The following is a 70521-nucleotide window of genomic DNA, read 5'->3' as shown; positions in this document are numbered from 1 at the left end:
CAGATCCAGATTGAAAAGTATTTTTCTTATCTTGTCAGTTGACTTTGATGGCAACTTAACTTTTATCCTAGAAAACATCTGTCTTCAATGACAACATGTGCCAGTGGCAATATGTGGCAACCATGGAGAAAGTGTTCATTTAAAGGAAATACTACCTGACCTCCCTCCTTTTCTGGGCTGTCAGGGCTCTAGCCTGTGGCAACTGCCAGCTCCTCTGGCTCTCCAGAACCTGCACTAGTCAGTAGCATGATCAGGACAACTTCTGCCAGTTCCTAATTCCACTCTCATCTTACCCCTTACCACAGTCCGTCCCAAGCAGCCGTACTGTTTCATACCTACCCTGACATGAACCTTTCAATGCTGAACGAGAATAACTCCTGGTTTGACTCTAGGGCTAAAGCTAAGAGAGTCATGCCTGTGTTGTGCTGTCTCCTAGTGGGGATTTGCATTACGGTTCTCAGCAGCCTCCCACCATTTCTGGAATGCCCCCAGACAAGCTTTGTTTCTGGGCAAAATAATATGGTGAAAGCTGACCAAGTTGCAAATAGCATTTGCCCATCTCCATGTAGCAAACCTATGTTATGTGGGCATGCAAGCTCCCATAAAAAAGGCAATGAGATTTGCTGCCAGCTCTGAGCAGTGAATCAGAGCTTGGGGACAAAAATGTTTTCTTGTCCACCTGCCTGATATCCAGGTAAGAAGAGCTCCAGGCTACTCAACAGTAGATGCGTATTTCAATCTCAGTTCTCCAAGAAAAAGAGTAACATGTAATTCGTTTTCTTTCTGGGGTGGTAAAATCTGTAACAGCAGTGTGTCAAGTGAGGCAGATGATACAAGAGATCTGAAGGAGGTCAGTGGTGGTTTCAGGGTGATGTGGATGGTGAAAGGTCTAAGTGGTACTAGTCCAGGTGGTGTTGCAGGTGAATGAAAGGTCACTACCCAATGTCTGTCATCCTGGGTTAATTAGAGGCTCAGAAATGCCCTTGTCTATCTCTTGCAACATGCCAAATTGAAGGCCACTCTAAAGCTTTCTTAATGCTGTCTTAAATGATGTGCCTTAGATAAACATCTGGTTCCCAAGCTCCCCTAGCAGTCAGTGAGCAGAGGACAGTTAACCTGCTGCCGTTTTTCTCACTGATGTAAGCGTGGAGTCTTGGGGAAGAGGGCTTGGGACTCCAGCATCTTGGTGAGAGGACTCCAAGCCTCAGGACTGGAGGTGTGTTTCAGGAGGCTCACGGTCTCCTTCCTGCCTGTATATCCTAACCCAGATGATGTAGAATGAAAGTGGAGAGCACCCTGCACTCCAACGAGTAGTTGGTGTCAATCCAGACTTGCACTTGCAAGCAGGTGCATTCTGGTGTCCTAGCATGTGTGACCTGGATTGGGCCTACAAATATGCAGCCTATCTTTGTATATAAACCACAGACATTAGTGCAAAAGAAATACATTAAGCTCATGATGAACATTTTTATACCATGCTTATAAATTGAATTTTCAGTGTTACATTTTTATCCTTATCGTCTTAGCTAGTGACAGATGCCATCCTGGACCCCAGGTACCATCCCTAGCTTTCCATTTAGTAGCAGATATTTTCATATTCAAGCAGTATAAATGCTGATCCTTGCTGAAACTCACATTTATACAAGTGTTTATGCAAATCTTTCTAAAGAAAAGGCCACAGACAGTCAAGCTTAGGAGGCTGGGAGCCATTTCATAGATCACTCTGGCATTCTCGTGTCAAGACTCGATATGCCATTAGCAGAAAAAATGTTTTTAAAGCTGACTGCAGGAAAGGAAAAAGGTCAGTCACAGAAACTTTCACACCTGGTTGAAATGAGAAGAAGGGAGCAAACTATAGATCCTATGCTGGCACATCAGTGACCATCTCACAGAGATTTTGTGGAAGGGAGTCTTAAAACAGCAATGCCTCCTTAATTGGCACTGTGTGATCAAGGAGCAAAAGAAAAGCTGGATGAAATAAGAATATAATGAACATGGAGGAGAATCACCTACACCAAAAATGTGTATTGAAACAATCCAGCCTAAGCTAGTTTCACCTAACTTTTACTGTGTATGTTTGGTACCATATATTTTAGTTTCAGCTCCTGATATTTGTAGCATTACCTGGTTATCCAGTTAATGCTTAACCGCAAAATAATTAAAAGGCTGATACACATTTAAATGTCTATAGAAGTTTTTTAAAATGGAGGAAAACCCTGTGGAAGTTATATCTTGCCAGCAACATTTCTCTTTTTTTCTGAATACAATGTTGTCATACTTTTGCTTTGGATGTGGGGCTGTAACCTAATAGATGCTAATTAAAATTTAAAAAGTTTGGAAAATGTTCTTCCCCTATGTTTCAGTGTTTCAGTGAAAATTTTTTTTCTTTCTATCAGATTTTCTTTGCCCTTAGTTTTCTATTTAAAAAAAAACACAACCACAAACAAACAAAAACCCCCACAATATCCCAAAACTTATAGGTTTTGCATAATTTTTAATTTTTCAACAAACTTAGAATTTTTTCAGTGAAAGTAAAGGTATAGGCTCAGGATGTCATATTGTTTATCTTATAAAAGCTGGAAAGACAACAGCATAAGATGCCATGTTTGAAATCTCTGCTTTTGTATGCTTCCTTTATGTATTTAATATTGCCAGCATTAACATTTATATTTCATGGGACTCACTATGGAAATCAATGTTCATGGAAAATTAGAAAAGCATTCATCATGTAACCGGTTGTAATTGATTCCCTTTCCAATGAAATGTTGGACCAGATGATCTTTTGAGGTCCCTTCCAAGCTGAGATATTCCATGATTCTATGAATGATGCACTAGCACTAATTTACAGCCAAACCTATATATCAACATTACAGTACCAAGCTCTTGCAGTATTTGTGGGTTTTGTTCTTTTCACTTGCTGGTTCCAAATATTACTCTTTCAAGATCAAATTGAATTGACCTAAATTAACTAAACTCAAAAACCCATCAACCCTAAAAAAATATATTTCAGATTTTCTGATTGGCAACATCTTTTTGCTATATATTTATATATTTCAGATCTGTAGTGTAGTAGAGAAAACTCTGTTTTGTATTCTGTTGTGTTGCACGAAGCCCAAACAGAAACAATTTAAGTCAGTATTTATCACTTTTCATTTAGCAAGGACCACTTTTTCTGTCTTCTAGGTGAAGACTTACTTACAGGAGCAGCTCTATTAAATTTAGAAGTGCATTCAAGTTAGTAAACATTGCATAAACTCTAAACAACATAGCAAATGAACTTTCTGGTGACAGTCCCCTAGATAATTTGGTTTATTAATTTGCAAGACCAGCCATATCTGCATATTGTAAGTAGTCCAGAGTACGTCTAGAACTCTGAAGAGGAAATAATGTTTTTATAGTGGACAATTGTGGAAACATTTCTTTCAGGGATTATGAGAGTGGAAAAAACCTCAGGCTGTGTGTCTTCTACATAGTGATGATTTGAAAATTTTGCATTCTGCAGTAACCAAGCTCTTTACTGTTGCTAAATTGTTGTGGCAGGAACTTCACAGTAAGTTTGAATATGGAAAGACTACATGCATCATTTCTGTAGTCATCGAACGTTTGTGTGAATCATTACAGGTCTTCTCAGAATCACGGGAAGGCTGCAGGCAGAGGTGCTGCTGTGGCATCCTAATAAGATGAATAAGTTGGAGATACACCCATTCATTGGTTCTGGATGAAGATATGATTTCTGATTGGTAGCTTTGGACTACATCCAACTTTTATTTGAATATGATTTTCTGTTGCAACTGTTTTGGTAGTTTTGGTTGGGCATTCCACACTTTAATTACCATTGGGGGAGAAATATTTCAGGTTTGCTTCTTAAAAGCTCATCTCTTTTCCCAACCGTTCACTGATGGTCTTTTTGTGAGGCAGATTCTTGCTCAAACTGCCTGCCTCAGAATTGATCAAATATCTGTTAATCTCTTCCCCTATGGCCTCGTTACCTAGTATAATGTTTTGGACCTTCAAATCCACAGCAATCATTCTCTTAATGCTTTTCTGATTCATTAATATTCCCATTTTACAGAAGCTCAGAGAGTCTTGTATAAGGTTCTTTAAGAGGGTCAGCCTCTATCTTCAAATCCATCATCTATGCCCTAGTTATGTTCTGCCCCCGAGCTTTCTAAGGAAAAAACCTTTTGCTTTCTTAGCATATTCAGAACTATAATTCTGGCTGAGACTAATAAAAACACAAAGTTTGTTCTTCAAACCTTCAGAACTTTGATCTTCAAGGATGCTTAAATTTGAGATTAATTTTGTGACTAGGTGAAGATTATTTTTTTAGGGGAAACAGTCCTTTTAAAGCAGAGACCATTTAATGAAGGGAGCAAGAATAAGACTATAGGTGATCAGTCACACTGCTGGACAGCCAAATTATAAAGATTAATTCTCCAGTAATGCTGGCGAGCCACTTTTGAGAAACTTCCTGAAAGAAATTAATTCACTGATTCACTGAAGGTTTCTGAATGGTGAATACATAGGAACAGTCTGTTTTGTAAAGCTAACTTGACACACTCCAAAGAGCTGATTCATTCTGAGAGGTTCTTTCATGAAACATCTTCTCTTGGCTTTTTTTCAAGGCAAAATGTCCTTTCACCCCTCTTCAGAACTGGTTTTTGCTGCTTTTCAGTATCCATGTGCTCTCTCCTTGGAGACTCCTCTGAGCCAGCCATGAAATGAGTACCCCCCAGAAAGACACAGTGCAAGTTTATTACTGCTTACATCATCCCTGACTTAATGACCTCTACATTTGAAGTGAGAAGTTGGATTCAAGTCCATTCTATTCTCTGATTTTTTTATTCCAATTTGCTTGTGTTGTGTCTTCTTTATGTGGAACTTTTTAGTCCAGATTACTCAGATACCAAATTAAAAAGACAGCTAATGCCAAATTAATAGATAGTCATGTGCTTGGATGTCTGTAATAATTTTAGTTCTTTGATCACCTAGTGATGACATGCAGATAATTCTCCACAATGCTGTTTCTCGTCTTTTGTCTCTCTACTGGTATGTGCTTCATTCCTCATTAATGCATCTCAGGGCTTGTTTGCTCTTCTAGCTGTTGCAGCCGCTGAGGGACTGGTTTATATCCTTTTATAAGCTCCAGCTCCTTTATGCAGTGCTTACTGAAGAGTGCTCCCTAGTCAAGAAAAGTCTGCGGAAGAAACCATCTTTTTGGAGGTGAGAAAGGTAAGCTGGGTACCTTAACGTGGCATTTGTTTAGCTGGGAGTGGCACTCTGAAAAGAGCAGTGCTCCAAATCCCTGGGAATGTATAGTTGAAAGAGAAGTTATTACTTGCTTTGCTTAAAAAACCCCAAAAACCAGAAAAAAAACCCCAAAACCAAAAAAGAAGAAAAAAGGGAGAGAATAATTTTGTGAAACAGTTGCAGAAGTCTCAAATACATTATAAATTGCATCAGAAGTAAGAACTGACAGAGGATGTCACTGCAGCCTATATACTCGTAACACAAACAAATGACAACACAGTGTCCAGTTATTTAATGAGGAAATAAACAAGTGTGTTATTTTGGGATGGTACTGTAACTCTTCTAGCCTTATTTCTTGTGACTGACTCAGTGTATGATGCTATACAAGCTGTCAGTGCTGCTGGTGGAGTTAATGTGCTGCCAGGAGCACTGGCTGCCTGTGGTTGCTGTTAGACTGCATATGCTGTACCTTGTCTGCCGTATCACGCCTGTGCTTGCTGCGCAGGCAGAAGGGGTGTCCGGCAGCTGCTTTTGCCTTCCTGTGGTTTGAGCAACGTGTGCTTGCGACAGGCATGTGCTTTATGGGGGCAGGTTTGAGGGGCAGGTCAAACACCCCTGGAAGAGGGAAACATGGAAGGGGAAAGAGGGATGCTATGAACCTGTCCCTTTTCAAGTGAGAAAACTGGAGATTATTCTTTGTATTCAACTTCCCTCCCCCACCCTGCACAAAGTTCTCTGCCTTTTTAGCAGCTTTCCTCAGTAATTACAGCTTGTTCTGAACATCTGACAGGATCGGTTCTGGTAGGACAATTTCCCAATGTTTCCAGCTGGTCGCTATCCTCATCCCATATGATCCTTTTGTCTAACTGCTATGGTGTGCAGAGGACAGATAGCTCAGAAAAAGGGAAAATGTTCAGCCCAGGAATTCATACAGTATGTAACATCACTGCAGCAGCCAGCGTGAGCAGTCCTGGAAGGCTGAACTGACTTCAGTCATAAAGAAACACCTTGCAGGCAGCCCTACAAGTAAATGTCTTCTGGGTTCCTTAAACCTTTAGAATGAGGAAAAATGAATAAAAGGATAAATGTAAAAGGATCTGGTGCATTGAAGGTATATTTGTACCAGAATCCCATACCCTGGAGATCGATCAGGAACTGTGTAAATCTTCCAGCTGAGCTGACTTGCTAGATAATTTATATCACCAGGGAGCCTGGGGTCACTGACTAGACAAGATGAAATCATGCACTTCAAAGAGTGTTAAGAAACTATTTCACAAAACAAAAGCAATTTGCATTGTTTTTCTCACTGCTATAAAACAAGCAGGCAGCAATCTTCTGGTGCTTGCATTGTACCTCTCCTGTGCCTCATGCTGCAAAACTCAATTATTAGGAGACAGGTAATGCACAGCCACTGTTCTGCACTGCTTCAGTTGTACTAAGAACTTAGAGATGTATGATGCAAGGAATCAGTGTCTTCTCTTTAAACGCTAGTGCATAAATTGGACATTTTATCCCAGTGAAGGGCAACGTCTAAGCACACTCCATCTAGTCATGCATCGCTCAGCACTGTAGAGGAATGAAGCTGGGTTAATTAGCATTGATAATATACAGCTGTGGGCTGGCTTCAGGGGCGGTGGGTTGGCCAATGTAGACAAGGTGCAGCTGTGGCTGGCTCTGTGAAGAGGTTGGGCAGCTGAGGAAAAGAGAGCAGCTTAAGAAAAGAGGAGGAAGGAGCAGAGAGAGGGAGAGTGCAGCCGGGATGAGGAGAGGTGAGGAGAAGGCAGCAGAGGGACTGGCATCAAGAGTACGCTGGTATGAGATGGTAAAAGACCTTGTTGCAGCCAGTTAGTTTGGAGAGTGCTGTGACACTGCATCGTCAACCTAGTTCTAGAAGACACACCGAGTGATTAATTTAAGCGCATGGAGATGGTTGCAGCATAGCAGAGCTTGAGTGGAGACTGTGCTTTTGTGATACTGTTCTGGCAATATTCATTAGTGCCTGTGGCCCACCCTATGCCCCATTTGCTGCTCCAGTTTACAGTGTGACCCCCCCCCCCAGGCAGTTGTACAGGTCAATTGAGGAGATGATGCCCCATTTCAGGGAGCTAAAATCAGCTGTCTGTGAAGTGGGTGTGGGGGGCAGAAGAACTCCTTAACTCAAATGTTGCCAGCACACTCGTACAATGAAATAGTCTCAGCTGCTTGTTATTTCAGTTGTGACATCACAGTAATACATGATAGGCCTGAAAGATGCTTCACAAAGCTCTAGAAAGGCTCATGAACACCACTGCTTTGGGTCTTCTGAACCTGCATGCAACGCTACTGCTTTCCAGAAGCCCAGCAAGTCAAATTTGAGACTCTACCTTGCCTTCATTGTTTTTTTGGGAATGGACTTAGAGCTCTGTTGCTGTGGTTTATCACTTCTGAGCAAAATGTTTGTCTATTTATTGATCTGAAAAGGAGATGTTTCCTCCCCAGCTGGACGAAACATGGGAACAGCCTGGGGAATGACTGCAAACTATTGCGATTCTCTCTATTTTTTGGACATCATCTTTTTTCCCCTTATTTCATATTTTCACCCCAGTTAGCTTAAGTTTTGTGGGTTAGGGTGTTTATTTCAGAGGTATTCCTTTACTAAGTGTGATGCTTTGTGAAATTGTCAGCTAAGCATTAATCACCGTTTAGTCAGTCATTTTGGCCGTGCCTGACATTAAACTGTACCTCAGGATATACACATCTGGCAATGACAGTAATTCGTTAATTGAATGTGACTTGTAATGAACTTTTCACCCAACAGGCTATTCCAGGGATTTATGGGCAACTGTATTTATTACAAGTGTTTCTGTAATTTTTGGTAGCAAAGGATCAAACAGTGTAGTGACTTTGTGGTAGCTGCTGCAGCATGGAGGGTTGCATGTATTTTGTCCAGTTACCCCCACAGGTACCAGATTCACCGAAGTTATGTCTGACTGGACAAATGCAAACTCCTGAAGACTGGTGTTTCATAGCCACTCTCAAAGGTGTCATCTGAACATGGCCATTTATCACAGCAGCCATCACAGCGAGCAGCCTCCTCAGGGGCAGTATCTATCACCAGCCTGATTTGTCTTCCTTCTTCTCCACTCTTTGAAGAGAAGACTGCTGTTGATGGCATGGTGTATATGCTGCTGGTGAGGCTGCGTGTGTGCCTGTGTTCTCCATAGAGGTGACATGGGAACAGCTTGCTTTCCCTCAGAAAGCAGGAACAGGCTTCAAAGGGTAATGCATATTTTTCTTATGGAAGAAGGGAGGATGACCAAAATGGTATGACGCAGCCCAGCGTGTGTATATCTGGCATGCAAAAAAGCAAATTTACAGTGGGAATGGTCCCTTTCCTAATTCTTTTGGTTCTGTTTCTAATGAGGATTTGTTTGTAACAACTTGCTCAAGTGATGCCTCTATCTCAATTTCTGATTGTCATTATTTACATTCCTTTGGAAGAACTGGAGATCAAACACAGAACAGGATGAGGGAAGCTTTGGAAATTAGCTATATATACAGAGACTTGGCAAGAGCATTTATAGATGCAAAAGAAAATTGCAAAAAGAAAGAAAATAATTTAAATGAAGGCAACTCACAATATGAATATCAAAAGAGAACGAGTTTGGAAATAGAAATACAGCACACTTGGAATTAATGTAGACTCATTCGAGGCCTGGCATGATTCATACAGTGCCAACAGGCTGTACAATTTGCATCAGTATCTATGTTTCAATACAACTTTGTAACCAGGCTATTTAAATGCTCTGATCCTTTTATGAACGTGTGTGGGAGCCTGGAGCTGAGGAAGGGTAGGAGGCAAGAGCTGGATATCTGCAAGGGCATATCTCACATGCAGCCTATCAGGGCCAACTCCAGGCTGAAAAAGCAGCATCTCTGCTCAGACCCTGGCATTGACATTCTGATACAAACACACATTTCGGCTGCAGATCCTCTGGGTAGACTTTTCTGAATCTAGGCGATATAATCTCGCTTCTCCTCAGAGTGCTTTAATTCAAAGCACGTATGTAGCTGTCAGTTCTGACGTTGGTCACCGCAAGATGTGAAGCCTGATACTGTATCACAGACAACAGGCTGCTTGCGTGTGGAGGGTTGCATGTGTTTGGACGCATACATGTAATCTTGTGCGTCAGAAGCTTGGTTTTTTGCTTCATACTTGCTTTCAGCTTCTGTGGACTTAACTCTTGCTTCATACGAATTTAGAGGCCAGCTGCTGGAGGCCAATATGTTGAAGGCCTTCTCCTGGTTTTGATCCACATGAGGGTGTGATGGTAGCAAGAGAAAGATGTTGCCACTTAGAGTAATTGTGCTGTGCAAACTAGGAAGGGCTCCATGCAGTGCTCGTGCTGTTGGTATTTTAATGAAAATGCTGGTAAATAAGTAAATAAAAAATCTAGCATTCCTAATGAAGAAACACCTTTTCCAACTAACATTCTCCCCAAGAAGATTTCTGGATGTCTCCAGGGTCTGAGCTTTCCTCAAGCAAGCACAAAGACTGCAGGCACTGAAGCTGCAGGGAGCTGAGACACAGATGATGCACTTGCTTTTCTGGTTCTGCAGCGCATTGTAAGCCTTGTTGCTTTCAGTCATTTATTAGAGGCTACACACATATAAAGAACTGGAATTCTGAATTTTTGTATTTAATTGCACCTGATGGATATTTCTTTCATACTTTGCACTTCTTTACCCATTTATGATTTTTGTTTCTACATCATTCTCTGACTATGTAGGCAAAATGTCATTTAATAATGTGCTGTGTGGAACAAATACTTCCTTTTATTTGTTTCAAACCCACTGTCTGAGGATTTCATTCAGTGCCTTTTGTGTTGTGACCCAGAAGTTGCATCTGGACCATTTTCTTTAATATCCTGGGGGGGGGGGGGGGGCTTTTAAGCAGTTATTAATTCTTTTCATCTCAAGATGGCTGAGTTTATTTATAAGGTCTTCATAGGTCTTTCCTAAAAGACCTTGACAGAAGTATTAATGGTATTTAGAAGTCCTGTATAAGCTGGATCACTTACATACGAAGGAGCTTGATGAAGCCTTCAGCAGATAGGGAAGAGGCGCGGCTTCCTTCCACAAAAGGTAGGTTGATGCTTCCCCTTTAGTTCAGAATTATTCACGTACCAATTGATATCATATTCTTTAGGATATTTTTAAGTGGATTGCCCCAAATACAAATACCCTTTAGAGCCCTTTTCAAGATTTGGTACCTTCTGTTTGAATGGTAGATTTACACTTCAGTTAGTGGAACAGCTGTTTAGTATCTGACCTCTCTAAATACTTCTGGGTAAATACAACTGAGGCCAGCTGGTTTTATTATCCATTTTACTTATCTGAGCTTTTTGTTTCTTTTTCTTTTCTTCCAGCCACTGAATGTGAGGTACCTCTTCAGACCTGATTTTTGTACGAAAAATTATGGATATGAACGCCTGCAAGCTCTTTGGTAGTCAACACTGCAACAGAGAGTTGTGTTAGCCCCTCTTCTGTGCCCTTTGTTATGACCCTCCTACTCCTTGATCATCCCTTAGCTCTGCAGAACCTCCTAGTTCTTATGCTATAAGGTTTTATTAGTAACTTTTACACTTGCCTTCAGCAAGTTGTTCTTTGAAAACTTTATATTTTTAAACCTAATTTGTCTGGGTTTATGATCTGTGTAAGTTCCCTTGTTTGCACACAACTTCCACTTTTTGAAAAATGCCTTTTGCCTTCAGCTAAGGCCTCTTCCTCTATTTAGCTCTGTCATCTTATTTATAGCCCTCTAAGAGTATTTTTTTTTTTACAGGGAATAATAATTTATGCTGCATCTCTTAAGACAATGCTTTTAAGGAGGGCAAAATGTCAGCTTTCTAAAGACAGTTCTTTAGAAGAAAGGAGAGAATTTGGAAGCCTTTACTCAGGCAAGACTCTGCCTTCAGCTTCAAAGGCAACCTGAGCCTCTCATACTATATCCAGTACTGTGGCTGCTCAGATCCTACGAAAAACCAGCTCAGTATAAGCTCTATTCCCAGTTCAGGAAAGGGGCGTCGGTAGGAGGTTTGGTACGTGGTCCATCCAGTGAGGTGGCCAATGGAGAAGGATGGTGGTCCTGCAGCTCCCCACTGCTCCCCAGGTGTAGTCCCCTTCCTCTCCTGGCTGGCATCGCCAGTGACCCCTGCAGTGGGGGGGTGGGGGGGAGCACTGCACAAAAAGCAAAATAATCATAAAAGTGTGCATTTTGCTTTTGTTTCATGATTATTTATATCCTGCTTAACTTACAAACTTCAGATGCCAGGTGGTCACAGGACTAGCAGGGATCTGGGCCACAGAGTTCATTCCCTGACTTCTAGGCATCACAGTAAAACATAATCTTCATAAGTTTCTCAACTAGATTTAAAAAGTAATCATCCACAGTATTTTCTTCACTGGCTTGTTTCCTGTGATAGCAATCTATTTCATTAGAAGATTCTTTGGGATTTAATGTTATTATTATTTTCTATCGGAAACACTCAACAATATTTACAGTATAATAGAAAGAAAGAAAGGCTTGGCATGAGTATTATTAAAGTACACTAGGATTTTTTCCTAATCTTCCAGGTGTCTAAAAATAAAGAAACTGCACAGAGCTACATGAAGTTTCTCAGCAAGCCTTACAGGTATAAAACCTGTTTTTCAAGTTACACTGGTTTTGCTACAAGGAGGGAAAAATTATACTAAATCAAAGAAATAGCACTTTATGATAAAGAAAGGGAAGAGAAACGCTGCTGTAGCTCTAAGAGGGATGCTCCAGGTTTCTGTCAAGGCATGGCCACAGCAGAAAATATGTTGATGCCAACTGCTTCAAAACAGCTTTCCACTACTGAACATCACTAAGGTGATTGATTTGCTCCTTTGCAGAAAGGATTTTTCTCTCAGTGCCACAGTGGAAACATGCACATCCCTGAAGGACTTGTTGCCATACAGTAACCATGTCACTTATTGGCATCAGGTGATTCTTCCAGGCGTTTGTGCTGGGTCTAATTCAGAACAGGTGTCTGAAGTGCTCCACACCAAACACCACATGTGAAATCCCACCTGTACACAGCCGACACTGGCTGCATGAGGAAAGGTGAGCAGCATCCCATGCCACCTCAGAAGTGCTACCACTACATCAGCCTGAAGGGGTACACAGGTTGGATTTTCCCTCAGAAGACGTACAGATGGGCTAAAAAGATGTCAAGGCCTTCACGCAGTATTACCAAGCTAAGTCCAGGACTGTATCTTGGCACTAATATCTGTAGTGGTGTTACACGTGGTGCTTGGGTGTATTCTTCTTTCCTCATGTGTCCTCACACCAACGAAACACTGCAGGTGATCAGCACACTGAATTCCAGTTTCTGCCAGAAAGATGAGCTGCTGAAAATGTAAATCTATAGCATAAATACTAGCTTCATGGGAGAATAACTTCAGGTTCATTCTTCTGAAGAAACCTTTCTTAAACCACAGAAAATGAAAGACATCTGCCAGTTATTTCTATCATTAAGCTAAAGATAGTAGTCATAAGAGGGTTTTGATAAATCAAACCATCTACTCAAATAATAAAATAAATGACAAAGAGACTAATCATTAAAGGAGATATAGTAAATTATATGCTAAGAAAAATATTTTAGAAGGAGTATTGGCATGACTCCAGACTACAGCTCTTACACTTTAAGAGGACATTTGGAACAATCTAATCAAAACACAAGATAATCAACCAATTCTAAGCCATCACCTGAGTTATTAGGTTTTTTAAATTCCCATTGTGAATTGGATTACTATAATAACATGGCTTACATGGTCTTAAAATTAGATCCTAATTATTCTAGGTCACACCAGAAAAATAAAAAGTAAACCCAAGGGATTTTAGGCTCAGGAACACCAACTTCAATTTCAAAATGAAATAAAATTCTAACCCTGTGACTCCCTTTATTTTTTATCATAAATAAATATGATAAAAAGCTTGACATAGTTTGTAGAGTAAGCACTGGAAAACCCAGGTATGATACGCATCTTTAGCTGAATCTGTCTCGTTCTCAGGATATCAGGTATGAATGGAAAACCCCTGTGCTTGCTTCCTTGTCATGCGGCTGTGACTGGATCTAGGGAAATGGTTGAGATAGATACGGATTGGCTGTGGTGAGATTTTCAAAACAGTTTGAAGGGATTTCAGAGTAGATGGTCTAGAGTCCTTTTGGTACAATGTAAAAAAAAAATCTTAAAAATCAATGCTAAACATTTCTAGATCTTTTAAGAAGCTTTCAAAGCCTGTTTGGTATAATATGGTCCTACGCATCCAGCTGTAGGGAATGTGCTGGTGCCTTGACAGACGCTCAGATGCCAGGTGTTTCCACTGAAATGCAGTAATTAAGACAGAGAACTTGCAATACTCTTCAGAGGGCAACATTTTAAGAGGACAAATGCAAAGACTGCTGATTTCAGGCCCAGGTTGTATTATTTCAAGCTCCTGCGTCACGGCACATCCCAGAGGCCAGGAGCCTGATGACGGGGCCGGTGCAGCTGTGCCACCGCCTCTGCCTGGCCAACGGAACCAAGCTGCAGCCATGCAGGGTCACATATGGCCACATCCAGGTGCCACCCTTGTGCATTGTTTTCACACCTGAGTCAGGCTGACGGGAGGATGTCCTGTGTCACTTTGCTGGTGCAGTTTGAGGGACTGCAGCCAACACAGCAGGTGTACTGCGGGGAGCTGGGGCTAAAGCCAGCAAAGCTCCAGGTAAGAGCCGTGTCTTTCCCCGCTGTTTTTGGGTCACAGGGCACCGGGACCCGCTCTGGCCACCGCCACCAGTTTGCAGAGGGACAGCTCGGTGCCTCTGGGAGGGCCCCGGGACCCTCGGCGGGCAGAGCCCTCCACCCACGCCTGTTGCGGGGGGGAGCCGGCCAGCGCCCCTCTCCCGGCTGCAGAGCGAGCTGGGGCGGGGTGGGGGCGAGCGGGGCCGCCCCACACTCGGTGTTTTGGGACGTGGCGCCCCCCGGCCGCCCCCGCCAGGCTCGACAGCGCCCGGGGTGCCCCTCTGCGGCCACCTCATGCGCCGGGGGAGGCCGCGCCCCCCTGCGCCGCTCGCTGCCGGGACGGGCGGCGGGGACGGGCGCGCCGGCTGGGGGGCGGCGCGGCTCGGCTCAGGGCGGGCGCGGCAGCCCGTCGCCTCCGGGCTCGGCCGCGGCTGCCGGCGGAGGGAGGGCTGAGGGCAGGGCCCCGCCGGCCGCGGGAGCGGCACCTCCGGCCCGGGTGAGGGCGGCGGGCGCGGGGCGAGTTGGGCGGGCGGGCGGCGGGGGAGCGGCGCGGCGGCCCCGGCCGGGCGGGCGGCCCGGGGGGTGTCGGCGGCGGACACAGCGGCGGGAGCGCGGGAGGGGCCGCCCGCCCTGCGCCCGCCAGCGGTGCGGTCCCGCCGGCCGAGCCCTGCGGAGCGGCGTGTCCAGGTAACGTGCGCGTCCCCCCGGCCGCCGGCGCAGCGACCCCGGCCCCGCGGCGGCCGCCCGCCCTGGGCACCCCGCTGGCGGCCCGGCACCGCGGGGCTTGGGGAAGGGGCACGGGCAGCCCCGGTGCCCCGAGAGGGAGAGCAGAGAGCCAGTGGCTGCGGGGGGTGCGCCGGGGAGCGTGAGGTCCGGTGCCCGGCCGTGTCCCGAGCGCTTCGGTGGTCGCGGATAAGTCACGGGTGCGCCGGGGGTGGTGCGTGCCCGAGGTGCCTCCGTGCGGCCGGAGCGACCGGCTGGGGTGCGTGTCCTCGTTGGGGGCATCCTTAGGGAGCGCCCGGGAAGCGGGAGCGGGTGCCCCGAGCAGGTGCCTCTCGGCACGCAGGGAACTGGAACGACTTTTCCTCCGGCAGAAGCGCCACCAGAAGCGCTCCAGGTGCAGTTTTTATCTACGTCTCCCTTCTGAAATTATGTTTGTATGGTCACATCAATCCGTAGTAAGAACGTGAAGGCTACAGAGTAAAAACATCGGCTTTATTTACATAGTGACACTGCTTAGTTGTTTAACGTAACTAATACGTTTGCGTTAATACATTTCTGAAAAATAACCCTTGTACATCGGGACCGTAATTAAAGTTGTACGGACAAGAGAATGAACAACTAACCTGCAGTTTGTTGATGCAAAGGCTGTTCCTATAAAATCAAATACATCACTGGTTGCAAGGACTGTCCTTGTACTTCGATCACTCACGAGGCAGGAATTTTTCTTTCTGATTGCAACAAAACGTTGGCAGTAAGAGAATTGTTTCATAATTCAGTTATGAATGATGCTCCTCTGCATTTGTTAAAAGTTATTTGTGGACTGAAGAGCAGACAAGTGCTTCGCGTGAAGGAAGAAGTAAGAGTACCAAAAATATTTCCGAAGCAGTAGATAAAATGAGCTGCAGTGTGCTGTTTGTCTTGTTGGTACAGATGCACTCAGTTCTTAAAGGTTTGAATTTTGGAAAGTAATGAGCGTTCTGTCATTCCAAGAAAATCCTAGCTTTCTTTGGGAGTATTGTGGTTAGTATTGATAAATGTGAAAATGCATAGGGCGTGTTGAGTTACCCCATATAACTTCATTACCTTTTGTAGCTAGAAAGAAGTTTGGATTAAATACTTGATCAGAACAGAGACCTTGAAGCTGAAGGAAAGAGCATGACACTTTGTTTACCTTTCCTCACTGAAGAAGTCAAGGGAATGAGAATGGTCTGGTTTTTTTCTTGCTTCAGTTGTTAATATTCCCTTTGAAATTATGAACTTCAGTGTTTGTGCTATGATGTGTATGAAATGTTAGTAGTAGAAATGTAGTGGATAAAAAATACTTATATGGAAGTTAGATGAATTGAAGCGTCACTAGAAATACCCAAATAACTTCTAAAGGCAATCACTTTATTGGACTAGTAGAGTGAAATTTTAGTTCTGTAGATTGGTTTTGAAATACACCCTGTTGGAACAGAGACCAGTCGACTTTATTTTTTGTCTTATAACAAATCTAAGCAAAGCAGCATAACATAGATCAGTATGCTGTAAAAATATACATGACCTTCAAAATCTTGACAAATTTAAAAGATATTGATGCAAATCATGAAATGCAGAGAGAGAGAGAAACTCAGCCAGGTCACATTTTTAATCTGTCTGGAAGTGCAAAATTGTTCCCTTGTGGCCATTTATTGATATGCCCTGTTCAAACTGTGTTTTCTGTTAGTGTGACAAGTGTTTTTAATGAATCATTTGGAATGTTCCTGCTTCCTTCGATTTCTAACACCTGGGATGAATCTGTGAAGAATCATACGTGTAGTTTTCTCCATCAGCTAAAGATCACTCTTGTGAGAGACTGTACATGGGACTTCACTGATTTTTCTGGTGAAGTTGCTCCAGGACCTTGCTCACTTCTCTGGGCATGGATCCCTCTTGGCTGGTTTTGGGGAAAAAGCAAGGGAAATTTCCGTGTGGTCTCCATAGCTTGATGCCCAGAGAGCCTCCATTTACTGCGTCTCCCTAGCATGCTCCTTATTCCCTCAAACAGTTTTGTGAGCAGTGAAACAATGCAGGATTTCCGGTGGATGGCTTGATTTGTGCCACTCTGTGGCATCCAGGTCGGCTACTCAGACTTATGGGATAACCACCAGCACTGAAAGGGAAGAATTACAAAAGTAAATCTAAGCAATCTTTTCTGGCAGAAGTATTTGGACAGTAAAACATCAGCATTAGAATGGTTTAAGAGTATGGCTTTGCAGAAATCCTAGAAAGTCAGAAATGGTGATCTGATATGAAAACCTTCCAAATCTGGCTTTCCTCACATGAAAAAATGTGTTCTGCACTTGACTTAATAATTCTGGTTTTAGAAAATTTTCCTATTTGAGATTTCTGTTTGTTATTTCTTCCCTTTGGTCCTGACTATATTCTTTTCAACCTGGTTTCCTAAGGAGATGAAGCTAAAATAATAATAATGCTGTTTGACTGATAGCTCCCCTCATTGCCCCAGAGTAATTTTTTACCCCGGGGCATCAATTTCAACTGATATAAATAGAAAAGTAGAGATTTCAAAGTGATGAAATTCTTACAAACCTCAAGACTGCTGGTGACCAGGGAGATGAGAGAGATGAGGTTGATGCCCCCACTGAAGGAAGAGCTGTAGCAAGCATTCAGCTTATTAGACATCAGAAAATTCATCTGGTGATCCATAGGATTCTGAGCTTCATAGCGTCTGCTACTACTCAAGGGTTGGTGATTATATTTTTCAATTTCTTTGCTCCTTGGGAGTGCAGTCTTGGGAAGTTTTGATCATGCTTTTTCTTCTCCAAATAAGCTCTGTTTGTCTGAGATGTTTCTGTATATGAGATACATATAAACGCTGTTCCTCAACTTCAAAAACTAACTTTTTGTTCCTAGCCCATAATTTAACACTTCTAGGTACAGGGTTGATAGTCGATGGTGCAGTAATTTTCTTTTGTCATCTTGGCTCAGTGCAAACACTCAGTTACTGTCGTCACAATAAAAACTACTTCCTTCCACAGTCAGTTTCTCTGAATTGCTTACAAGTTTTGGATGAGACTTTAGTTTGCTTCCTGCTGCCACTACTGTTTCTTCTGGTTATGGCTGCAGTCGAATGTCCTCTTCTGCTTTCTCCGCACAGCGGGATGCTCTAACACTGTCCCCATGTCATTACAGGAGAAGGATAATGGAAGAGAAACATGAAAAGGTATTGTGAGTTTATCTAGCAAGACCTTTATAAATACGCACTGCTTTTATTGTCTTCTAAGTGGTGGTTATTGTTCTGATTATTTGTTCTGTTACATAACTAAAGGTAAGAGCTATATTTATGTGTAATTGCACATTTTCTCCTTGTCTTTCCAGCACTAATACCATCACAATACTTGTCATTCTTCTCTCTTTCATTACCTCCCTATAAAATTGCTGCGGGTGGGGTTTTTTTGGTTTTGGTGGTTTGGGGTGTGTGTGTGTTTCCATTTTGTTTTGTAGGAATAGTGTAGTACCTTGATTTGCTAGGGTTTTTTCCTATTGCAGAAATCCTATCAGCTGGACTTGCTCTCTGGGCATGAACGTACATATATAAATGGAAGCAATTTAATAAAGTGTTTAGTAGATAACATTTATTTATTTTAAAATATTTGTTTGCATTCAAGTTGCACTAAGCTTTCCTTTGCGTCTTTTAGAAATCGTTTATATATTGTTAAAGCCTGCATTCCCCACTAAAGACAGAACACTGTTTGACTTTTTTCTCCTGGTTTACATTAGCAAGAGGAGGAATGAGGCGCACAAGAACATCTTTTTCACTGGGAACAAGCCCATATGCTCATGTAAGATCTTGCCTTGCCTCACCTTCTTGCATTTCAGTGGAGCCAAACATCCTTCCTTCCCTGCCACAAGGACCTGGCCCCTCCTGGCAGTCCCGCTCTCCACACCCGGCGGAGCTGCCACCAGCCAGGCTGGGCTGTGTGCCTCCCAGCTGGTTTAAGAGTCAACTCCCACAGCAGTTTCTCACCCCCCACCCCTCACCAGCAGTTGCAACACTCCCAGAAACGCAGAGTGCAGAAGCATACGTAGGTGCTACCCAGTCTGTTTCAGTTAAGATGCATCCAAGGGATCATTAAATCCTTCCAGGAGAAGTGTTTAACTTGTACCACTGTGACAGATTGGGTAGGTGTGCAAACCCATACTCTTACCTTGGCAGGCTGGAGAAGGGCAGTGACATCCTGCAGAGTGTAGGGTGGCCCCTGCCCAGAGGCCAGGGGGATGGGCTGGGGTGGGAAAGCCACCAGCTGGGCTGAGAGCAGGAGCCCCCCTTAACATGGTTCTGCTGCGGCCAAGGCAGCACATCTGACTACAGCCTAAAGAAACAGGATCAGTGAAGGGAGATGATGATTTTACCAGCTGGGTCAGGTTTGCACTGCCCATGGGAAGATGTGTGCCTTGAGCAGCCTTTGAGTGCGGAGGTGTGTCAGGTGCGAGGTGTTCAGCTAGCTTGCCAAAGCACAGTAAGCGCTGAATATATGCAGCAGAAAGTTTTCTGCGTGTGCTTGCCTGGTAAGTGGCACACACCTTTCTGTGCAGACCCCAGACGGGGGGGAAGTTCAGTGCTAGGTTGTGTTGCAAGGACACAGCTCTTAATTAAAAACCTTCCATTCTCTGTGGTTTCCTTAAGATCCCAGAGAAACAACTGCAGATCAGAGAGCACTTCTTACCTTTTTCTTCCTTAATCCAGATCAGTCAGTTTTTGCTGCATACGTAATGATAGCAGCACATTACTTGCCTCTCTGTTAGCTTTCCCTGTCCTGTCCACATACTGCATCTGACAGGGGAGGGTGAAGTGGTTTGTAGTGCACAGTACTGTTTATGTTTGCAGGTCTAAACACCTGCTGATGCAGAACAGGGGAATAATTTATGCTGCTTTCCAGCCTTTGTGGGCAAATGGGCAGCCTTTTCTTTTAGCCTTTTTCTATTACCGTTGAAACTGTTTTACAAACTTCTGTAGGAAACTCCTAAGTTTGTCCATAAGCTCCTGAGTAACCTGTAACTGCGTTTCGTAATGCAGCTGCAGAGTTGTTAAAATGCCCTTGGAAGATGTACTGCATTCATCACCTCTTGGGTAGGTACAGCTTCCTCCTCTGCAATGAAAATCCGTTCTTTAGAGTCAGCCATGGTTTGGATTGACATCCTGCAACTCCGTTTGTGGAAAGAGAAGCAGGCAGGTCAATAAAAACAAGTATTAAAGCAAACATCACTGGAGTACACAAGCTGTTTTTACAAGACTAATGCCTTCACATCTCTGGGTTTGGTCCTTGTGGTTATTATCCCTGATAGAGCAGGCTGACTTGTTGAAGGGTAATGTCACTAGGATACTCTTAACAGTATTTTGAGTTAGTTGTGAATAAAAAACGGTTAGCAGTACCTGTGTGATAAGGCTTAAAAGAAAAGCAACCATCAAAAGTGAATATGAGGAGAATAAGGGAGGAAGGATGTTTCAGTTTGTGCCCCCAGAGCTTTTAATAGTGCTACTTCTTTATACTTTCAGGGTGGTACTGCATTAAAGTGTGAACATTTTTCCCCATGATGTAACATTCTGATAAGGAAACATCTTGGAGTTATCCTATATCCTAGGGAGTGTTTATGTGGAAGCTCTGTGGCTGTGTGTATATTTGTGTATGCTACAGAAAATACCTGGAAGTATGGTATTTCGTGATCTCTGTATGATGTCTAGTGACTGAGGCTGAGATATCAGGCAGACATTAAGAAAATGCACGCAACTATGTGCTCTGTCTGGATAAAGTATTCGCTTTTGCTGAGGCTTGACACCTCCTTTAAATTCTGTTTTGCCTAGTTTTGAATCTTGTATCATTTGTATCCTCTAGCTGAGCACTTCACCCATCGATATTTGTAATTTCATTACAAGTATCTTGCTTTTCTTCAGACAGAAGCAGAATTGTTGGCAGCTGTTATATATTTCATACTAAGTAATGAAAGTGCTCTGTGACATATTGCTGTGTTATGCCAAAGAGATTATCATTAAGGTAAGTCTACGCCCTCCCTCTGCCTCATAAAAAGTAGCTTTAATTCTTGGGCAATATGTGGTATGCTTTGTTCATAAGGAATTAGTATCTACAAAGGTGGATTTTATAGTCCTTAATTAAAAGAGTTTCCATTAAATAGCGTTGGTAAGTTTTGTCCTGTAGGTATTTATATGGAGACCTTGGCAGGTCTCTTCTGTCTGTTGTGAACAGACAGGTTTTGTTTGTTTGGTTAGATAGGAGGACTAAAGGAAGCAGAAGGCAGGAAGACAATGTCTAAAGCTTCTGTCTTTGAGTGGACAAGCAGTTCTGTAAATAATATTTGAAATGTAACCAGAATTTCCCCCTCGGTACCAAGCAGAAGGATGCGGTTTGCCTAATACCTGAGGTATACATGTTTCTTGGGGCTTAGCCAGTTGTGAATAGCGTTGTTAGCCTTGGCAGATGATATAACAAGGTGTTGAGTGATCATACAGCACTTCATCTTAATTTAAATCCAGGATATAGCGGTAGTGCTGGAGCTTTTCTGCTGCTGTATGAATAAAAATTTGGAGGCTTGGCTTTATAGACTGTCCTGCAAAAAGGGCAAGCCGCCCTGGATCTGAGGAGCCAAGCAGCACTTTGCATTTCTGTGGCCGCTTCTTCCAGAGCGTGAATGGGGTGCTCTTACAAAGATAATTTGTAATTGGAAGACTAGACACTGGTCTAGCTGTAATCCTGCCTGCAGCCAGAGCCACGCTTGGACGCGGGAACGTGGCTCTACTGCTGACGCCAGGAGTCAGATGATGCTGTGGAGCTGCCAAGGGCTGTCAGTGTGACTCACCTTACTGTTCCCCTGTAAAACAGGGTGCACCTTCCTTTGGGGAAGGAGCCATTTCCTAGAGTATCAAAGGCACGATGGTCATGGCTGGAGCAGTTGCCCTGGGAGGAGAGGCTGAGGAATGGGGCTGGCTCAGCCCTGGGGAGAGACAGCTCCAGAGGGGCTGTCCACACCTCCCCCCCCCCCCCACCCCCACCCCCCGTATCTGTGTAGCTGCAGGGAGGTGGTCAAGAAGAGGGAGCCAGAGACAAGGGGCATCAGTTGGACCAAGCAGAAGAGGCTCAGATGGTGTGCAAGGAAGAGGCTTTCCCCTGGGCCCAGTGAGGCAGAGGCCAGGCTGCCCGGGGAGGCTGTGCTGGCTGCATCCTTGGGGAGTTTCCATCCCTGAGGGGGCACAGCCCTGAGCAGCCCCGTCTGACCTTGGCACTGAGCTGCTGCAGCAGGGCCAGACCAGGACCTCCTGAGGTCCCATCCAGCCTGAGCTGTCTGTGACCCTATCATTCCAAGTTCAAAGCTGAGCCTCTGAAAAGCACTGCAAAGTCCTTGCTACCATCTATGCATGAAAAATATACAAGGGAAGGGAGACCCTTATTTCCCAGACTGGAAGAAGGCCAGTGACAGTACCTTTAGTAAGGAATAACAATTAGGCGCTTACAACAGCATAGCGGTTTGCAGTCCCTGCCTTAAATACCTTGCCAATATCATCTATCTTAAATGTGGTTAAATTCGATGTTGTAAAATCATTTCTAAGTGTGCTGCGCGTGCTCTGTTTCAGGCTCCAAGTCTAATTCAGTTTGCTGCTAGTTTTGTTCACCTAAGAAAAGCTTTCTCCAAGGCATGATATAGTACCATAAATATGCAGGGATGTCGTAAACATGTTTTGCTAAAGTGTTAGTGTGATATTTATGTTCTGTGTTCAAAAACAAAACAATGATCCTGTTGTTTTCTTGGAAGAAGGCATCCATGCGCAATGGTGTGATTTTGATTAAAGAAAGGTCCCTCAGTGAGGATGAGGTTCTTCTAACATATCACAATTGGTTTTCTTCTTGGGAAGCTCAGGTGTTAGAAATTCTATACTACCCTTCTTACGTTTTCTCTGAATGTCTTCTCAGAAGAGCTGGAGTGCCATGAAACCTCATGATAATGAAGTCTCCAGAGAAGACAGCCATTGACTAATGCATTATTAAGGTCGTGGGTTGTTTCTGTTTAACAAAAAAATGCTAAAAATGTACAATAAAACCAACTGCTTCTATAATAGATACCCTCTCAGTTTAACAAACAACAAGTAAAAAGCTCCTCTCTGTGTTGTCAAAGCTTTTTCATAAGTAGTGATTGAACGTGTGTTCCCTAAGTAGTGTAAAAGTGTTTGCATTAAGAAGCCAGTGGTGCTTTCAATCACCTCATCGCTCTTCCCTGTTATTACTCAGAAACTGGCACTAGAAGTGCTTGCTGTTTACCTCGGAGAGCTTAAAAAAGCTGAAGAAGATGAGTGTGTGATCGTTGGAGGAGTATTTGTTTTCTTTCCCCTTGAACTTGCATTTGTTTGCTGGAAAAAGCTAGAATTGCGGAAGGAATTTAACTGAATAAAAATAAATGTCAGCCGATTCCTAATGGAAACATCCTGTTATTGATGTGGTTGGAAGCTTCCCATTTGAATGTGGAATGCGTACAGCAGAGAGCCAGAGCACAATGCCTTTAGGAAGAAGACTTACTGAAAAGGCAATGCTCGCTTTTCCTGTTCTGAATTTGTAGTTTTGTTATTTGTAGTTTGAAGAGAGCGTACATGCTGTCCATGCAGTTCCTTTTATTAATGGGATAACTCACTTTTATGTTGCTTCTCTCCTTCCAGATTCTCATTACTTGCAGGTAGCTGTTAAGTAGCACTTCAAAGTAAAACAGAATGGGACAATGTGTTTTTCAGATTTCCCAATAAAATCAGTATATTCTTTCTGTTCTAGAAAGTTTTGGAAGTAAAATAAGTAAATATTAATTCATGATACTAATTCATTTATCATTACTGATTATTAAAATAATTCCAAATGGGAACCTACTTGCTATAATCACATTTAAGGAGAAAAAAATTCTTGTTTTGAGTGAACTGTAATAATTGTTGCATCTTGACACAGAAATGAAATGTTATTACAGAAAGTTAGCTATCTTGAGTGGATATAATAAGACATTCAACTGTATAGTCACTGTGTTAATTGAGTGGTTAACAAGCCAGCCTTTGTAGAGAGTTAAATTATGTCATACAAAGAACAACTTTGGATGCCTCTTTAGAAAGAAGTAGTAATTGGGGAAGTGTCTAAAGAGTGTAGAAGAGAGCTGAACAAATTTGCCCAGCTGACCTATTTTGCAGGTTCACATGGAGTGGCATCTGCCTCTTGATTCTGACTACTAAAAAAAATCAATTAAAGCTTCACATCATAATGATCTTCAAAGTTGCATGTTCTTTAGATATCTGTGAACCTTAGAACCTGAAGTTCTATTGCTTAAACTTAAATATTTATACCGTGAAAGAACTGAAAGATGAGATTCACACGTGTACTTTTTTACAGAAGAAACCTTTAAGTATACTTAATTGCTTGATCAGCGCTTACTATAAATTCTTTAACTATGTAAGTTTTCTAAGCAAACATTTTGAAAGGAAATGGTAACTATTTAATTCTGTATTTTGGCCTCATTTCTTCTGTACCTTTTCAGAACTTAGGAAAAAGTGTGTAAGATTAGAGGTGAATCAAAGCAGATTAAAAAAAAGGTCAATTTAAATTTTAGACAGCACAGCGCCTCCCCACCACCCCTCTCCCCATCCTCCTGATGCTGTTGCATGTGACTAAGGCCACCAAAAAGCTGGGATTTCCAGCCCAGACCTTTCTGTAGGTCTACCTGCATTCCTACCTACAATCCTACCATGCAGGGTAGGATCGAATACATTTGTTCCCACTGTTCCTGGTTGAGAACTGGAGAAGAGAGATAACAGCCGGTGCTGCTGTCTCTGGAGCGAAGGATGTTTCCTGTAATCTTAGTTTCCTTGTTAAGACTTTCCAATGTCGGTATTTCATAGAGGAAGAAAAGTGAGGCTGACAGCCCAAGCTGCCATCTGACGGGAGCCACATTTGATGTATAGATGGCAGCAGATGGCTTAGTTGTGTCTGTGACAAGTGAGGTGGTCCAGCAGTTTAGGCTTCGTAAAGCAGGAGCCCGTCAAAGGTGAGACGTGATTATCATTTGAAATGAAACTTTTCCCAAAATGGGGATATTTGCTCGGATGTCTTACCAGGAGCTGGCAGGATGTTCTGGCTCCACTCCTCTGAGCTGCTCCAGCAGACAATGAGCCAGTCTAGACAGCTGAACAAAGTATGTGCAGGATAAGACCTAGTCCTGTTTTTCCAGTGTCCATGTTGACCTATCCTATGTTTCAGGGCAAAGACCATGGTAGGAGCCTACGTAGAGATATGCTCTTTTGATGGAGGCCTTCTTAAGGCTTGCTCTCTTAAGAGGGAGTACAGAGTTCAAGAGCATGAGGATAGATGGCTCATCACTAAATGGGATGTGTTGAGGGGGAAGATGCTCAGCCTCGGGCAGCGTGGGAGCTAAAAACAGCTTGGTGGTGTTGGAGCTGTGCTTGCACAGCACCAGCACAGCCAGTACCTAACTTAGGAGGGGCTGGAGCTGTTCTGGGTTTGTTCAGAGGAGTGAATCCTCAGGGGAAAAAAACCCTGAAGCTGAGGAAAAAAATATTATGGCATGGTCATGTCTGGTATCGGTATGGGAGTTTCAAAAATTGTTAAGAAAATAAGCATATGGACTGCATAAAAGGCACATAGGCTTATTTTGAGTCAGGAACATAGCAGACACTGTTCTCCATTTTACATCTCTTCAGAAAGTGTCTTCACACATTTTCCTGTAGATTTCTGTCTCTGAATTTAGGGAGGGAGGAAGGTGAGGAGGAAGGGAAGCTGAGGAGAAAGCAATGCTGGGATCTGACAGAGATTAGCACCAGTTTGTTTGCAAATGGTAGCTGCAGAGGAGCTGCAGCGATGTGTTACATTGTTAATTATGTTTCAGTGTAAAAGCTGCCACTCAGGAGAAAAAGGCGTTTCCAGTTACAGCTCTGTAGTTGTGTAGATCCTAGGAGAAATGCCATGCTGCACGAACATGGTGCTTAGCATTTGTTGGTGAACTCTGACATCTTGAAATGATACTTCTCTAACAGAGATTAACTGTGCTAAACATTCAACAAACACTTACTGAGACTCCAGTTTGAATGTTTAAACCGTGAACAAAATACAAGGAGAAAGCCACCACTAATTCTGTAGCATCTGTTTTCTGGAGAAAATTGGACTCTCACTTTCTAAATCAGAGGAACAAAAATAGCAGGGTGTTTTTTTCTCAGATCATGCTGCATTTGGTGATAAATTGCTGAAAAATAGCTCATGAACTGTCTGTACTTCTCGTCTGGGGTGCTGGGTTTGCAGTATGTTCACTTGAACGTCTTGGGAAGGGCAGCCGCCGGTGGGAGGGGGCAGCGCTAGGGTGACAGGCCAGCGGGTGGCTTGGGGGGCAAGGTCTGAGGCATGTGGAAAGGGCTTGAGGGTCCCCTGCTGTGTGCCGTTTGGCCCTGGGGCTGTGCGCTGTGACTTTGGCAATGGGCATCAATGCTACTGGGCAGAAAGTGAGGTAAGAGATCGGGATGGTTTGGTGTTACAACCAAACTGGGCAGGATGAATTTAATGAGACCTGGTGAATACTTCTAGTCCATTGAGGAGAAGGGTGGCTGACTAAATGACTTGGCAACAGCAGTTGTACCTGGGTATGGTTATCTCATGTTTTAGGAGCTGCAGCAGGCATTCCGGTGCAGGTTACTTTCCTTCTTCAAGGCAGAGGGCACTTTGAATAGCATTTGAAATCTTGGATCTCCCCCTCCTCTGTTAAAAAATGAATGGATACTATAAAAATACCAAAGCTAGTACATTTCCTCTGGTCATAAATTTCCCACAGAAAGATTGCTCCATACTCAACAATGTAATGCTAGAACTGGTACTGGTGCTTGGGTTTCACAGGTTTTATTAAAGTATCTTGACTGTTCAGAAGAATAAAATTGTGCCGGTGGTGTTGCACTATTTTGTACTGTATATGCAGTACTGAATTGCAGTGTGTGAGGTGGCTTCTGTTTTGGTGGTAAGGACTTATTCTATTCTCATCTCCGCTATTTAGGAAGAGCTGTGGTGTTACAGTGTACCAGTGGATCTGTATAACCAAAAAAGATACCGATAATCAAACCTGGAAATCTGTAGGAAAGGTTGTTTTAGTTATCAGATGCACATCTGCCCTTTTTCCATCCACTAACTTGCTGTTTTAACAACTCTAGGGTGGCACAGATTTGTTACTAATCCTTGCTTTGAACCAGCAGTGCCTACTCAGGTAATGCAGGAATTGTACGGAGCTTTAGATTGATGGTTGGTTCAGATTAAAAAAACCCACCCCAAAAGAACAAACAAAAACCCAAACAGATCAAAAGAGCTTTTCTATTACACCACCAAATTGATAATTTCTAATTCAGAAATTCATTTAAACCTTTCTTATCTTTCACAACTTGATGTTGAAAGGCATTTTTACCTTGCAACCCCGATCTTTTATTTGGGTTTGTTTCTCTGGGATTGAATAGCGCGGGGAGCTATCCAATGAATCCTGAATGAGGTTGGGCAAAGCCCGGATGCTGATGTGCGGTGTAGCGGTACCTCCCAGCGACGCAGCAAGTACCTCCTTCTCCACATCCAAGAGTGTGGGAAATGGGGAAGGAGAGAAAGGTCTGCAGCTATTTGTCTGCTGCTTGTCATATCGCATGCATTAAATGTTCATACTGTTGGCTTCAGCCTCATGCCCCCACCTAAGATTGGTGGATTTGTGGCCACTTGTGGCCCAAACTGCTGCGCAGTTCTTCAGCCTTTTCTCCAGCCTGCTGATGAGCCACATCTGGCTGTCAGAGCTGATCTGTGCCAGGGTCTAGGCTGTGGCAACCCCCAGATCCCTCCACACTGTGGTTTCGTGGTGAGGCTCCTGCCAGCTGGTTATGGGGCACCCTGCACTGGAAGTGTTCCCCTGTGGCTGGAGACCATCCTTCACCTGGGGATCTGTGAGGCAGGGGCAGGTTTTCTTACAGATCTCCAGCTCGTTCTCTCTAAAATGGGGAAATGTTACCTTCGGAGTTATGAGATGAAGCCTTCAAAATGCAGAACAGACAACTGTGTCACCAGGGAAGTTTCTTGAAAGACTGAGGAGTTTATGTTCTAATGAGGCAAATGAGTGAGGTACTCTGTTCAGTTGTGCCCAGCAGGTGGTGATGGAAATTGATTGTGAGAAAGTTTATGATCCCAGAAACATTTATTTGGTACATATGTAAAGCATGCTGCACAACACAAGTGTTCTGCCATCGCACCGACCAGGCACTGTTGTTTCACTCAATTTCTTTTTCTCTACAGCCACTGAACTACTCCAGGTCCATTGAACTATTTCAGGTCACAGCAAGCAACTTGAAACCACACTCTACTAAATACAGCTTCCCTGGATATGTAGGTTCAGCATATTTTTTTACTGCATGAAATCTCAGAAAGGCTATTGGTATATCCTGACTTCGATTTTTCTTTTTAAGTCGTTTACAGCTTCAGAGAAAATTGCCACTTGCGCTGGTAAAGAACTTAGTGTGAACTTGCAGCTCATTCTGTTTTGATGATGTTATTTTGTCTGTGACATTTCTTGGTATCTGGTACCCGTTTTTCATCATCCAATTCTGTAGTTGAAAGACCACAGTTCCAGGAGAGCAGTTCATTTGTAGATGTTGCTCCCCTTTTCTTCATACAGATACAGTTTTCATATATATATTGAGTGTTTTGACAGTCCGCTCCCAGCTGTGTTCAAAATGCACATCTCTTAAAGAATCACATATTAGCTCATGGAACTTGGCAAGCATGAAAACTGAGAGGACAGTGTAGGACCGGCTGACTGATGCATCCTAAAAAGAATGCGTGGTAGGAGCTTGAGTGTCAGGCACAAACCACTGACCAATGGTATTTGTGGCAGGGTAGCTTTTGTGCTTCTGAAGACACGATACTGCTGCTAAATACTTGCTGTCTCCTTCATGCTGCCCTGAGGAGTCTTGGAGAAGCAAAAAATTACTAAGGAAAAATAGTGAGAAAACTCAAGAGTACTGTATAAGAAGTTGGCTGTAGAGCTTGGACATCCTTTACTGGCAATAGGCATGCTTGAATTGGTATGCATCAATATTTTTCTGATGTTGAATAAAACTCTGAAAGAAACTTGGCTAAATACACGAAATCTTGAGGTCTATGCTATGCGTCTCTTAATTTCTCTGAGATGTATCCTACCCTATTCTATTTCTGTTGGGATTTTATGCATTTCTTTGGAAGCATTGCATCCTTAGGAGAATTTGGCAGCTTTTTCAAGAGCAGCTTCCTGCCTCAAGAGGTACTTTTAGCCAGCTTAGACCCACAGGTCATTAATGCCTAGGTAATGGACCACTCAGGACTTGAAGGGTAGAGTCTTGTATTGGTGCCTGTCTGCCTTCTTGAGCTTTAGCGTAAATGAGGGTGAATTTGGCTTCTGATATAATTCAGAATATCTGTTATAAATTGTGCCTGGCTGCATTGGCCTGTCAGATGGTTCTCTGCAGCACAGTGGTGCGCTGGCTCTGCTTTTTCTTTGGTGATGTCCCCCATACCAAGGGCAATTAAAAAATCTGTAGATCTGCCTGTTTGTCACTGTAAAGCTCCATTGTTGATTGATGTGTGGCCCAAACATATCCTTGTGTAGATATTGACATCTGAACTGTGATAAGAATAAGCCAGTGCATTTGTCCTTTTACTTAATATGAGTAAAGGGAAGATTTCATTATTGGAATGAACAGAGAGAATGCTGTTGCTGTGCATCCCTGAGAGAAAGATCGACCAGGGGTAATGGACCTGGTGAAGTAACATCAGAATTATGTTCACTTTCAGGCTGCTAAAGCTGTCTCCCGTGACTTAGGTGGTATACATAGCAGAGAGAAGAGCAAAACCACCACCAGATTGCCTGGGGTTTGGTTTCACAGCACACTGAATCCAGAGGTGACCTTCAGTTATCATCAGTGTGATATCCTTGGGTACACAGTGTGCCAAGGCTTCCTTCCATTGTTTTATTTCAGGTTTGATCTCAGTGATACCAGATGTAGAATAACATGCAGTCAGTCACAGCCTGTTAGGTTGAAAGAGAAATATTAGCAAAGGTGATTATGGAGCCTGTGTGATGGAGACCCTTGTGCTAACAAAGTAGTAGTTCTTGTGCAGAACAGTTTTGGTTGAGGGGAAAGGGAGGAGAAGATGTGATGATAAAGTGACATGAAATTGGGGAGGGGAAGATGAATGGTGGATTCAGCAGTGAAACTGGACATAGGACAGCAGTTTTCAAACACGCTTTCTTCTCTTCAGGCTTATCATCCTTATGCCATTGACACCAGTTATATATCTTTTTTTCCTGTTTTTGTTATTTGCTATCTGCAAATATAAACACTGTGTTTTCATGATGTGTAAAATTGCATTCCCCTCCTGATAGCTCCAAGGAGTCTTGCAGGGGGGCTTGCAAAGCAACTGTAAAAATCCCATTTGATGGATGAAGGTATAATGGAGTATGCAGAGATTAAGGCTGGGGTTTAATGATTCCTGCTTTCCCTCCCCTGCTCTCTGCAGAGGTGCTGTTCCCGGGACAGCTAAGAGTGCAGTTCTAACCTTGAGGGGTTCCCTTAGGCTGTGGCTGTGTTTGCCCTGCACAGTGCAAGAACAAAAACTGAAGAAAATGCTTTTCCATTTCTACTGTCCCTCTCCACCTCTGCAGGGATCAGATTATGATTCAGTCTTCCCTGGGACTGCCTTCCCCTCACCTCCAAATGCCATTTAACTTTTGGCAAGCCCTGGTGTGCTGGCAGATTGCTTCAGCTGAACATTGGCAAGTGACCTCAAGCTGCAGCTCGGGTGTGTCTGAGCTTCTGACACCCTCTGTCTTCTAATCATAGAATTTAAAGAGGGATTTTGTTTTGGAACTGCTGACTTCAGCTCTCACATCTATGCTGATGGCTTTATTTATGGCAGATACAGCAGATAAATTGTCATCTCCTGACTGCCCGATGTCAGGGATGTCTCTGTAGACAGGAGAGCAGGTGTTGATTCTTTGGGGCATTTGACTTTTAGATTTCCTCAGCATCACCTTGCTTTAAAGAGCACTGCTTCAGGGATTGATTGCTCCTGTTGCCCTGCAGCGACCAGTGGAGAGTTGCTGGGCTTCGGGGATGATCAATATGCAAAAACTTGTGTGTTCATGTCTGTGTGCTGTGAAACCTCCCATTTTACCATTCAAGCAGAGTTCAGTGCAAGTGGAAGGGTCAGACGGTTTCAACAGGAAGACAAAATTGATATTATGTTCTTTTCTGATTGAGCTCTTTCAATCTTCAGAGTGCTTTTTCATTGTCTAATGCTTCTTTGAAATAAAAAAAAAAAAAAACCTGAGCTGAATGAACAGTTAATGGGATCCTTTCCCATTTTCATCGGAAAGCTGTAATGTCTTATTAGCCCGAAATACCCTTGTAATTTTCCACTTTCAGATTCTGCTTTCTACCTCTCCAAAATCAGCAGACTTGTTTGACTTCTTGCCGTAGGAGGAACTAGTCCTTCCCCTCTGCAGGGGATTGCTGTGGGGCTAGTTGGAAGTGGTCTCACACAGAAGCTTCTGGAGGTGGAAATCAAAACCGAGTGGTTTTGTGGTCTTCTTCATTAGAAACTTGATGTTCTGCCCTGCCACAGCACTGGGCAGCAAACACTGGATTAGAAATCTTGGTGTGCTGTGCTGTTCCACTGCTTGGGTGTCAGAAAGGAATCGGTTTTCTTAAATCAGTGTTGACTAAATTATTTGCCCTGCTCTTTGGTATGGGAGGGAAGTTTTCCATTTGCTTTGAGCTGACATAATAAGGATTTAATTTGGGAGTGGGTGGGTATTTTTATTATCTTTATTTTTGTATTCTCCTCCAGAGCATAAGAACAGTCGAACTCGTTCAGATCAAATGGCTATCTACTGCATAGTGCCTTGCTGCTGAGAAAGGTCAAAAATAAGTGCCTAGGAAAAACACTATGAGCAGATGAAAGTACTTCCCCTTGTGTATTCTCCATGTGTCCAGTGCTCAGCAGCTAGCTCATGGGTTACTTGAGCCAGATACAGGATCTTTGTGTTTAATAGCTGTTAATAGATTTTGCTTTCTTCTGTATTTTTTTTAAATGACCTTCTCAATGTTATTAATTACCTCCTGGACCTCTCAGTCATCTCTTTAGATTGAACCCAGTTTTCAGATCCAGGATAGATTTGTCGCAGAGAGCCAGAAATTGTTTCCTGAAGCCACCTGCATGACATCAGGCAAGTTCTGTCTTGGAAACAATTGATATTTGTTGCCTGCTGATTCTGAGGACATTTGAAATGCCAAGATCACGTGTCATGTAAAGCAATCCATAAATCTGTGGTGTGGGAATTTGCAGTGTTGGCTTCTGACAGAGATCTTATCCAGGGGAAGGACATCCAGAATGATAGCCAGTCTTCTCAAAGCTAAGCCTGACTGCTGCTGTAATTCAGCTTTCTTTTGGGTGTCACTGCTACCTTTCATTGCTAGCTGGTGTAATTGTCTCTTTATACCTACCCCAGCTGTATCCATTGCTTTCCTGTCCACTTCAGGTATACAGGGGTCTTGCCAGCGCTTTGCAGAGTAAGCAGTTTTGAAGGCAGGAACGTTGCTCATAGAAATAATGTTTCTCATTATCTGAAGGGTAGTGAACAACCTTCAGATCACCTACCTGCTCTTGTTTTCAGAAGGTATACATTGAGATGTCCCAGAAGAAAAGAATGAAACAAGAACTAGTAACAGCTCTGGAAGAAACAGAAACAGTCCTGGTGATTTTTAAGATCCTATTGAGAAGGAAAGCAGAGCTTCTTAACGTCGTATTTCAAGATCCAAAGAAAATACATGTTAACAAAACATGTGAACTTGTGTAATTAAAACTAAAGCCTAATTAAAATAGATTATTTTTACACTGTATCTTTTAACTTAAGTTCTTAGAGATCCCATAGGAGAAGTGCAGATATTCAGCAGTTCTGCAAATCAGTAAGTAATTCAGTAGACACTTACAGCCAGGACTGTTTAGGAAAAAATGCTTAATTAAGCCTTATAATGTAGATGGACTTGTTTTTGAAAAATTGTTTTTCTTTTGCTGAAAACAAGCTGCTTTGTGGTGCTCGTTCCTGAATGTTTACAACAGATTTTGAGTTTGAGATGCTTATCAATAAGTATTAATAACACTGGATATGGAAAATGTTTTTTTCTCTCTGCATCTGTGAAATTTCTTTTGAAAGTAGTAGAATGCTTTTGCTTACACAAGTTACTGGTAAAGAGCTACAACTGTAAGTAGATGTGGCTTAAGCATAAGATAATCTACTGATCAGCTATAGACATTCTTTTAAAATTGATAAAAGAAGTCATGAAATGTCATTTTTAAACATATTTCGCTTCAGGTAATGCTCATGACACAAGTTGTGTAGCTAGTTGACAGCATGAGATCAGAAATTAAATTGTCCTCCCTTATCTGTTCAGATGTAGAGCCCACCTATCTCTGGTCTGGAAATGGTAAAAATGTGCAAATGTATAAACTCCATCCATTTTTGAAAGATAAACTTCTCAAATAGGAGTTTACAATATGGAAATCATGCCTGCCAATATCCTTCATGTTCAGCATAGGCTGTATGAGGAGGATTAAGTCATTGTGCATCCTTTCAGGGTTCAAAGATACTTCACAGAAGGTAGAATTCCTCACTGCTATTCCGAGTTTATACAAAATCCCCCTCTTTGAGCTGCCCTGCGTCTAAAATCCTGTAAATGCTCCCCCTGACCAGCACAAATCGGATCAAGTATTCAATCCAAATTAACTTAATATCTATCTTTCTTTAATATAGACACCTTTTTTGCTTCAAAGTCTCCAAGGACTCCATAGGCACCACACTGAAGTGGGGAACAATCACTCGGGTCAGTATAATTATACTGCACCCAGGAGAAATTGTGAGAAAGGATTTTTTCATTGGAGAGACCATGTGTAAACCTCGCACAGAAAGGACAGGGGAATCTCTGAAGCTGCTCTGTGTGCACCTTAAAGATGTCCTATAAAATTCAGAAGAAAGAGTAAGTCGGTCCCTTACAGCCAAAGTGATGCTGTACTTGCAGTCACGGGAATAGGTGGGAAGCCTAAGGAGAATGGTTTCTCGGTAGACTGAAGTTCTGGTCCCTCTCCTGCAATAGAGCTGTACTCAGCCAGTAAGCCTGTGCATTTCAATAGTTGGCCGGAAATGCCTTTCAGTAGAGCTCAACACTTTGGAGGCTGCTCCTAACACAGATGCAAACTCACCTGAAGGCAGAAGGAGCCAACTGGGTAAGTATGTCAAGAGCCTAACTGTGAGGGCCTCCATGTATAAAAAGCACTTCTTTAGCAGTGTCTGTAGGCTGCCCCTTTCCATGTGTGATGGGCCAGAGCTGTCTCCTCTGGGTTACCTTTCTGCAGCCCATGGTATGGACAAAGAGCAGATGCACTTGGGACATAGGTTTGGAGGTGCCTCCACCCCTCATTCCAAAACAAGTGGGAGTTAGGAGCGGTTATGCCTTCACTGGAAACAGAACGTGAACAAAAATCAAGAATAGCTCTAAGGTGCCATTTCTTCCTTCTCTGTTGGCATGTCCATTGGCTTTTACATTTTTATCTTGAGAATGATTGGGAAAGGCATGGCTACCTTGGGAAAACAGTGGCAGGTGAGCGTCTGGAGAGTTCACTGGTATTTGCCATGACTTTCTGTGATGCATAAAATCAAACGTCTGGGTCCTTAAGGCCGTACTCACAAGTATTTGTGATTTAACAGCTCTTGGTAAAGATCAAACACACACAGACACACACACACACCCAAGTTTCATTTTACTCCAAATAGGTCAAATTATTTGAGAAAAGACAGAAGTGAGGATGGGGTGGGGAGGTAGACTCCTAAACTGTGTGCACTGAAGATCTAAAGACTCAGGCCCTATAAGGGATGCCCCCACCCCAGGGTGGGCTGGACATCCCCCTTGCTTCACCAGCCAGCTAGCTAGAGGCTTCTGCACAGTGCTCCTGTTTGTGTGTTTCACAGGCGGGGAATGACCACAAGTGAGGGTAAGGACCCTTAGCTGGAGTCTTGGGGGAACAAAGGGAGCTTTGTACAGGGACACAGAGCGTCCTCTCGGGTGACTTGCCCCTCTCCTGATCACTGGGGAGGTGGCTCTCGCTGGGGATGGGTGCCTGAAATCCATTCCTGGTGCCACTGGAGGAGTGGAGCGCTGAGCTGCAGAAGGTAGCAATTTCTTTTACATTTCACAGATAGAAACTAGTGGTTGTTCAGTCCATATTGCAGGTAAATGAATACCATAAATACTGTCTTAGGAGTCAGGCCTCTGTCTTCAAATATTTTTGAGCTTATTCAAGCAACTTCAGACTATGCTACTGACAGCAATGGGCTGAATCGGTGGTCTTCTTCCTCACTGCTTCAGAGGGGTGTTGGTTTTGATGCTTTCAAGTTTAAATTTAGTAGAGCATCAGCCTCATCAATCACAGTATGAAGACTGTCAGAGACTTCAGGCTTTATCTTTGCTTTTTGCTCTTCTCCAAGACACAGAAAGAGGAGGGGAAAACAGCTGTCAAATGCTTCTAGGAGGTAGTACTGAGACTCAGAAATTAAAACCGGACTAGGGCAAGAAAATGTTTACTGTAGGTGCCAGGGCTGGAAGTCTGAATCTGAAAGGGGAACTCAGACAGCAAACTTGCTGACTTGTTCTGCTTGCTAGTTCTGCTGTTCTGATTCTGTTTGCTTTTTATGGATCAAATTTTTATCATGTATTTATTTGACTACTATTTTACACTAGTACAAAAGGAAAATGTATTATCAAATCTAGTGAACTTGTGTTTGCACTTGTATAAATAACTTTAGCAAGCTATTTATTATTTATTTATACTGTACAGCATCAGAGGATAAAAAACAGTCACAGTGTAGATGTGCTTACATAAGATTGTATTCCTAAGGGAGCACTAAAAAAAACCAACCCAGCCTAAATGGCACCTGCCACGTCCAGTATTGGATATTTGAAGTTCATACACACAAGGACAGTAGTAAATGAAGGCAGCCTTAACAGAAAGCATCAGTTCAGCATACATTTCAAAACTTGCAGTACTGACAGCTTCTACAGCATTGATGAGTCAGCTGCATAAGGGGGAAAGATTTGTGATCTTACTGTCAGCAAAAGCACATGAAGACCTGCTAGAGAAGGTAATGAAAATATTCATGAAGTTGTTGACCCTCATGGCTTTTTTTTTGTTACACCTAATTTATAAATAGATATGGAAAACAAATGAATCATTATTTTCCAGCGGCTCTGTTCCTTGGCTGGGTTTTTCCTGAACTGCATGGTTAATTAGTTATTTATGACAAAGTTGTTTCAGGGCGGGGGTAGACTGGTTTTGTGTTTCACTGCGTGGATTACATTGTTGTCTTTAAACTCAAGGATTTGGGAAGGGCAGATTTTGAGTTCTTTCCTAAAGGCTGATACAGCACAGGAGGCAAGAGGCAGCTTTCTCAATTGCTGTAACAACTCATTTGCACTTTCCTGATCTTCCTTTGCTACTTATCTTTGCAAAAGATACCGGACGTAGTTAAGTATGGTCTCTGATTCTTGCCAAAATCAATGGATCTCTTCTGTTAGTGATTCCCGTGTGGTTTGAAAACTGTAACTGGGCACTGGCATAGCTTAAAACACAATAAAGTGTTACTGCTTTCTTCATTTTGATTTTGGAACGTTGCATTTCTGTCATTGGGGTCTGTTGCCCTGTCAAACGATAACGCCATTTACTGTGAGACGCGCGTCAGAACCACAGCTGCATAAAGGTAACTTCCACACTATGAAAGCAGATTTAAAGCCCAACTTCCTTATGTGTAATAGGACTCCATGGCCACTAGCACTGACTTCTGAAGCACGACAGGCAATACAAATGCCTTGCACAGCTGCTAGGAGGTATCCGTTATCGGATGACAACATATTGAGGGCAGAAAACAACTGCCATAAAATGTTTATATATCATCAGTTCCCATTATTTTTCTAGCTCCAATGCAACATACATCTTAGTTCTATCTCTGCTCGGTTTGCTTTTGGAACACTTGCGTAGGATAGAGGCCAATATTATACTAGAATTAGGGGATTTTTTTCCTATCTAAGCAAAACAAGTATGATTTTACATTTCAGTTGTGATGCATGTGAAGTGATTTATATATATATATATATATCATAACCACCCAATTGACTGCACTTTATTACAAGAATCTTGATGGAACTTTTCCTGAACAGCAATAGTTACAGCTTTTTTCTAAGTGGTCATCTAATGATTTAAGTAGTTAGTCGGTCCTGGATATGACCATCTCTCTGGGAATGTGTTATGGGAGCATTTTCCTAGCCAGTTTTAGTGTACAGTCATCCAGATGAGCTGAAAAAACCTGTGGTAGGAGTTCATGTGCACATAATCTGTTCTGGTGGGTCAGCAATGGCAAAGGAGGGCAAGTTCTAGTGACTTCAGTAAGTCTAGTAAAGGAATACTTATTACCTCCTTGGACTCATACGGTATCTATTCCTGTTGTTTTTACACCCATTTCCAGGATGCCAGAAGAATTTCTAAGCAAATTTATTAGCATTATTATGGCATTTGGATATCCAACTTTTGTCAGTCAATGGCATTTACAAATTCAGTGGCTCTCCTGTTCTGAAATCACATCGAATAAAGGAGACGCACTGTCAGAATAAATGATTATAGCTGTGACTTATTTGAAAAATAAAATATAGATGAGATGGAAGCCATCTGAACAAAACCAGTCTTTTCCAAAGAAGAAGTAGTAGGCTTTCAGATAATGAAAGTAGTGATAATAGATAGATCAAACAGAAGATAATGGATAGAATCAACAGGAGATGTCACAACTGTCTTGGAAATACTGCTGGAGGTTGGTTGAACTTCATGCATGAATTATTTGCTGGGATTATTTTCATCAACCTGTAGCAGTGTCCTTGCTGGGATAACAAGAGGCAGCAGGCTGTTGAAACAGAGGAGCAGGCACAGCACAGATGGCCCAAAGGCTGCTAGGGTATAGCTGAGCTGTAAAAAAACCAGAAGCAGCCCACCAAAAACCCCAGAGACACCAGCAACTTTATCAGCTTTTTGACTACTGGATGTGTCTGGAGGGCTGGTGGCAGAAAGCACTTCAGAAAGCCATGGTGCCAAGCTAAATGCAGATACCATTTCTTTAAACATGCTTTTCTTTTACCCACACACAACTCTAACCAACTAAATTGAATTGCAGACTGGGAAAGCAAAAAGGCAGAAAGAAGCTGGTGAAATTTCTGGTTCTTAACGTTTGTGGGGAAATCTGGTGTCCTGGGAGTATGTTGGTGGGCGTATTTATGTCTTGTTTCAGCAGCCAGAGCATGGCTGTACTCTCAGAAGTCACAGTTAATGCTCTGGGAGACAAATGCAAGGTATCACTTCCATGCCAGCTGTACTTTGTTGTTTGTCACTCTTTTCAGCACAAAGCCATTGCCCTTTTTTATTTTCTATCACTTTTGTAAGCTAAAAGAGAATGGGATTGTATGGAGGGAGAGTCACATGAGAAGATTATAAGGTAATTTTTCCATTTTTGTTATAAGACAGCATCTTAATCTCAGCAAGAAACCTCCATCTGCAGTTTTCCAGGAATCTTTTTCTTTAAAAAGATGTTTTCAGGATTGATTGGGATCAGGTGTGCAGTGCCATATGATTCAGGCGTTACTATGGTGACCACTCTTTTAGATAGGATGTCAGAGACTATAACTGTGCTTAAAAAATCCCATGCACAGTGTGATAACCTGCACGGAAATAAGCTGTGACCTCACTCAGACCTAGGTCCATCTGTGTGAGTTTGCTGACTTGTGACTGCAAGACACTGAAAATTGCATACTGGTGTTTGGGGGAGATTTCTTTCTCCTCTGCTTTTCTGTGTGATGAACAGGCAGGATTTTCTCTATGGTATAAAAGGAGTGACTAAATCCTTTTGACCACCATCCCTCCCCAGCCCCCTTTGAGTCTGTGGCTCTTTCTGTGTCTCAGACTAGCAGATTTGCCCAGTTGGTGCTCTGCTGTTGTCCATGTGGCTCTGCTTGTGTCCACCTTGTGCTAGGGCATGTGAAAAAAGGTGGTTTACTGCCATGCTGGCATCTGTGTGGCTGTACTGTGGACAGTGCCAAGCCCAAAATGCTTTCTCTGCCCTTGGCAAATTTCTGACCAATGATTAAAATCAAATTGCCCTTCAAAATGCCGCTTGCTCCTCACCCTTTGTTTTTCTTGGGTCCTAACACTGCAACCACACATTTGCCTTTTTTTTACAGTGCAGCTGGCAGTAATGTTATACCCGTTCATCAGCTTGTGTGGGGTTAGGGGCACAGGTTAATCGGCCCCTTTGTCCATACACTGCTTTTGTCTGTACAAAGGTAGTTTGACCTTTTGGCTACCACAGCCTGTAGATTCCTGTGTTTCTGCTTCAGGCCAAGTAAGTTGCAGTTGACTTGAAAAGTAATAAGCCCACAAAGCTTCTTAGCTTGCATTGTGCACCAGTAAGATGGAAAGAAAAGAGAAAAGTTGGTAAGAAGTGAGGAAGCTATAACATGAGTTCAAGGTCAAGAGACAAGTGCTGAAGGACCAGTAGAGTTAGAGGGTAATGTGCCTTCCTGTTCCTCTGTCCCAGCTACTGCTTCTCAGCAGCAGCAAGGAGCTCCAGGCTCACCCCCTATGGTTGCATTAGGGAAGATGGTAGGAGCAGCAGAGGGGATCCTGGTTTTGATGACTTGCTCTCTTTTTGCTTTGTTGTTCTCCTCAGAGGGCCTAGACTCAAGGCCATGGCACCACAGCATACCTACAGGAATGTGCCTCAGTGTATCAGGCTGTTACAGGAGATCGGATGCCAGGGAGAGGTCTACTGTCAGAAAAGAAAATTTCCCTGATGAAAGAAAGCTTTCTGGTGAAGTCTTGCACATTCCTTCTATTTTAATAGCACTTGATCCTTTAAGTTGGTAAATAATTTCAGCTCTCCCCAATATCTGTAGAAGTCAACAATACTCAGTACTCTTTGGAGTTAAGACTAGAAAGTAGAATATTTCGACCTGTTGTGTCCTGGTGGTCTCTCTTAAGTCTGCAACTGCTATTTTGAAAGATTAAATTAGGAGATGAGATAAAACAAGCAGTTATGGCCCCAGTTGTATAGAGTGCTTAAATATGTGGTTTTAAGCATGCGACTACAAAAATTACACTTGATTTGAGTGCTCCTATGTACTGGCGCTATGCAGTACAATAGTGTATAGTGCTACAACTTGGAGTTAAAGTGGCATTTGCTTGTCTATTGCACTTCAGTTTATTGATTTGACATTGTCCCCTATTGTATTTGAGTTGTCTTTTGCTAGGTAATAAGTGCACTCTAGTACAAGAAATAAATGGAACATAGTCAAATAGCTAAAGGTAAGTGTAGTTAGCAGTCCTTTAAGTCAACTTTGTCATGTCCCCACTGCATTAAGTGTGTGACCTTCAGCTGTGCTGGGAGTCTTTTTAGAAGCCAGAGTTACTCCAGGGGTCAAATTCTTAAACTGAGTTTTCTCATTGACTTTTAATGATATTCATTAATGAATGTGAGATCAGTGAACTGTAAGGAACATTTCCAAAGATGGAAACAACTAAAACGGACCCTGATACAGGCATCAAGCAGTTTGAAAAATTAAATAACAAAAGCAGATAAAGAACAAAAGAAGTCAGACTTTGTGTGGCATTGAGCACAAACACTGATGTGGAGACTGAAATCTAAGGGTATGGTAAACAAGAGCATCTGTCCTTTCAAAGACCATGTTTGTTAATAAATAACAAGCATGTTAATTGGCTGCCTTGCATCTGACTGTATAAATAATACTGGAAAATGCCAGCCAAAGGTACTACAGACAGGAGGGTGAAACACTGAATTGCTTGGCATAGAAGTGAGAGCTTCCACAGCTGGTTCCTTATTTGAGAAAACTGTGACGTGGGAAGTGACTTAACTTCCTGCTTATTGCCTGATTCTTTGTGTTTTTACTTCTCTTTCCCTGATTTCTTGCTTCTTTGTGGGGAAGGATTTTCCCTTCTGATTTTGCTGTGTTCCTCTAAGCAACAGAAACACACAACAGAAAACCATCTGGAAACCAGACTCAGTGCCAGCCCTATTCAGAATAAAAAAGCTGACTTTTGATGCCTGATTTGGATTACCACATGGTCTGCTCTACATGTCTCACAGCTGAACTGGAAATCTGTCACCATGCCCAGTTTACAAAAGATGGAGGCTCTTAGAATACCAAGTCCTGCTGGAGCAGTTGATAGTTCCCAAGCTTTTGCACCCCTGTCAGAGTGAGCTGCTCAGCCTGAAAACTCTTGGTAACTGTGGCCTGTGTATCCCGCTTTCTGCATTGCCTGCAACAAGCTAAACATTACTCACTAAGGCAGGCGTAATGACATACTGGGCTGCTCTCATCAGACCAGTAGGGAAGTCTGTTCAGTTTTGCTCCTGTCCTACCAAAAGGATGTTGATAAAGTGGAACAGGAGACCATCAAGATGGTCAGGGAAAGAACTTTTGCCCTGTGAGGAGAGGCTGAGGGACTGGGGGTTTGTTTAGCTTGGAAAAGACTTTGGGGGGACCTAAGACCAGCCTTCCTATACCTGTAAGGTGTTACTGAGAAGATGGAGCCAGGCTCTTTACAGAGTCGCACAGCAGGAGGACAAGAGACTGTGGTCATGAATTAGAACAGGGTGGATTCGGGCTTGAGGTAAGGAAAAGCCTTTTCTTCATGAGGACAGTCAAGCCCTGGCACAGGTTGCCCTGAGAGGTTGTGAGTCTCCATCCTTTGAGATACTCAAAAGCTGACTGAACAAATCCCCGAGTAGTGTGGTGAGAATGATTGACACTGCTTTAAGCAGGAGGTTGGAGTAGATGATGTCCTGAGGTCACTTCCAACCTGAAATACTCTATGATTTTGTATCACTGTGTTTTCAGCCTTGCTTTATCCTCTACTTGTCGCTTTGGCGCAGACACCTCCAGGTATAGCCTGTCCCACTCCTAGAGGTCTACAGGTAATGCAGGATATCTCTGCTGTTTTCCACCAAGTGAGCCCTGTGTGCTGATTTTGAGATGTTGACAAACTCCTATTTTGACAAAACTCTACATTGTCTTCATGAGAGAGTTGCTTAGCCAGGACTTGTAGGCAACTGTCCCAGCAGGAAAATTTTTGCTTTCCTTTCATGCTGTCATCTATTTTATTTAGAATGATGTTCTGTTGTCTTTAGCATTGCTGCTCATCTGGAAGCTAGTATTTAACTTCTCAAAGTGATGGCTGGCAAGAAGCCATAGCAATAATTAGTAGGAAGGCAGAACTACATTCCAACAAACACTTAGCTGAGGTAGTTGAGTATAATAAAAATGAAGTTATTTCTGCTTCAGCAAATGAAGAAATAATACTGTCTAATGTTCTAGCCCCAAATAAGTTCAAAGAACTTGTACCCAGGGTCCAAAACAAAGCGGAGCAATTTCTGGGAGCGGGAGCAGGAAATGAACCAAAGACAGTGGATTTAATTTAGGCAAAAAGACAGATGGGGGGAAAAAAATTAAGCCGCATACAGCAAAACAGTAGCCATTGGCAAGAGACGGAGTGACTTCCTGCATCAGGGAAGTATAAAATGTGTCTGATGACCAGTCATCACCTTGACTGATTCTGTACCAGAGTTAACTTGTTTTCACTGTAAAAGGGGTGATTGCGCCTTTTCTTGTAGACATTTTAGAATATTCCTAAATTTATTTGCATTTGATATTCTGAAGCAAACATCAGCAGATCGTGGCCTCTGAGAAGCCACCAGAGTCTGCTTCCCCCCAGACCTTTCTTCATGTCTCATGCACCCCTGTTATGAACATACTGTTCATAAAGTATTCAGGAAAGTCAAGCAGGATTCCTTGCTTTGATTTAATTAGGTTTTTTAGTTGTCTCAGAAGCAGTGACTGTAATTCATTTTCACCTATGCAGAACTCTTTTTTTTTTAGAAGACTAAACAGAATAAAGTTGAACTACTTTGTACTCTTCCTAATTATGCTGTTTGTTCCCTTCCCCTCCTCAGCTGACAGAAAAACACAGCTTGTGGGGTTTTTTTCTTGAGCAGCAGAGTCATGCAGAATGGGCAGATGCAAAGACATCTTCTGAAATGTGCCCATGAATAGTGTGAAATAATGACTTAATAATAAATGTGAAATAAAGTTACAGGAATTATGGAATTTATTTTCTTTCCTAAAATTAAAGGGACTTAAAGGTCAGATTTCTAATATGGATTGGTGACATATAAAGTTTCTAAAATTGTAATAAAGTATATAACAAGGACACTTCCTTTTGGGCCACTGTGGAATGTTTGGTATTGCATCTTTTCCCCAAAATTGTTACTTTTGGAGCTGAAATTTGTTAGATTGGCTGACAATAAGCAGAGCAAAGGGTCTCTCCCAGAAAACACAGGGGCTTAGGTTGACAGAGAGGTAGGATCATCAGTTTGTCTATCAAAAGTAATTTCATTTCATCCAGTTATGCTACCTGACAACTGGTCATCACTGTTTGCAGTTGCTAAGAGTTCACCAACTTCAAATTTAGGGATTAACTTGGGATGTGCCTGAGAACTTCTCCCCAAAAAAGCAATGCAAACAAGCCTTTGCAGAACTTGAGTAAATAGGCTTTCTATTTGGTGAGGGGACCAAAACCAAGGGCCTTTTCCTGATGTATGATGAAGTACATGTTGTCATCAGTTCAGACGTCACTGTGTGATGATCCAGCTCTTGAACTCAGTGCGGCTTGTCAGCATTCAGGGATTGAGGTGGTAGTAGGAGACACACAGGTGATGTAGAAGTGATAAACACAGAAACTGATGCTCAGTTTCCAAAATAATTGCATAATTATCTTCTATTTATTTTGGACATGCTGGTGTCCATTTTTCTCGAGTACTGTATGTCTAACAGCTTACGTGGACCTTCTTTACATTTTTCAGGGCTGTAACTCCAGTATTCCTGACAAACTAATGTATACCATGCCTTTAAACTTCACCAAAGGCTGGCATGAGGCATATTTTTTTTCCTGAGTGTGATTGTGTTAAAACTGCCTAAAAACTCTCCAGAGTAAATAATGACTTTTTGAGTTCGGTACATGCAAATAATACATGTAATTGAAAACTAACTCTTCAACTTTCTTTTAATCCCATTCCTTTCTTTGTAGGTCTGGTAACTCCTCAATGGCAGGGACGAATTCTAGTAACCATTCACCTAGGGGAGTAAAGAAAGTAAAAGTATTAGTTGTGGTGAGTCAGCATAGCATGTAGTAACAGAGGCAGTTAAAACTGCCCTATTATCAGATTAGCAGGTCTGTGTTGTGATTGACTTCATTTACCTTCAGTTACAAAAAATATGTAAATGTCCTAAGATGTTATGCGACTGTTGTCTCCAAGAGAACAGCGTTTTGTTGGGGTCCTCCTTAGTGCTGTCTTTATCGGGATTTTGCTAATGTAATATTGGCAATGCAAGGAAAATATTATTTCGGAGAAATACTCAGCAGTTCCTTGCAGCATGGTCAATGTTTTTAGTATCAAGTCTTACTTAAACATACAGTGTTTTCCTTTACTTTTGTTTCAGTTTTACGCATGTTTGGTATAACCCCTTTCTAACAGCTCAGTGCTGCGGACACTTTTTATCCGGTCAGTTGGGAGCTAATTAGAGAAGACGAGTAAGGATTTATGGTTTGTTAGGGACAAAATGAGCACAGTTTCTACAGTACTCAGCTGGAAAGGTGGAAGTTGTGCATATTGGGCTGACTCCAAGGCCTCTTTCTTCCTGTATAAGAACAGTCACTGCATAAATTACAGAAGCAGTGTTTAGGTTTCAAGCATTTTTTCTCTGTTTCAGGTGTTGGCTTGACTAGTGCCAGTCCTGACCCCAACTTCTGTGACATATTTTTTCTCCGCTCTCCAAGAAAGCATTGTATTAGAGGTTAAAGTGTAAAGACTAAGGCAAAACATACGTTGATGTCAAAAGAGCAGAATTTCAGCTACAAAACCTCTGCACAGTGGAAAGTGCTATTGCTCAACTTAATCTCTTCCCTAGAGATCAAAGCATTCACTTAAGAGACAGCAGCTCAAGGCAGTTTTTCTTCAAATCACTAGGTATTCTCCTCTAGGCATGTTTTCGAAAGGAGGAATGAACCCTGCCTAGTGATTTGAAGGAGTTGTTGCAGAGGGTAGGCTGAAGTGAGCTGTGAGTAGTTGTGGGTGCTTGCTGGCGACCCAGAGCAAGGCATGTGATGGGTAGGATCCCTAGGGATGCCCTTCTCCCAGGTATTACCTGTTGGTTAGTTCCAGGTGGCTCTCCTTTCATTAAATTTGTAGGGTGAAGCAATTTTCTGAAGCATCCAACTTGGCAGAGGAAACTTTGGAATCTAGTTCTTTGGTTTGGCTTTTTTCTACTTCACAGGTCTGGTACCTCAAGCAAAGGTGTCATGGAGCCTGTCATACATGCACATGCTCTTGGCCAGAGAGTGAAGAAAAATCCACTCCCTGATGCTATGAAGAATTGCAGTTTGTGGAACAAGAAAAGAGGCAAATGAGGTCCAGGGACAGTAGTGGTCCCTCATCATCACCACAAAAGCTTGACTTCACATATGGCTGCTTGCAGTAGGCTTAACTCCACCTTTATTCACTTTATAGAAAAGTGGGGTTTTATCAGCTGTAGTATGACCCTGAACAGTTCCATATCCAGTGAAATTTCGAGATGTTTCTTTTCATTCCTAGTTGTCTCACCTTAATGGCTATGGCAAGAGCATTCAGCAAGAAAATAATTCGGATGATACGTGTCCTCAGACATCAGTGTAGGAGATATGGAGGTATCCATGCCTAATAATACAAAATAAAGGCAACTTAAATAACCTGAAATGCCTTTATATGCATCTTATAAACCCAAGAGCATTCTGGCCTTCAACCCAGTAATATATCTCATGGTCTAATTTTCATTTCTTTAAACACTTCGTACAAGATAATTTGGTTGGTCTATAAAAGGTCTTAATTGAGCTTCTCGAATTCACTAAACTCATGTTGAGAAGTTAAAAAAATAATAAATAGAACTTCTTACTATAGGAAAAGTCAGCAAGTAAAGGTCTCAGCAATATTATTTGGAAAATAAATTTCTTGAACTGAGAAATACAAAAGCGGTTCCTTAATAAATGATGACATGCCAGAATAGACTTTCCACAACCCAAACATTATGTTGTTTGGGAGATCCTGAATGCTGCCAGTGCTGCAAAACCAACAAAGTTTATCTGAGTTTACAGCAAATAGTCTGTCCTTACATATGTAATGGGCAAACTGTCATTAAAGCATCCTGTTGCATATTAGGAAGCTCTTAGATCATTAGTTTATCTGGCACAAAGCCACTTGCCAAAATTCTAAGTGTGAATGTGTGGTTGCTGAGTCACAGTTTTGGAAGCTGCAGTAGCAGTTCAGAAGAATCTGTCCTTTAGCTGGTAGAAACCCTGGAGAGCTGCGAAGATGTATAATATATATGCTTTTGAACTTTAAAATAGAAAAGAGAGAACCCATCAACAGACCTTCTGTATGTGCATGTTGTTTTCTTCCTCTCCTCATCACTTAGGTAACTATAAACCAGCTAAAATCAACACATAAAATGTCAGGTTTGAAAGGGCATGTATGCAAAGAAAGCATTTTGGGCTAAGGATGTGGTTCAGAGCACTGACTGTACCAACAGTTTGTCCAGTAATACCAGCTGAACTAAAAAGCATGCAGTTTGGTCTTCAGGTGAGCGATAGATTTTGAACAAGAGAGCATTTTAACTTGAGATAAGAGTCACAATTTTGTGCTTCCCTGCTGATACCAGGCTTGATTTATTGAAAGGAGGTGGAATAGAGGAAAGAAAATAGGCTGGAAAGGGGGCTAATGGGGCTTTAGCCATTGCATTACCCCAGCTGGAGTGTGTGTGTGTGCATCAGCGTGGTGACAACCACATACTTCCTTTCCACTGCCGCAGCACAGGTAGGTGTGACCCTGGTAACATACTCTGTCTGCCTTTATTCACGCTAGTCTCTTCAGATCCTGGTTCTTAATTAGAAACCCATTCTTGCTTTGCCTTGCCAACTATACTTGTAAAATAAATGAAGCATATCTCATAACCAGTGGGCAAGGACAGTTATGTTATTGAAGTTTCTTCTGGATAGTGTTAATTAAGCAAACCCAATAAAATAGACATAATCAACAAGCACAAGAAGATGACTAATTTTACAGAGTGCTAAAAGCTTCAGGGGAAATTGCAGTTCCCTCTGTTGTATCAGCTACTGTTGCAGAAATGTTGAGGTGGAGGTTGAGAAGTGGTACAATTTATTTTGCAGTATTTTGAAATCCAGTAATCTCTCCATGACAAACCCCTATCTGCTTCAAAATGCTGATCTTTCTTTGTATTATTATTCTAATGTCTTTTTGGAGTAGCGTTTTTATAACTAGCACCTGTGGAACAGGCAGGGATTCTCTGAGCCCTTCACAAAGCTTGTACTGGGTTTCATGAAGTATTATCACTTAATATGAAAGTGTAGAGGGAAGAAGAGAGAGAATATGGGGAAGAAAAGATTGTACTCAGCAAGTGCTGAACTGTTGAATAGATAAGTGTAGACTTTAGTGTGGTTTCACACTGTACCCAAACAAATAGTAAGTGATTTGAAGGCTAACAGTGTAACCATTTAAACAAATTGTTTCCTTTTTTCTCTTCTTTTTATGTCTAGGTTAAACATTTGAAATAGAAATGATACCATACCAAAAAAAAGAATATGTATCTAGGCAAATTAATTTCTGTTTCTGCTACCAGACTTTATGATCCCACTGTCATCCACTGAAATATCGCACTTTAACTTCAGTAACTAAGTAGTTGGCTAACGTGAACAGTTTGTGCTAAGACCCCTATTTTTACTGCCCCGGTGTACATCCAGAGGAATGTAACTCCTGTCAGATTGCTCTAGATTTACAGCAGTTGAGTTTTAATCAGCTTGGGTCCTCTGTACTCGAAGAAACCTTTCCAGTGGTACATAAAACCCCACCTTCCCCCCAGTCCCCCACCTGTGAGTGACTGACCCTTGACAAATGTCAGGTGGAAGCTATCTTGACTTTGTACAAAATGTTGAGTCATTTCCTCAACTGAGAAGTTAATTTTTCTTCAGTGTGCCTTTCCTTTTTTTCCTCCTGCTGACGTACGCTGCACACGAGAAGCTTTTTTTACTTGTATAGCTTCATTTCAGCCTTTCCGATTTTTAAAAGCAGGAAGGCTTTTCCAGTGGTGATTTGCTTCTCTGGTAGCTGTGTGACAGCAGGTTATTTTTGAGGAGACAGTAGAAGCCAGAGCTGCTGGCACCTTCCTGGATGTTCCTCTGTAAGATTGTCTACAGCTCAAGTGGTGACTTCCTTCTGTAGCTCGCGCTCAGCCCTGCTTCAAGAAAGACCGTGCTGTGGGGCTGAAGGCATGCCTGAACCGTGAACTTCAAGGTACTTAGCATTTTGGGGGGCAGACTTGGGCAGATTGCCAAGAAAACATGCTAGATGACCCTCTTCCCTGCAGACTGGTTGGTTCCCCGTGCAAATCAGCTGATAGCTAATACAAAATTAAGCAGAATAGTTATTTCCAGGGAGCTTTCTTGTGTGCTGTGAAACTCCGTCTGTAGATGCTGAAATATTAACTGTTGTAGACATGCTGAAAATGCGGTGGGAAAGTATTATTTATCTTGTAATAGTGTGAAAGCAGCTTTTGTGCCATAGTTACGTGTTGTTGCTTTGGACAGCAGAATGCCCTTGAACAGACACAGCTTGCTTTCTTACTTGGTGTCCAGGCAGCCGTTGTCACCTTTGGGGTGAATGTAGCAGTACTGCTGGTGCAGAGAGATTCACCTTCCTTTATAGGAGGATGGAGAAGTCATTTTATGACATAGTTGTTAGGTACTTATTTTTGTACCAGTAATGCCCTGAATGCAAGGGCTGAGGTCCAAAAGTATACCTGTAAGGCGTGTCCTCCTGTATGTGAATTTGTAGTCTCTTTGTTTATTTTATATGTGTTCAAGTTTTGTTTCCCTCTGGGCAACGGTTCAGCTTTCCCTTAGTGTTTTGCTGTAGCCAGCTGAAAGCCAGACATTGAGATCATGTTCTAGTTGTTTCTGGGTGTCTCTGGTATTCATCGGCCCTTTTTTGCTGTTCTGTAAGTAGCTTTTTTCTTATGCTCTTATTCGATCTATTCTAACATTTGTGTTCTCTACCTTTTTTAGGCTGTTTTTAAAATATCTTAACAGGGTTTATAAGCATCTACCATTCCTAATGACCTTTAGTTAAATAGCTGTGCTTGTTTCCATACTGCCTTGACCAGACTAAGCAAACAGAGAAGTTCCCATTTTTTTTAAATGTTTGTAGCCTTGCCAATGTTCTCCCGCTTGCTGGGCTTTACACATTGTAGAAACCGTCTATTCTAGGCTTCCTTTGAAACACTAGAGTAAGCATCTTGTTAGGTATATTAAATGTGGATATAAAAAAACCAAAAGGACTCTAGATTAAAAAACAAAAGGACTCTAGATTAAGTGTTCAAATTTTGTTCTTTGACTGTGGCTGTCAGAGTTTTTGGGGGTTTCCTGCTGAGAAGTTCAGAAATGGGTTTGGTTTCTCTGTGGGTGCGTCTCTTCCTTCTTCAGAGGGGAAGAGGGATTCATCAGGTGGCACTGTTCATGTGGCCCTTCAAACGCAGATTGTCAGGTCAGCCCTGTAGAGACGTCTGTATCACAGCCAAGTTTCTGGAGCTCTCTGTGACCAGGAGAAATCTGAGATGGAACACTGAATACAGCTCTGAACGGGGGACAAATACCTGCTTGTGCTTGGACCTGGCCTTCACACAGTCCTCACAAATTTGAGGGACTCTTCACAGTTTAGGGAGGAGTGCTGAAACTTCTAAGGCGGGAATAAATCTTGCTCTTTCTTCCCCCTCCCCCCCATCACAATGAATGAGCAGGGCTTTTGTGAAGGGACATCTGCAGAGGTTTATTTTCTGTCGGCTCTCTCCTAAACCTCTGTTTCATTGAACAAATCTGTAGTGGTTTGGTTGATGTTATAAGGAACAGAAATGTGACCCATAGTTTCAAAATGAGTATAGTATAGGTCTGTTCGGTAAAGGTCTTGTCTTTTCATCTGCAATCAAGAAAATTCACAATTATTTTGCTTTTTTTTTGAGGAAAACACAAGAGATAAATAAAGCAGTCCTTTCCATTGTTCATTTTAAAGTGAGCCATAAAAATGTAGCAGAGAAGACCAGAGAAAAATGTTTCCCATGGTACCTGTAGTCTTTTGTAGCAGTTCAAGAACAAGAGGTCATCTGCAGGAAAAGAAAAAAAAAAACAAAACCCCCTTGAAATCACACCATCTGCAGTTCTCAACCCAGATTCATGCAAGACTCTACGGAGGAGATGTGGGCTCTACTCATGTCCAGTCTTGAGTGGAGTTTAGAAAAAGAGAGAATCCACCATCTCTAAGGATATGCACTCATCAGGAAAGCACAGGAAGCATCCTTCTTATTTTTGACCTTTCAGAGATAATAGGTCTTAATGCAGAAGTAAATGCCAGTATATAAAACAAGGAGTAAATGTTTTTTTAATGCTGCAACATTAGCATAACCCCCCAAAGATCTGCACTTGTCGGTCAGTATAATTTCCAGGTTTTTGTTTTGAAAAGCTCAGCTCCATTCTTCTACAAACAAAACTCCCATGGAGTTTCCGTTAAGCAATGCAATTAGGTCTGTGTGTTGCTGGGAAAGATGCATCTTTGTCGCATGTGTTCTCCAAAATGATCTTGGTGTTGATTTCAGTCTGTGTAGAAACAGAAGTATCAGTTTGCAAAAAGATTCACTCAGTAGTAATGCCTATGTGTTTTTCTCCTTCTCTCCCTTTCTGTGCTTAATAAGACAAAACAGGGGAAAAAAATCCACTTCTGAGGAATTTGCATAGGAAAAAAGGAGAGAGATTAAGTTACACTGCTGGGTGTCAGGGTGTAATATAACACTGGCAAAGCTAAAAAAGGAAATGTTCAGAGCTCATAGACATTTTTAGAAGAGGTCATTAGCTTAGCTGATGGGAAGATTTTTTTCTGAGCATTCAGCAGTTCCTGAGCTCACACATGTTACACAGGTATATACACACTGGCCAAATGCCAAGGAGGCTGCAAAATCCTAAGAGGAACTTGCAAAGGTGGTATTTCCAATTAAACATAAAATCCAAAGGCTACCAAATGTCAGTGCTGAAAAGTAATCTTTAACCAACTGGAAATGGGTTCATTCGGGTGCCTCGTTCCTCGGCATCGGAGTGCCTTCCATGAGCAGATGAAATGGCAGATGTGATTAACTCCCCTTCTCTGGGTTGTGTTGTTCATTTTTCTGTCTTTCTGGGAGGAGGTTCACGTGTGGAGCTACCTTGGGGAAGAGCCTCTGCAGCGACAGTGTAGGTTCTTGCTGTGGGCAGGGTGGGAGAGGCTGGCACATTCTGCGTGGAGTGAGAGTGTCCTGAGGGGTGTGTGGGGAATTCGGTGCTGTAGAAGGACAGAGAAAGAGGAGGGAAGGTGTTTGCTGTCATGGGAGGGCAGGAGGAGGGGAGGCAGGGCTGGTGCTGCATCTTTCAGGGTAAGGGAGGGAGGAGTGGAGGTGGAGGATGCTCCATCTGCATGGCCTGTGTGGCTGCTAGGGTTTGACCATCTTGGTCTCAGAGCCAGATGAGGGCACAAAGGAACCACCCTCCTGTGATAAAGCCAAGCAAGGTCTGGGCTTTCCTGTCCTCCTGACATTTTAAGAAATGCCCTGTAGCACTGGGGCTGTACACAGGCTCCTTCTAGGGTGAGGACTCCCGCTGAGGTGTTTGTGTGCTTGTGGGGATGAAACCAGCAAGTGTGAACTTGAGAGGTAATGAAGAGCCTAACCATCAGAGCTCACAGACCCACAGAAACTCCAGCTGACTGTCCTCCCACCCTGTGCCAGCCCCTGACTACAGGCAACAACCCTTTGGCGGCAGTTGGTGGGCTTTCTCTTGCTTGGACTTAATAAAAAAGTTGGTTAAAATTGATGTGATTCAGGAACAGCGTGGTTCCAACAGACCCTTTTGCAGTGGAAGTGCAGATTCCTTTACGATGGAAAACAGTTTTCAGTATGAAAATCCTATCCAATTCTGCTCCAAAGGAAAGCAAAGCAAAAATGTTTGTTCAGACAGATCTTGCTTGTTGCTTTTGCTACACCTTGTGGAAGAATGGCTCTGGTCTGACATGGCAAAATTAAACCCATTTCTCAGTCCGAATATAGCAGTCTAAATGTTAGATCAAAAGTAATAGACAAGAAGAAAGAAAGCTGATTGTTAAACTTTTAAAACTAAAAGCTTCACTATGTCAACCCCCCAACTCATGTTGCTTGTATGACAAACAGGAGCAAGAGTTGATGGCTTTCTTATATTTTGATTTCTATCTTTCCACTTTTCCTTAAGCATCAATGGCCCATGTAGATTAAGAAAGCTAAATAACAGTTCTATGCCTGGTGGTATTCCAGCTAAAATAGCTGGAGAGTCCAGCCATACTTCATTCAAGTCATTTATAAAAGGCACATTGTAGCTTTCTACTGTTCATCTTTTAAATGATCCTGTACGTACTGGTTGTTTTCCCAGCCTCATTATCATTTGGCGTATGAATACACCGGGTTTGGTCCTTATTTGAAGCACTTTATCCAGGTGTTTCGATAGCCGGGCATGTTTACTGAAGGATCATTTACCAAAATGGAAAAGGCTCTCTTAAAGCCATCTGCCTTAATTAGAGATTATTTTAATGGAAATGATTTAAAATACATTCATTCAACTGTGTGGAAATTATCTGACTGGCAGTCCAATACATGCCTTGGAAATGACTGTTTGGTGTTCTTGAACAACAGACAGGGTATCGTATTTGGAAATAAGGATTTGCTTTTAGGCCTTACTTTTTTGAGAGACAATAGTTTTCCTCAATTGCTGAGCAACCTCAGGGAGACCATAAAATAATTTCCTTAGTATATTTTACAAGAATTTTGATCAAAAAATGTCTATTTTTCCAAACTAGTCTAAACCCATGAAGCTCTAAGATAGGAAGACTGTTTTAATGTCCTAGGCTAAAGGCATTGGAGGGTAATAAGATGATTCATACTTTCATAAAATAGAAGTATATTGAAAGACTAAAGAAGTTAAACTAAATGAATCCCAGGTGTAATTCTATTAACTTCTTTAGGCTTATAACTAGTATGAATTTCACTTCTTAGACCTATTCTCATAGGAAAAAGAGACACACTGAAATAGCATGACATTCAGGGAGGTTTATCAATCGCTGTGATCAATGGTATCCTTTCAACAGAGACACTGAGGAAACAAATGGAGTCAGCTAAAAATAGGAAGGCAGGAGCAAGTGTAGTACTGCAGATGAACCCTTCACCTGAAGTGTAAAATTGATCTAAAATAAGTTGGAAGGAAAAAGTTCTTAGTGTGTACCATGGCTAATCGTATAGGCTATCATTAGTCCTCAAGAGATTGTGGGTTTGGGGTTATTTTTTTCATTTATTTGAAATTCTGTTTCACCAGTGCTATTCAATTGAGCAGGGTAGAGCTTATTCCCAGAAAATTCAAGGACAAGATGTTCTGAAATATTTCTGCCCCAATGTTCCCTATTCTGTGGAAATTTTGATAAATATTCCCCCCAGTCTCAAAATTTCCTGGCGGCGAAGTAAATCTGAGGCTTGTCTTGTTCAGATTGGTTGTGCCTGTGCGTGTGTAAATACCCTGTGCTCTCTGATCGCTAAGGTGCAGTCAGAGACTTTCTGGTGCAGAGAAATAACCAAGAGATTGTATGGGCAGGTGTCTGATCCACTGGAGACAGCTTTTATCTCCAGATCTGAGTGGGACAAATCCCATCCAGTGAGCTGCTCCTGAACGTCAAAGAGCACATTCCTCATGCTGTCTCCTGTCTCTGTTACCAGATTTCAATGGAAGCAACAGAAGCTTTGCAATTAGATAAAGCGCGGTGCATGCATAACTGCAGGATCAAAATGCAAACCTATACTATAGGATATGTTTGAGTGAATTGTAATTGATTTAATTTATTTTTTTATTTGTAAGTTAAACTCTATTGTAAATATAATTGGAAAGTCTTGTGAATCAAGGTAATTATTTAACTTAAATTATAGGTCTAAAGGAAGACACATTTCTCAAATCTCAGTTTTCTTGGTGAGTCACCATGGGATGGGGCAGATTTTTCTATCTGTATTTTCATTAAATTCAGTAAACAGGACTACTACCAAGATTGAACAGTTATGCTCTAGAGGATGTGACCTGAGTGGAATTGTATTAGAGTAAGCATGAAGTATGTTGGAGAATGAAATGAAAATTAAAATGAAAAATTACAGCATTTCTTCAATATTAAATATATATCTGAAGCAAAAATATAGGCTAAAGCATAAGTAAAATATAAATGGAACATACAGAAATGGGAACTGAGGGTCCAGATTTGTATCGGAATTCACATGCCAAATGGCTGTTTTCTGCCTGGGCTCAAAGTCCTATTACTGTGAAAAGCACAGTGATCTCTGTTGGTTCATCTTCTCCTGAGGGCAAACTGAAATAAAATTATTTCATAGAACTTTTAAGCACCTGTGGTGGCCCAAGAACATGGTCAAGACAAAGTTTTTAAGGAGAAAAAATACCTTTTATTAATTAGAAAAATGTAATTGGAAGAACGTTTGGGTATACCAGCTTTTCCTCAAGCTGAGATGGCTTTATAGAACTATACTACAATAGTTCACTTATATTTGCAAATCCAAACACCTTTTACTACCCTTGAACTGAGTTATAAAATAATATTTTATTAACTAACTAAAAATTTATTGAGTTGAGCAAACACAATATTCTTTCCAACATCCTATCCAGTGAAGAATGCCAAATGAAGTATTTTGGACTGGGTTTCCAGAAGCATTCATGGATGAGCCAGAAGAATAGTTCAGGAAATCTAGATAATTTGTGGAGTAGAATCATCTAAAGCAAAAGATAGAATAAATAAATATTGGGGAAAACTGTTATGCAGAGCTTCATGATGAAAGCAAAGAAAGCTGAGACCCTGTTATGCAGAGCTTCATGATGAAAGCAAAGAAAGCTGAGACCCCAAGAACCATGTTTGAGTGAAGTGTTGGGGTGATGTCTACAAAACGTCTTGGCAGCTCTCAGACTGGTATTTGCTGTTTGTGGATAGGGTGGAAGAGATGCTCAGATCAACAATAAACACTAGTGAAATAGCTTGTTACCACCTGCTTTATCTTTCAGGCTGGTGCTTAAGGAAACTAGTTGAATAATAAAAACTTGGAGCATTAGGTTTAAAATTCACTCTTGACAAAGGCAGGCAGGCTTTGTTGCTGTCCTAAAGAAAATAAAATTAGCTTTTAGTGGTACTTAGTACTTTGAGTGCTCAGTAAAGAGTTGAGGGTTAAGCTAACTTTGCTTTAAATGCTATATCCAGATCTCTGTGAGTAAGTAGCAATTAATTACTGTTTCACCTAAGGTTTTTTGTGGTTTGGTTTGTGTTGGTTTTTGTTGGTGGTCGGTTTTTTCTTTTATTATTAGAACAGACTGCTATGAGTAATATTTGGTCTGGAAATAGTGACTTCTCCTTGTGTGTGCTTGGCACCATGAAACCAGAATGCAGAAATGAAAAACTGAAATAGGAAAGTTTTACTTCAACTTAAGGAGAGTGGTGCTTTGATTTGGTTACACTTTAGCTTTTCCAAAATGTTTATCAGACATGAACCATACCATTACAAGACGGAGTATCCTCTCTTCTCTTCAGGCCAAGAAGCACTAAGGGGAGTGACTGCAAAACTGGCTAAACACAAGTATTTCCACATCAGTAAAGTGCAGCTGAAGCTGATCAGGGAAGAAGTCCACGCATAGGGCAGGATGCTTCCCAGGTCTGATCCAGGACATAAAAAATACAGCTCATAGTTTTAAAGGAGGAAGAGTCATAGAAATGCAGAATATATATAATTATGGAATGTTATCTGGCCATGAAAAAGACAATAAAATCAAAAGTCAGCTTTCATTTACATAACTAAAACAATAACGTGCTTCTGAGAGCTTTTCCTGGCTTTTTATGGAAATAGTTCCATGTTTTGAAGGCTTAGGGATTTAGCAAGGTGCCTGCTGCTGTTGACGTGCAATTGCTGGTCACTGCCAGACTGTTGCCACCCAATGGCTAGATGGAGAGCAGCTCTGGCTTATGTCTTCTGAGTTTCATAATGGCAAGATAACCTTTTCACCAATCCCACTTCTGCCTCCAGGGGACCCTTTGGAGGTCTGAATCTGAAATAAACAGGGACTGTTCCCCCTGGAAGATTGCTGCTGGCAGGGTGAAAAAGAGGCACGTCTGTGCAGAAGCTCGTCTTGCAGCTGCTTGTTCTTTTGAGGGTTCCAAACCAATCAGTCTGTAAGAGTCATCACAAATACTACGTACTCAGTTAACAAGGTGTTGCAGCATGTGTCATATTAACAAAATAGTTTATCCCCCTCCAAAAAAAAAAATTAATCCTTGGTGTAGTAAACTGTCCTTGTAGTTCTCTTGCAGGCTCTTCAGGTTTCCTACATGTGGGCATATTGGGGTAACTGCACACATATACTTTTAAGCCAAAAAAAAAAATCCTGTTGTACTGCTACCTAGCTAGTTTGCTACTAATCTATGGGTTCTGTGTCATGCCCATCTCTGTGCTCTTCCTCCAGCAGAGCTGGTCTCCTGAAACATTCCCCAGACTTTACCAAGCCTCTCTTCCTCCCCACCTCCATCCCGCTTGCCCTCCAAAGACACTCCCTATTACTGATTTCATTTATCTTCCTCAGTAAGCTTCCAAAGCTCTCCTTTCTTCCTGTGTCCCTTTAGCTTGCCATGTAATTTATCTCGCATGAACCGTCATTTAATCTCTCCTTCTCTTTACATACAAGCGCAGTTACAGACTCCCCATGCCTTTCACTTCTCCATCATTTCGCAATAGGAAATGAAAACTGTGAAGCTGAATGGCCAAAATATAAGAGGAAGAATTAAGTTGGTGGGTTTGATACCTTTGAGCTTCATTTCTTGTTCCACAGTAGGGGATGCATTTGATTTGTTTCCAGCATAGCTGACGCGTTAAGAGTTCTTCCCTGTTGAACTGTGTTTCCTGTGAAGTCAGCTAAAGCATAAGTCTGTTACTGCTTTTGGTCACTCAAGAGACATTTGGAAAGTGACTTGCTCACTTGCATGGTATTGACTTCCTTCAGCTAATGTCACTTCATTTATTACTTGCTGCAGACAACTTCTGATTAATTTGTCAGTATCATGACCCCTTGTCCTCTCTTCCTTATTTTCTTTCACAAGGGAAAAATAGTACCATTGCTTAGAACTGCTGTTAGCTTTGTGATGTGTTCTTCTGTGCATCAGAGCTCTATGTGTACTCAGGGTCAAACGCAGTAAAGCTGTTCTACCCTGTACAGGTTTGTAGAGGGTGGACCTCACCACGGCATCTGTGCATTCTCCAGAAGTGTAAAAGCAGCATGACTAATAAGTTTTTTTCTCTTGTCCTTTCCATGAGTATAAAATTTGCTTTATGGAAGTGATCAGAAAATTCAGCTGCAATTTTCAAAGTACCAGTCTAAAGAAGAAAAAAGTCCATCCCGTTTCATTTTTCTAGAAAGCGGTTTCATGCCATACATACCTTGTACTGCTGATGTGGCATACTGGTTTACAACAGTCCTTTCAGCTGGAGTATCTATGCAAGTGCACATATACACTTTTTAGATATTGTATACAGGAGACAGCAAAAGTTAAGATATACATGGCATTTGAAGCTGAAGCTTGGCGAGGTTTGTGATAGTCCTTAATACTTACTAAAATTAATTCCCCATCTTCAACCATTCCTCAAGAAAGCATAGCCAAGATTTATCTAGAAATTGGACCCACCAAAGGGCAAAATTCGTCAGCTCCTGTCTCTATACTACAGCTTTGGTCAAGGTTTTCAGATTCTGTGCCCCAAACTGATCGAGTGTGTGAACATGATCAAGATCTTGGACCTTCATTCAGTGCTTCTGAGAGCACTGAGGCAGGAAATGGAGGAATGGTGTAACCTTGGTATCCCAGACTGACCAGTTTGGGACTAGGAAAATCATGTATGGAAGCCATTTTTGCACATTATCAGTATGGGTGTTGCCACTGGTGCAAGAGTGTAGAGCAGGTCACGTATCTAGAGCAGAAGAAACACAGAAGACATATATGTTAAATGTCTGTCCAGCTGTGTACACTGCAAAGAACCGAAAGTGAAAACCTGTTATACAATATACCAAACTTTCAAATATAATCCAAATAATATCATGTGTTATATGGGCTGTAACATTCGGACTGAGACAGAAGGTGTAGGACTCAGATATGCTTCTGCACTGTAGATTTACTGAGATGGGATAAAATTTAGTTTCCCTGTATGGGAAAACAACTCATGAATTTTTCAGAGGACATGCACTAGAGAGGCCATCTCTGTTGGTACAGGAAACGCACATCATCTTTCTAACATGAAATAATAAAAGGAACTCTTGTTTCAACTTCCTGATGTATTGAAAAATCTGAAAGCTAACAAATTTACTTTTTTTCCTGAGTGATTCACTTCTAACTTTCATATAGTTAGCTATATTGCTTCTGTGTATTAAGAAATGTGTGGTCTCCTGTCCTAAGCCCCGAACAACCCAGACTCCTTGTTTGATATAGATATGGTAAAGACTGCTTCCTTATCTTTCTGTGTGCTTCCCAGCACTAGGTTTACAGGTCTGTTACAAATGTTATTGATGTGAAAACATACGTAACAGAAATTTTTCTCACAAAAATCGTTATGCGAGTGCCCAGGTTACTGTTGGTCATCATCATAATCTCTGGACTGTCTTCCTTGAAAGCATGAATGTTCCTAGCTTTTTTTTCTGTGGTCCAGTAATGCCTTAGGATAAAGTGTAAGGATGACATGGGCAGATATAATGAGAAAGTTCCTATCCTGAGATTTTTGGGAAGAGGAGGTAAATCTATCAGGATGCAGCCACAGCAGAAGAGGATTTGAAAGCATGGCAACTGCCTAGCAAGGAGATGTGATTTTCATTTCGATTGCGCAGTGGGAAGCATTTAATTCAGTAAGTTTTCTGTTCTCCTTACTTAGAAACTTAGGAACCTACAGGCTTTTGGAGTAAAGGTGCTTGGAGAACACATTACTTACAAGTAAATAAAAAACAACTAAACACAACTGAAAGGACTGAAGTACTTTCTGAATATAGTAAGATGCTGAAATGCATCTTGCAGTAGGAGACCATCAAGACATAGAATCAATCAGTCTGGCTCTAAAAGTCCTACTTGGCTATTGTATTTTTCAGGTGTTTGTGAGAAGATTTCATGCTTTCCAGTTTGTTCCTACTAAGGGGCATTCAAAAGGAACTGTTTGGGAGGTGTAGCTTTCTCTGATAGTGCAGACGGAGACTATTTGTAAGACCTAAGAAAAAAGTTTTTGAGAGAAGTGCCTGAGTGGCAAGGAGTGATGTGTTTGGTCTTTCAGTCTCCTGCACAGAGTTGCAACAATAGTAATGTCAGAAACCTTTTGAAATTTCCTGAGGAATAGTTTGTCCTTCCAAGCAGAACAAAACCAGTATTTTGTCTCTGTATAAGACAGTAGAAGATCAGAAGATTTATCTACTTCCTAACAGATAGGGTGAGGAAGAGACAGCACTGATGTTTAATGTGGACCATGTGGGCTGTGGCACCTGCCACAAGTGAGCACCTTAAAGCATTTTTTCCCTTGCTCTTCAACACAAGTTGTTTCAGGAGACTTGTTTGTTCTTTTCCTTTGTCATTTATTTAAATAAATTCTCACCAGCCTCTGTGATTCATTTCCCGACAAGGGGCTGGCTATGCTGCCAACCAAAGAAGATTCAAAGATTAAAAAACTGTCTCCTTCAGAGAAAATCCCACTGGTAGTTTACCTGCCATTGCTTTGTCTGAGGACACTTAACTTGAATGTCTCATAGATACAGTAATAGAGTCTCACTTCTGTTTGTAGCCAGTTTTCACCAGCAGAGCATTTCTTTCCCCCTTGCACACCTGAGTGATCTGTTGTGCATTGTGGGTGGTCCTGCAGGGATTTCAGAGGCCTAGATGAGAAGGTTAACCTAGTACTCCCAAAAATCCCTTAGTGCTATGGCATGGCCCAAAAATGAGCTGCAAAGTTAGGCTGGTGCCATGGAGTACTGATGGAGTACTAGCTGAGATGCCAGTCAAAGCCTTCGGTCTCCAATTTTAGTGCGTGAGCTTTTTTGGGAGGTCCACTTGCCTTCCTGCTGTAGATCCTCTGCAGTCTACATTCCTGCTCAACTCTGTTTTCCACCCAGTCCCCTTCTGCTTTTAGGTGGCCTGGGTTTTGCTATGGAAAAAATGGAGCCAGAGATCTGCAGAACCTTCTGCTCTGGAAATCTGTCACTATTCTTTTAGAGCTGCACACCATTATTGTGGTGAGCAGTGACATGGGAGAAGAATGACAACAGTAATTTGGAAGCTGAGAGAAGCTACTGCATGCAGGCATTGCCAAGGTGTAAGTATCTTTAACTTGGATAAGGCTACAGAAAAATGAGTTCAGTGAAGCTGAAGGAGATGTTGGCAGTGGAAGGAGGAGTGGAACTGGGAAAATAGATGCTGTGCACACTCTGTTACTTTCTGAGGAAGCGTGAAAACTACTACACATAACAGATGCAAGAAGATGCCAAAAAGATAGGTATTTCCTGATGGATATGTTAAAAAAATTAAATGTAGAAAACAGTTGAAGAGTGAAGAAACTCTACATCCTTACTTGGTTGTAGGCCTTAGAAAATGCTATTATAAGAGAGCATCAGAATGAAATTAAAGAAATTTCTTACATCATTAAAGAACAAAGTGCCATTTATCTAAAGTAGAGCAGCAAGCTATTTTGAATACGATCTGTATTATGTTTGGAGGTAGACTTAGGTTTTTATTTATATGGACCTAAATGGACTTAAGTTTTGATTTGTAATGTCAAGTCTAAGCCTGCTGGGGTAGTCCCTCATCTTTAAAATATACTTAGAGAACATCCTGTGCTAGCACAGTGGGTAGCCCTTAACTTTTGAACGCACTCTTCCTCTCAGCCTGTAATACCTTAAGTGTAGTATAGAAAAAACAAAAGTGAAAACTTAGTGATAACTGCTACATGTATAAAGGGTGGTGTACTTTTATTATTATTAGATAGCTACATTTGAGTTATGGCCACTGGACTGATGGATAACGATCAGCTGATTTTCTGTCTGACAGATGTTCTAGGTTTGTCTCTGTACGCTTTCTTAATCAAGTGCATAAATCAAAATTCACCAACATAAAAGCATGTCAGACTGTGTCCATCATCCTCCTTCTGGGTTGATCTAGTATTATGCAATGAAAGGAGATGCTATCAGTGGAGAAAAAGATGATCTGGAGAGGAAAGGGAGGGATTTGAAACAAGCGCACAAGGTGGATAAGAGGAAACTGTACTTCAGAAGTGAGTAGTTTCATATAGCATAAGTTGCAGAGCCAATTTTCTGCATTTAAAAAGTAACCATTTAAGGACCAAAACATCCATGCAAGGTGGGGCGGGGGTGGGGTGGGCATCCACAAGACAGGCTTGAGAAAGTTTGGTGTGTTTTGATGTTAATGTAATTCTGTAGATCCTGATTTGAACAGCAGTCAGCTTACAACAGTATTATTGTCTCACCAACTAAATGGCTGAAATGAAATGGGCAGGTACTGCAGCAACACTAGTATTTTGACATTGGGAATAAATTTTAACATAAGCAAAAGGAGATCCTGAGTATTTTCTGAAGTGTAATTTACAGTCTCTATACTTGTTCTGGTGAGCATGAGGAGAAACATATTTAGGACACCTACAGTTAAGTAAATATGAACACCCACAAAAAGCCGTGAGACTGGGTCTGTAAATATGGATTCATTTTCTTTATTTTGATATTTCTTGTCAAGTGGTGACCTCACCCATTTTAATGCATACATAGTATAATGCTCTATGTAACTGAGAATGTTTACCCATACTGTGTATACTTTCTCAAAGTTGCATTTTTGAATCTCCATATATAGTTTTTATATTTTTGCTACTTATGGAGAAGGTTCATTTGGGCTTCATGTGACTGTTTTCATGCAAGACAGCAACTTCCTGCTAAATCTCCAGGTCAGAACTTTTCAGTTGCTGACTTTGGTTAAAGAAAGTGGTTTATTTGCATGTTCAAGTCATCTTTCAGAATTGCAGATTTTACTCATGCCTTCGTTTCTTGCCAAGAAGGATTCATTTATTACAAAGATACAATGAAGATTAAGAATATTTATTCTTGTTGGAATGACATAGCTGAAAGGCATTTTGAGGGAGAAAAGGAAAATGTTCTTTGCAGTCGAAATGCCAGGTCAGCATCAGTAATCAAATTTCTACGCCTCCCTTCCTGCACATCAGAGCAAGTCATGTTTGCTCTCTATTTGCCTCAGTTTTTCTATCCCTGAAATGAGAGTACTGCTATTTTCCAACCTTAGCAGAATTTTAGAAGGGGGGACTATGATGCTTTGCTTCTTGTATGAGCAACACTAAAATGACTGAGACTTTCCTTATCCAGTTCTTAATCTAATACAGCCAGTTGTCAGCTGAAAGCCGACAGCCTTCCGTCACATTGGTCTCCAGCCCCATCTGTAACCTCTCCTGCACAAAGCACTGACTGTATTTACAGAGAGACAACCTGCCTGTTCCCACATTGCACACAGAACTGCATTCATAAAGAGCAAGTAAATATTGTTTTTAACTAACAGTTTGTGTCTAATTATCCGAAAATACTGTTAATTATCAGAAATTATTGGGTATTATTCTGGTATGATAGTATTTAGTGATTCTTAATAATACAACTGCTAATGGCAGTTTTTTCATGCACTATCCCCGTGTGCTACTTGCAGCTAAGTATCGCCTCCTTCTGCTCCAGGTATTCTCAGTCAAGCTGGTGCCCTGGCATGTGGTCCTGCAAACACCTCAATGCCTGGTCCAAAGCTGTCCAAAGCAGCAGTTTTCCTGTTCAATTCAATGGGCTTTGAGACAGGGATTGAGGGAGCAGAACACTGTTGGTTCTGTTATTTTCAAGATTCAATTATTTATTAGGTAAAAATCACATACATAAGCTAAGGTTGAAGCTGACAAGGAGCAGAGGAAAATAAATGGTTTGATATCTGCAGGATAAAGAAATGTTATGAAGAGTTTTTGTTCGTATTTTGAGAGGTCTTTTTAATATAATTTTCTCCTCTGTGAAAGGAGTTTGTTCAAACAAGATTCTAAATAAGAATCTAAACAAGATTCATAATAAAGAAAACATGCTTTGCTTCACAGAGACAGTATGACAAAATAGTTTCGGTTCCTTTCCCAGTGGCTGTATGGCACAACCACTTAAAAAGAGGGATCAGGTCACAAAAAGACATACAAGTAGCCTGCAGGAAGGGCTGTTGCTGACCCTGGCCACAGGTTTCTTGTAGGTACAGAGCAGTTCATTGTGCTAGTCTGATGTGCAAATGGCAACATAAGGAAATGCAGAGAGATTCTTTTATCTTCTTCTGGGGTACATATGAAGCTTGAGCACTCAGCATTGAAATACATGGCTTTTAATAACAAAAGACCCCTTATGGCTATTGTATTGTTGAGCAGGTGATAAGCATCCATCTGGGCTACAGCTGTTTTCTTCCTATGTTTGTTCCATATGCAGATGTTGCTATGAGGAAAGGAGTCAGCAATGACTGATGTAGAGCCTGTGGTCACAGATTTTGCAGCATCAGGACGGGCAGGCCGCCGGAATGCCTTACCAGATATTCTGGGCTCTCCTGCTGGTGCTGGGACTTCAGACCTGCCACACAAACTGGCTGAGCTCTCCGTTTCAGAAGGTAATGGCTGCACATTCAAGAAACTGACATTTTTATGCAGTTGTCCTTTGCTTTCTCCTTAAGATTTCTGCCACCACGCAGTTTTGATGTCAATACTAATATTTCTTCATTTAGGATTAACTTCCAAAGCAGTTACCACTTCTACCTACTGATGAGACACGTTAATTTTAACCCAGACTAAGTCTGCCATATCCACCCACAGATTCAGTGTTTAGCAGCCTGGGGAAATGTGCTGGGAACTGAATTCCAGTTCCTCTGAGGAAGAACAAACACAGTTGCATTGCTGGGCAGCTTAGAAAACCGTCACTCCAGCTATAAATTAGTATTTAGTCCTGCACTGAGGTCATTCAGAACAAGACAGCAAGCTGTGCTGTTAATCCAATTACAACTATTTTAACTCAGGCATATACGTTGAAAGTTGGGTTTTACAGTGATTTATTCCTGCTAGTAGGGTTTCAACTTTGCTGTCTAAGACCAGTGTCCTATTTTGGCACATCCTTTAATTTGATAAGGTGCTCTGTTAATTTAGCATAGGTCTAATCAACACCAGCTTTATATTTGAGTTCTTTTTACTTTTGGGGGATTTTCAGATTCATAAGTCTGGTTTCTAATGCCTATGAAGTGAGAATTATAGGTTGGCCCTAAGCATGAATTGCACCTATTTCTTTAGGTTCTGGTGTGGAAGTGACTTTTTCTTCTCATGCCCATCACTGTTGCTGCTGTGACAAATGCCACGATAACTGGTGGTCCCACATCCAGGAGCAGCAATGGTGTGGGTGCAGCACAGTGGGAGGCAGGCCTGTGCTGAGGAGTGGAGGGTCTGTTAATCTGAACTGAGATAGATTGTAGGAGGGATTGTCAGGCTCTGAGGATGCGTCCTGCATGTCCTGCTTGTACATTGCCTGAAGCAATTACAGGATGTTGAGTTTACAGCCTCATAAAGCATCATAAAGGCTCTGTGTGTGTGTGTGTGTGTGTTTTGATTACAAGTTGTTCTTGCTTTGCTGATTTAATTTATATTCATGTGTTGGGGGTTCTGTAATGTAAATCCAACATGGGCCCAATGAAGGACTGCTGGGCAAGCAGAAAGAATGTTTCCAGGAGTGAGAAGGGACCAAATGACCACATCCTGGCTTGAATCTGGGACAGAGAGGAAAATAACGATCTGAATGGGTGCTGGAAGGATGCATTACTTTTGCAAAAGGAAGGCACAAAGTTTTGTGAAGGAAAGAGGGTGGACATAAAGAAGAAAAACAGAAAGACAACAAGATTAAATACCCTCAGGCTGCAGGGCAGGAGTGAGGGGAACTGGGAGAATCTGGAAGAACAGGTGGGAAGGATGGTGGGCACTGTGTCACAGTACATTCAAAGTAAAGCGGGGAGCCTTATGAGTCCAGTTAAAAGTCCTTTTTTTTGATGAGAGATTTTCCCCTAGGAATATGAAAAGTATGTCCCTACAGATTTTCTTCTTCTGGTGTGTGCGACTGGAGCACTGGAAATCCATTCCACAGTACAGACACTTAACATTTAATGCTTTGGTTTTCAAGTATTATGGGGTCTTTTATTCCAAATAGCTCTTCCACCTGGCATAGTCAGGCTTCAGCAGGAGAGAACTGTTTCCCTTATCAAAGGGGAGGTAGATGGGAATTTACATCCTTATTAGCGTCAGGAGCTACGGAAGTGGAGTGACCAGTGCAACCCACTGAAATACTCATTGCTACGTTATGTGAACTAACCTTTGTATTGTTTAGAGCTGTGAACCTGGAGGGAGCTGCACTACATTAACCATGTTAAACAAAGCACAAAAGAATACAACAGCTGTAGATAAGTTTGTCATGTTTGTTCAATTTTGGCCTCTGGAAAGTTCAGTAGTTGGAAAAAATATACTTTTTAAAGCATGCAAAATTTCTCTCTTCAATGTTTCCCCCCGCCCCTGGATAAAGTCTTGTTAAAAGAAATGTTACAGCACAGCATAAAATAAGTACTTAGTCCTCCAGACAGAATAATTCTCTCTTGGTGCCCATCCAATGCATTAAGAAGAAGAAATGAAACACAGCTACATTAGTTTTAGCAAAATGTACTGATGCTTTCTTACAAATACAAGGACTAGCACTGCCAGCATTTGAAGAACAATTAAGAGCATGGAATTATCTTTTGCTTTTGTCATTGACATACAGCTGTGCCAGAGTGTGCCTGGAAGGAGCAGTTTCTGTTATCAGCTGTTTGCAGTAGTGATAATAGGAAATGAATACAGGATACAGTTAGGTCCAATCTAACTGCTTGGATGCTTTTTTGGGTTGGGAATTCCAGGAGTATAGACGGAAATTACAGCCTCATTGTGTTGTAAAGTTAAACTTCTGATGAGACAGCAAGCAAAATGAGGAGAATTCATCAAAATGGAAAGTAAGTTTGGAAGTTCAAATGCTGTGACAGCAGAAGAGTTTGTGAAATGCTTAGGGCTCTAACAGGCATCTCCTTTTGCCTATTTCTGCCTTTAACAATAAGCTGTTACAAAAATGAAAGTGATTTCCAGCTCAGAACAAAGAAGCTGGATAAATGAGAAAAGTGGAGAAGATGGAACATGTGGCTATATAAAGTATGCCCTATTTTTTTTCTACTCTGAAAGTTTCAGTGAAGTTTATGGGAAATGGTGAGGAAGACTCTCCATCTTGCTTCAAATTTAGCTAATGCTCATTGGATCATACATTTCCTCTTTCTAAAATGCTGTGAGCTGCTGTCATAATGAAAGGTCAGGAACAGGATGTACTAATACCTTTTGTCTGGTTTAGAAGAGAAAAGAGGCTTTGCTTTATTCTTTACGAATATACAAGGATCATAGCTATGCGATATAAATTTCCACGTACTCTGCAAGCCACACCAAATTAACATTCTCATGAGAAGAGCAGGGGAGATTTTGGCACCAGCAGTTTGTCTGAGAGCCTGACTCTGAAATGAAGACCATCTGTATCCTGTCTGATCATCCTCTGATGGTGCTAAGTTTTGAAGGGCTGAGACCTTCCACAGGTGGTCTGGCAGAAGGCCATACTGGAACCATGTTAAAAACAGTCAATTGGTATCACTGGTGGTCCAAAGATTGAAGAGGAGTCTGCAAGAAGTTTCAGAGCAAAGAGCCAACTGGTCTCCCATGTCTGGTAATCTGCATTCTGCCAATAACTGTAGAGGAATGAAGCTGGGTTAATTGGCATTGATAATATACAGCTGTGGGCTGGCATCAGGGGCGGTGGGTTGGCTGACATAGACAAGGTGCAGCTGTGGCTGGTTCTGTGAAGAGGTTGGGCAGCCAAGGAAAAGAGAGCAGCTGAGGAAGAGAGAGGAGGAAGAAGCAGAGAGAAGAGAGAATGAGCACTCTGGATGAGGAGAGGTGAGGAGAAGGCAGCAGAGGGACTGGCATCAAGAGTACGCTGGTATGAGATGGTAAAAGACCTTGTTGCAGCTTGATAGTTTTGCTAGTGCTGCGACAAATAACCTTTATTATTTGTTGAAATTTTTCTAGGTGACTGTGTATAACTATCTTGATACGTAGCAAATTAGCACCTGTTGCACACCTAAGTGCTACCAACTATGAGATTAGATTTTCTCTGACAAACTGTTTTCCTCCACCCTGTCTGCAAGACTCCACTAATACTAGACTTCCAACCCCACACAGAAATAGCCAATTGAGGACATTGCTCTGTCTTCCTTTCCTCACAGTGCTGTCCTACATAATGCTGAGGGGTATCAAAAGTAGAAAAGTCCCTGGAGAGGGACTTTTTACAGGGGCTTGTAGTAGTGATAGGACAAGGGGTAGTGACTTTAAACTAAAAGAGGGTAGATTTAGATTAGATACTAGGAAGAAATTCTTTCCTGTGAGCATGGTGAGGCACTGGCACAGGTTTCCCAGAGAAGCTGTGGATGCCCCATCCCTGGAAGTGTTCCAGGCCAGGCTGGATGGGGCTGTGAGCAACCTGGTCTAGTGGAAGGTGTCCCTGCTTATGGCAGGGGGCTTGGAACTAGAGTCTTTAAGGTCCCTTCCAACACAAACCATTCTGTAATTCTAAGATTCCATGAAATAACCCAGTTCTTAATTTACCAATATAAGATTACGAAGCCTCTGGGCAGACTTGCAACATCAAGCGGTTTCTGCCAAGAGCTTTAGATGGTAAATTGTGTACAGTGTTATCTATTTGCTGTGATATGTAGAGAGCAAAATATATAACTCTTTTGTCTGATTTTGATAATTTATGGCAAGTCTCCAGAGCAAATAGCTGAAAATGTACCACTGAGATTACAACTATTAAAGTGGGAGACTGCACAGCCAGGTATGCTAAATAGACCTCTCCTTGACCTTAAAACCTGTTTTACATTTGGGTATTCTGTTAGAACCGGTAAATGCCATGTGAGACTTGAAGGTAGTGTGAAAATTATTGTGCTTTGCAAGGAGATGGAGGCAAGTGTAGTTCCTGTTTCTCAGTGAGACAATTTGAGCATCAAAAGCGACAGCGTGGAACTCTCCATCTAATGACCGCACACGATAGGCAGCTTTTACTTATATTAATCAGGTAAGCATTCAACTCTAACCTATGGAAGAGTGAACTTCCAAATCAGAGTAACAAAAAAATCCCCTTATCTTACGAAGACGGGGTGAATTTGCCTAGGTATTTCTTGGCAAAGGTGGTCAGCCAGGTATCTAGCATTTTTTATAAACTGAAATGTTATGTACCTGAAACCAAGCAGTGCTCAGAGGAATGCATTATTCTAACTTGACTTCAGAAATGACCCAGAAAAAAAGAATAACAATAATAAAAAGTCATCTCCAATCTGCTTCTTACAACCAAAGGCACATTGATCAGCATGTGCAAGGAGCAGGCAAATCAACCTCAATAGGGAATTGCTTTTGGAAGATGCTCCTGCAAGTTCTTTAACTTTCAAGTTAACCTCTCTTTCTAAAGCACCTGTGAGTGTGGTAATAAATAGGCAATCCAAACAGAGATAACCAGTAAACCCAAATATTTGACTGCATTAAAAAAACTAAGAATGTGTGTGCTATAAATGTTTTAATTCTGGTTTGTTTGGGTTTTTTTTAGATGAAGGAGCAGAGGGTGGAGAAGTGCCACCATCCAAAGCCTTCCTGGAAAGTCAAGAGGCGGAAGGAAAAAGCAATGATTCCTAACACCTGAGGACTGCTGGATTAATGAAACCCATCGACAGACTTTCCAGTTTCCCTGTGTCACCTCTTCTGAAGTGCAGTAGCAACTTTAGCAGCACAGACAAGATTTTGCAACGCACTTGTACCTAGATAACATTAATGTGGAACTACTATTTTTTCTACTGTTGTCCTTCAAAACCAATGTTCTGTACATTCAAATGGGAAGAGAACTAAAGAATATGTCTCTTGTTTTGGGTTTCCTCATGGCTGTAGTATTCATCCTAACTAATCTTCTTTGACAGTTTTAAGTAATACAGCTAGCAGATGTTCCACCAACTAATGATTACTTCAGAATAAAAATCCTGTTTCTTCATTTCCCAAAACACCTTCTTTCTCTCTGACACAAAGGTGTATTCGCTTTCCCCACCTTAAGGCAGTATTAAGTTTATATTAGATTACAGACATTATCTGTAATTTATCTCCTGAGATTTTTGTTCTCATTAGGCATACGTAGGTGGGTGTGAGAAATGAAAACAACTTTTTTTTTCTCCTCCTCCTGTCTCCAAAAGCTTTTTTTAAACTACTTAAAAAGTAGTGTTTGTTTTCAAACTCTCTTTTGACTCTGATTATGGAAGATCATCAGTTCTCCCACACTTAGCAGTCTTGCCACTTCTGTCATTTCTGTTTTCAGGCTGAACATTGTAGCTGTTCATGTGTAGCTAAAATAAAGTAGCCGTGTTTGTAAGTGATTAAAATTGTTTAATCTTACTGTAGAAATTAAATAACTATCATCTTTTCTGTCTTCTATTGATTCCTTGATGTTTCCTCTATATGACAAGACTTAAAATCTCATAATACATATTCCTTTTATTTCATTTGGGTTTTGCTTTATTGTTTTCTGACAATGAAGATGTTTCAGTCATTGTGATTTTTACAATGATTTTTAAGCAAAGGTTTTTCTCTGCTGAAAGGAATTGTTTTGTTATGGAGGTCATGCTCCTGAAAATACTTAGCATTCACTCCTTTATTGTAGGAGACCTAAGATTCAGGTACAGACATGCACCTTTACAGCAGCCTAGGGCAGCAGCCGTTTATGTACTGCTTGAAACCTAACTGACACTGACAAGTGAATGCTTTTATTTGCCCACACAATCCCCCTGCTGGGCTGTAGTCATACCATCTCTGATGGGTACATTCCACGTTTGACTGGTATTCCATCCATAAAATATTTGTGTCTTTTATAGCTGGCAGAGAGCTTGTAAGAGGCCTTTCCACACAGCTACCATTTCTACTGTGTGTTTACTCACGCATGTCTTTGGGGTCTTTTGGGGACCATTCAGTAAAGGATTCAGTTTTATCCAACTGAACTGACACTCAGTTCCCTCCGTTTACATGTTTTCATTTAACAAGTGCAATGTCCCAGAATTACTTTCAGGTTTGGAAAGGTAAAATAA

The 70521-nt window shown here is 41.8% G+C and overlaps 1 protein-coding gene across 12 annotated transcripts; it reads left to right on the top strand.

Annotated features, from left to right (window-relative positions):
* The first annotated feature begins 13888 nt into the window (after positions 1–13888).
* On the top strand, positions 13889–69942 carry PKIB (cAMP-dependent protein kinase inhibitor beta). 12 transcript variants are annotated; one of them, XM_056343174.1, is made up of 5 exons: positions 14397–14536; positions 17935–17965; positions 20696–20795; positions 63747–63921; positions 69006–69942. In XM_056343174.1, exons 4-5 carry the CDS (start codon positions 63774–63776, stop codon positions 69089–69091), a joined length of 234 nt encoding a protein of 77 aa, XP_056199149.1. In that variant the 5' UTR covers positions 14397–14536; positions 17935–17965; positions 20696–20795; positions 63747–63773; the 3' UTR covers positions 69092–69942. The 12 variants fall into 12 exon arrangements, with proteins under 12 accessions (XP_056199154.1, XP_056199145.1, XP_056199155.1 ...); XM_056343180.1 differs by lacking the exons at positions 17935–17965; positions 20696–20795 and adding an exon at positions 62622–62787 and having other exon boundaries at positions 14395–14536; XM_056343176.1 differs by lacking the exons at positions 17935–17965; positions 20696–20795 and adding an exon at positions 60371–60553 and having other exon boundaries at positions 14395–14536.
* The last annotated feature ends 579 nt before the right edge of the window (positions 69943–70521 follow it).

Source organism: Falco biarmicus, chromosome 6 (assembly GCF_023638135.1).
Source record: "Falco biarmicus isolate bFalBia1 chromosome 6, bFalBia1.pri, whole genome shotgun sequence".
Classification (NCBI taxonomy): Eukaryota; Metazoa; Chordata; class Aves; order Falconiformes; family Falconidae; genus Falco; species Falco biarmicus.
Note: the sequence above shows the minus strand (reverse complement) of the source record. Positions and strands in the feature narration are given on the sequence as shown.

Bases quoted from the DNA above. Each gene is read 5' to 3' on its own strand.
- PKIB (XM_056343179.1), top strand. From the start codon at position 63,774: ATGACTGATGTAGAGCCTGTGGTCACAGATTTTGCAGCATCAGGACGG. The intron at 63,922-69,005 runs GTAATGGCTGCA...GGTTTTTTTTAG, and splicing joins TGAGCTCTCCGTTTCAGAAG to ATGAAGGAGCAGAGGGTGGA.